The following is a 72,089-nucleotide window of genomic DNA, read 5'->3' on the forward strand; positions in this document are numbered from 1 at the left end:
ACTAAAAAACTCTTACATATCAAGTTAGCTGAACTGGATTAATATGAAAAGCCTACGATTAGTGGAACAGATAACTAAGTAAATGCAATAGAATTTTATGGTGACGAAATTGCAAGGAACAAAGTGTTGTTATTTGAGTTGAAAATTGTTAAAAATTAATCGAGAAAAATCCAGTGATCTTGCACAAGGGAAATGCGATGTGGCAATGGTAGAGAGAAAGTATCATTAAAAGAAGCGATGGACATGAATAGTTTAGAAGCACTTTACACTGTCACAAAGAAAGTTCAATTTCAAGGTGAAAAGTTTTGGGCTTATCGGTATAAAAGTCGTCAATGAATTTTTGGTATTTTTCTCTCTTTTTTCTGTGTTTGTTTATAAATTTTAACTAAACAGAGATGAATAAAGTAGAGAAAAAGAATTATTATTATTTTTATTTTGGTATTTTGATATAGCTTAAAATAAGATAAATAAGGGATTAAATTGAACAGATTTTGTAGTTTATGAGTTAAAAAGTTTAGAGGAAAGTGCATGCCATTAGATGTCCAAACTCGAGAAAACAAAATTATGGTATACACTAGTGCATGTATTTTACTTAACTATTGGATGGTGCTTTTTGTTCTTTCCAAATGGTATCATTGCCTCCTTTTTGTCCTTTATTCTTTGGACACTGTACCCTTAACGCTTTATTAATAACTTTTTCTTACCTTTTTCTTGTGGCTTTCCCCTTTCACTTTATCAACAAACGACACGTTCGAACGAAAAGCGAGAAGAGAAGTAAAACGACAGGAAAATTAATTTGTAACACGCTGGATGTTTCATGATTGCAATTCATGTTTCTACCACCTTTCTTATATCTAATTATTTGGTTTGCTTAATTTCAAAGCTCTAGATCATTGGCTTAGGAACCTCTTTTAGCTTCTTTCCTTTTTTTCGCTTTTGATTATTGAATGTCTATTTCTTTTAGAGAGCGATTAATATTATGATTATTTTTTTATTAGAATAAGATAATTATAAAGGAGTATTTATTTGAAATTTTCTCAATTAATTGATGTAAAACGTACGCATGTCCTGTAAACGTAACTGTTTGAATTTGAGACTTTTAAGAATAACAATATTTTTTTATTATCACTAAAAATACTCAATGCGTTCTTATAACTATTTTTCTAAGCTATTTGAATTGCAACTTAATAAACAATAAAAACAAAAATATCACGCACTAAAATAATGTTTGTGATAAAATAGAAATGCATCTCAAATAACTCATTTTTTATTTAAATCATAGCATAGGCCGGATTCATTAAGTGGAGGCAATAAAGTAGCTGATACTCTCGCTAAATACGCCTGGTCACTCAACAGCGGAGTATAAGAATTCTTCAGAACCCCAGAGATAGTTGCTGGCGGAATACAACAAGAGAAAGTGTGATAGCCTAGTGTCACGAACTTGGGCTTTTTCCCCACACTTTGGGTTATTTTGGCTATGTTGGGACACATTTGGTCTTGGAGGTTGATAGAATAGTGTAGATTATTCTATCAACACTCAAGACTTGTACATATGTAGAGTATTCTAGAAGCATTCTAGAGACTTCCATGTTAGGTAGGAAATTATAGAGAATTCTAGAGAATCTCTCCCTACCGTAGGATCAAGTCGATCTCTACCGTCTATTGAGGAGGTGGGATGCTATAAATAGATGTAGAATCCTCATTTGTAAATCATCCAAGAGTTGTAAGCTTTCAAGCATATCAACAAGCTTTCTTTCAAAGTTCTTTCCTTTCTTCTTTGTTTCCTTGCCAATCCTTTCCCACACTAGCACGAGTTTGAGCGAGGCTGACTTAGTTATCGCGAGGGGCGAAAAGGAGCTAAGGCCGCACGAGGCTTATTAAGAGATTAAGTCTGTGACAGTTGGTATCAGAGCCGGTTAAGGCATCAATATTGTGTACGTGTCTTGTAGGAATGGCCGAGAACTCGAACGAGTCGACTGTTGCTGAGGGACGTGGGAAAAAAGCTGTACCCACCAACCCCAAGAAGAACATCGAGAACCCAAATGAGTCGACTTTTACTGAGGAACGTGGGAGAGAAGCTGCACCCACCAACCAGAAGAAGAACAGAGACCAAAGTAAGGCCCGCGAGGGCGCTTCCTTATAACCGGTGGTGGCAGAGTTCGGTGAGAGGCTAGAGAGGGTCCAGCACGACTTCAAGACGTTGGAGGACCATGTCTTGGAGCAGGTTGACACGCTCAAGGGGAGTGCCGAAGAGACCAGGAACGAGGTGGAAGCTCGGTTCGTACGGCTAGAGGATATGATCCAAGCCTTACGTGAAAGCATTGAAGGGATGCGGGAAGACTTGACGCTTTGTAAGAGAGTTGCCGTTAGCGGGGGTGCTAACATCACTGTCTCCACCCCGAGGGTTGAGTGCCCCAATCCGCAAGGGTTCAACGGGACAAGGGACGCTAAGGAAGTCGAAAACTACCTATGGCGGGTGGAGCAATACTTCGAGGGAATCGACCTTAACGACGAGGCCGCCAAGGTAAAGACCGCTGCATTATATCTTTCAGATACTGCTATGTTATGGTGGCGTAGGAAACATACCGACATAGAGCGAGGGGCTTGTCGGTTAGATACATGGGATGAGTTCAAGAAAGAACTCAAGAAGTACTTCTATCCCGAGAATGTGGTCTACGAGGCACGCAAGAAATTGCGGGAGTTGAAGCAGCGGGGTATTATACGGGACTATGTAAAAGAATTCACAACCCTTATGCTTCAAATCCCCAATATGTCCGAAGACGATCTCTTGTTCTATTTCATTGACGGGCTACAAGGATGGGCAAAGCAAGAGATACATCGTCGGGACATTAGAATGGTTGATGAGGCCATTGCCATCGCCGAGTCACTCATCGACTTCCAACCCTACTCTCACACCAATGCGACGAAAAATAAGGATAAGTATCCAGCCAAATGTGGGGGAGAACGGCGGGAGAACAACCAAGGCAACCGAGATCGAGATCACCGAAGGCCACAAGCTAAAGAGGGAGATCGAGATCGAAGTCCGGGTCGAAGGGACTATGAAGAGAAGAAAAAGGCCTTCGTTCTTAAAGGATGATGCTTCTTGTGTAAAGGGCCGCATCCGATGAGTAATTATCCCAAACTTGGTTCATTGTCCGCCATCGTCGATCGTCAAGACAGAGAGTCTCAAGCTGAGATGGGGTCGCTCCAAGTTCTAAACGCCTTGAAGGCCAAGTCGTTGACACCAACACTGAGTAATGGGCTCATGTATGTGGAAGCAGTGATCAACGAGAAGATGACAAGAGCTATGGTGGACACGGGGGCTACCCACAATTTCGTGTCTATAGACGAAGCCAACCATTTGGGCCTAAAGTACACTGGGAGCACATGATGGCTCAAGACGGCAAATGCACAAGCGATACTACTCCATGGCGTGACACGAGGGGTCGAGCTACGCTTAGGCATTTGGAAGGGCCAAGTGAACTTTTCAGTCGTTCTCATTGATGACTTTAAGGTTATTTTGGGGTTGGACTTTCTCCGACAGGTAATCGCTATCCCTATGCATTCCTTTAGTTCAGTTTGTATCTTGGAGAAAGGGTCTCCATGCATGATCCCCACGGTCGAGGCACCGAAAGAGCAAGGTCGAGATGCTAAATAACTCTCGGCCATACAACTTGGTAGAGGCATCAAGAAAGGGGCCATGACTTATTTGGCCATGCTAAAAGAAGATGACGAGATCGAGAAAACGGATGACCTACCACCAATCATCCATGAAGTCTTAGAGGAGAACAAGGACGTGATGCCGCCTGAGTTACCAAATAAACTTCCACCAAGGCGTGAGGTGGATCACAAGATCGAGTTAGAACCCGGTGCCAAGCCGCCTGCCCTGGCACCATACCGAATGGCCCCACCCGAACTTGAGGAATTTCGAAGGCAACTCAAAGAGCTAATCGATACGGGAAAGATTCGACCTTCGAAGGCACCGTATGGCGTACCGGTACTCTTCCAGAAGAAGCACGATGGGTCGTTACGCATGTGTGTCGACTACCGGGCACTTAACAAGGTAACAATTAAGAACCGCTACCTGATTCCTTTGATTACCGATTTATTTGACAGACTTGGAGGAGCCAAGGTGTCACGAAGATGGACTTGCAAAAAGGCTACTACCAAGTTTGAATTGCAGAAAGCGACGAGCCAAAGACCGCATGCATCACCTGATACGGATCGTATGAGTGGTTGATCATGTCCTTTGGTCTAACCAATGCACCGACGATGTTTTACATGCTTATGAACAAGCTCTTCCAACTGTACTTGGACCAGTTCATGGTGGTGTACTTGGACGATATCGTGGTATATAGTAACTGCATGGAGAAGTATATAGACCACTTGAGGATTGTGTTCAAGATACTTCGAGAGAACGAGTTGTACGTCAAGAAGGAAAAGTGCACTTTTGCCACTGAGGAATTACACTTCCTTGGACATGTAATCGGTCACGGGAAGCTATTAATGGACGGGAACAAAATCAAGGCCATAACCGAGTGGGAGCCGCCGACCAAGGTGAGTGAGATGAGGTCCTTCCTTGGTCTAGTAAATTATTATCGTCGGTTTATACAGGGTTATTTGGTGTGAGCATCACCATTAAAAGACCTACTCAAAAAGGGGAAGGCATGGGAGTGGTCCGAATAATGTCAGAAGGCCTTTGAGGACCTGAAGGCAGCAGTTAGCCAATAACCTGTATTGGCCTTACCCAACTTTACCAGGCCGTTCGAGGTGCATACCGATGCATCTGACTTCGCTATCGGGGGTGTACTAATGCAAGAGGGACATCCGATAGTATTTGAGAGCCGCAAGCTGAACGACACCGAGAGACGGTACACGGTGCAAGAGAATGAGATGATGGCCATCATCCATTGCTTGCGGGTGTGGAGACATTACTTACTCGGCGCACACTTCACCATCAAGGCCGACAATGTGGCGACAAGTTATTTTCAAACTTAGAAGAAGCTGTCACCAAAACAAGCCAGGTGGCAGGACTTCCTAGCCGAGTTCGACTACACGTTGGAATACAAGCCGGGCAAAGCCAACGTTGTATCCGATGCCTTAAGTCAAAAGGCGAAGCTCTCCGCAATCTCTCTAGCTAAGGGAACCGTGTTGGGGCGCATCAAGGAGGGCCTTGAGCAGGATCCAATGACAAGAGAATTAGTAAAGCTGGCTAACGATGGCAAAACCCAACGGTTCTGGGTAGAGGAAGGTCTACTCTACACCAAGGGACGGCGAATCTATGTCCCAAAGTGGAACAACTTAAGGCGAGATTTTATCAAAGAGTGTCACGACACCAAGTAGGTTGGTCATCCGTGTCAAAAATGCACTGTGGCATTGCTAGAGACAACATACTTTTGGCCCCATATGAAGGATAGCGTGGAGCTTTACGTGAAGACTTGTCTTGTGTGCCAACAAGATAAAGTGGAGAACCGACAACCGATGGGATTACTAGAACCTTTACCAGTTCCCCAAAGACCTTAGGATTCGATCACCTTGGATTTCATTAGTGCAATACCCAAGTTCGAGGGATACGGTTCGATCATGGTCGTCGTGGACCGATTTTCCAAGTATGGGAATTTCATACCATGCCCCAAGGATTGCACTGCGGAGGAGGTCGCACGAGCGTTCTTTAAGAACGTCGTGAAGCATTGGGGCTTACCAAGGAGCATCATCAGTGATCGAGACCCTCGATTTACCGGACGCCTATGGACGAAATTATTCAAGCTCCTTGGCGAGTTAAATTTCTCCACAAGCTTTCACCCTCAAACTGATGGGCAGATCGAACGGGTGAACGCTTTGTTGGAGTGTTATTTGCGGTACTTTGTGAGTGTCAACCAGCGAGATTGGGCAAAGTTTCTAGACGTCGCCCAATTCTCTTATAACCTGCAGCAGAGTGAAGCCCAGGCCGAAGTCCGTTCGAGCTTGCGACCGGACAACAACCGCTTATACCGCACACATTGACAATACCACCTGACGAAGGCAAAAGTCCCGGAGCCACCAAGATGGCTAAGTCATGGGAGGAGAACGCCGACATCGCCCGCACATGTTTAGAGAAAGCGAGGAAGAATATGAAGAAGTGGGCGGACGAGAAGAGGCGACATCGAGAGTTCTCCGTTAGAGACTTAGTCCTTGTGAAGCTTTTGCCACAACAGTTCAAAGCTCTCCGAAGCGTTCACAAAGGACTAATATGGAGATATAAGGGACTGTTCCAGGTACTTGCCAAGGTGGGTAAAGTGTCTTATCGCTTAGACTTGCCAAGTACACTTAAGATTCATCCGGTCTTCCATGTAAGTATGCTCAAGCCATATCATGCCGACAAGGAAGACCCAAGCCGAGGGTATTCACATCGAGCACCTCCCGTAGTAACCAAGTCTTACGACAAAGAGGTTGAAACGGTGCTCACAAGCAGGATGGTCCGCAAGAGAGGAGTCTCACCGCATACCGAATATTTAATCAAGTGGAAAAAACTACCAGAGTCTGAGGCAACATGGGAACTAGCTGAAGACTTGTGGCAGTTCGAAGAACATCTCAAAGCGTACGAGGCGACGAGGACGACGTCAAAATAGGTGGGGGAGGATGTCACGAACTTGGGCTTTTTCCCCACACTTTGGGCTATTTTGGCTATGTTGGGCCACATTTGGTCTTGGAGGTTGATAGAATAGTGTAGATTATTCTAGAACACTCAAGACTTGTACATATGTAGAGTATTCTAGAAGTATTCTAGAGACTTCCATGATAGGTAGGAAATTATGGAGAATTCTAGAGAATTCTAGAGAATCTCTCCCTACCATAGGATCAAGTCGATCTCCACCGTCCATTGAGGAGGTGGGATGCTATAAATAGGTGTAGAATCCTCATTTGTAAATCATCCAAGAGTTGTAAGCTTTCAAGCATATCAACAAGCTTTCTTTCAAAGTTATTTCCTTTCTTCTTTGTTTCCTTGCCAATCCTTTCCCACACTAGCACGAGTTTGAGTAAGGCTGACTTAGCTATCGCGAGGGGCGAAAAGGAGCTAAGGTCGCACGCACTAAAATAATGTTTGTAATAAAATAGAAATGCATCTCAAATAACTTATTTTTCATTTAATAAACATATACATTTTCAACTTAATAAACAATAAAAACAAAAATCTTACGCACTAAAATAATGTTTGTAATAAAATAGAAATGCATCTCAAATAACTCATTTTTCATTTAAATCATAAAATAGGCCGAATTCATTAAGTGGAGGCAATAAAGTAGCTGATACTCTCGCTAAATACGCCTGGTCACTCAACAACGGAGTATAAGAATTCTTTAGAACCCCGGAGATAGTTGCTAACGGAATACAACAAGAGAAAGTGTGATAGCCTAGGCTAAACCCCTTCGTAACTCAAATTAGAACATATACGTTTTCAAAGTGTATGTATTATCAATAATTATTATTTTTAAAACATATATTACATTCTAATAATTCATATTATTAACAAATTCGTAAAATAGAGTATTTGGATGGTGCTTAACAACGTTCTTGGTAATGTCCACATTATTTAATCAGTGCATTATACACATTTGATAGCGGGGAGTCTTTTGTGGCCGCAAATATTGAAACATTGGAGCACGCATGTTGTCTGTGAAACCTTAATATAAACTTCAGATTATGGTAAAGTAGTTTATTTTAAACATAGCATACTTGCATTTAATACACATTCTTGCATTCTGAAATATTTATATAATCATGTGAATATTTAAAAGAAAAATATATATTATTAGCGATATACTTTTATCATATACGTATATTTATATTTGATATTTAAACTCAATAAATTGATGAGGTTTTGGCTTAATAGTAATAAGAAATCCTAAATATGTTAGTTATAATCACATCATGTGTGAGTTCGGGTACTAAAAAGATAAAGACAACTCTTCTAATCTAATTTACTCTATACATAAACGTCAATATTTGAACCTTTGATCTTACTTAAAGAATCTAGTGTCTCATCTCACTAGACCAAATGATTATTGATCATACATAATACATATTAATGAAACATAAAATTTAATGGATAAATTATTAAAATATTAATCGTAAAAAAATATATAAAACTCAAATTTATCTAATAATTTTCAAACAATGGCCAATGGAAGGATTTCACAAGAGACAAATGGATTCCATCGTCCAAGAATTATTTTAAAAAACTAGCATTATTTATTGTATCTTTTAAAACTTGCCTTTTCTCTGCCCCTATTGAATCAAATTCGGCTTTCTTAATCAAAGAAGTTAATACATACACCTAGTATAAATTGACACGACTATAGTTTTTTTTAAAGAATGGTAACTGGATTTTATTAATAAAATAATAAAAAAATCAGAATTATAATACACTTAAGTATAAAAAGAAAATTAGACAATAGTCACAAAAATCTTATAAAAAAATAAAATATTAAACTCAAACATACGAAAAAAATGAAACATTCTATTGAAAATGATCATCTACATCAAAAGAATCCAATAATATTTTTAAAAATTTATTATCTATGTCGAATGTGACATTTTACGAAGTGACAAAAGAGTGATAAGCAAACCCGTAACTCTGTCTCTAGGCTAAGAAGCATTAAAAAAATTGTATGAGTATGCTTTGCATTCCCTTGTGACTATTGTAGCATGGTTAAGTTAATGTAGCATATGGCTTCGGTGGTAGCTAGGCTAAGTCTTGGGTTGGTGCTTTTGCTTTAGTTGTAGTATGCAGTAGGGCAGTAGAAGAGGAATAAACGCTACATAATTTTAATTATATCAACAAATAATCTTTTATAAAAATGTGAAATAACTATACATGACTAACAACAAACCAATAAAAAATGAAACGTTGTAAGAGTCTTTGTGCAAACACCAAAATGACCGTAAATGTATGTGAAAAATGTATCAAGAGTCATGAGGATCATACTACAAGAATAGAGAAAACACGTGCTACAAAAGAAAAAAAAATATGTCACAAGGATAATAATTCTTATTTAAAATTGAAAATAGAACCTCAAGAAAAAAGAGAAAAATAAAGGGTATAATATGAAAAAAAAAAGATAACTAGTAATTATGGACTATCGATACTTGCTAATTAAACAAAAATTAAAGGAAAAGAAGAAAACAATATAAAAATATTGAAAAAATAGGTTAAAAAAAGAGATAAAGTAGTCTTAGGTGAATTCGGAAGTATATAAAGTGCTTTAAATTAACATCCTTAGACCTAACAACAACTTGCAGGATAACTTTCCATTTAATATTCCGTCAACGTACCACCTTCGTACAACCAAAGGATTCACCCAACATACCCACAAGAATATCTCTATTGGATTCTGATTGATCCTACTTAATTAATTATCCCAATCTGTATTTTCAATAATTTTAAAACCATTCAACTCGCATATATTATAGGAGAAAAAAATAAAGTGATAAGAGGAAGAAGGATCTGACAGGAATATCTAATTTTGATGAAAAGTGAAAAAAACAGTACTTGTGGGGTCTTGATTGGTTCTTCTTCTGCAAAGTTAATAAAATACATGCATTACAATCATGCTCTGGAGATATTGTTGTTTCTCAATCTAAAAAAGATTTTCATTCCTGTAAAGCTTAAATTATGCTCGTCTTGTACAGGATTGCACCACTCTGACGGGGAAATCATTCATTTGGCTTTAAAATATAAATCCATGCTCTCATTTAATTTTTTATTCACAAGCGATCCACTCCATCCTCAGGTAACACTGCGTATACTAATCTGTATAAATTTCGATAATAAACCAAGCATCGGAGGTTGGTTCCATTTGCTAGAAGTGACATCTCCACAAGAAAAGAAAAATTAAAGATACAAATATTAATAATAAAACTTTTTTTGTATAGAATAATCATAAGTAAACATCATCAAATAATAAAAAATTAACATAAAAAGAAAAAAAAAATTAAATTTCAACATCACCACGTATCCGCTTAAAATTCACTTGTCTCCGCCGCTAGTTACTAGTTTATGTTTGCTCGAGGGTAGCCTTCCATTTGGGAACTGTGTTTCTAATTGGAGAGATGGAAATGTCCAACGGATTCAACAAACAGAACATATTTCTCCAGTTGGGGAAATGAAAATGCCCAACGGATTCAATCAACATATGACTACAGAATTATCTCATCGTACCTTTGCGTATACAATATATAAAATCCAGTGAGAAAATTTGTAATTTACCCATATATGAATAATTAGAGCGGACTTTACGGTAGTACCCACTTTCTATATGGGTAATCGAGTATCTTTAATTTTTTTTCAATTTTATCTCTCATTTTTAAAATCTAATTCTTCAATTTATTAAATATTATTTAACTCTTAATCTTCTCTAATCTTAATCTAACAATAAAATAATATACGATTCTTTAAATTTTTTATTTATTGTTCACAAATGATACGATGAGCATGGAACATCTCCTTTCAGAAAATCATCAGTTGTGTACCTCAAAAGACGAAATAATCAAAAGTGGAACCCTCGTTATTTTAAAAAAATCTCCAAAAATATTTTTAGTCTCATTTCAATACATTTTGAGAAATGAAGACGACTTGAAACGAATGAAACAAAACAGGCTTTCGCTCATCTCCCTCATCTTCTAGACTTTGGTGTTTTATATTTGTTGATTGGACAAATGAGTTGCGACGAGTATAGGCGGCTCACCCCTATTATTTGGGCGGAAAAAAACAACGATAAAAGAACGACCGTTAATCATTGTTAATATTTCTTGTCTCCATGATGACATAATAGAGAAGTAAGTGAAGGTGGGGTGGTTCCATCCAAGTGGCCTCTTCAATTTCAGTTGAGATATTTTATAGTGATTCTGAGTTTTGGTGTCAAATGTAGAGATATGATGGCTACTCATAAACCGACAGGCTAGATGATTACGATCAGTGACGGTGAATTTAGTTATGGTATATTACGTGGGTCTGTAAGAAGTCTTATTGTGACTTCTCGAAGGATGTTAAACATTTAAAATTCTTCCATCAAAGACGATTTTTTCACGTCTTTCGGAGTCCTCGAAATTTCTTCTCTAAAGGTGCTCTTTCAAAAAAAAATTATTTCCTTGTAGCTTTGAGATATAGAACGGATGTAACGTACAAAGATACTTGGCAGAGGTACAACTCTCATAGCATTGTATAAACTATCACCAACCATACTCATCTAGATTATGTACCAACAAAGTCTTTATCTCTTTTTTCTTGTTGGTATTTCAGTTGAACACAATCAAATTACCTTTTCCAAATCTGTGTTTTTCCCCCAACTATAATCCACATATAGTAAAAAATTATTATATGTAAACATCTAAGGTGAAAAGCAGTGATTCTTATTTAAAATATAGAAATTACATTTCATCCTCCTATAAATTATTAATTTAATGTAGTTTTTCCAACATTTTCTTTTTATCTATAATATTTTATTTATTTTTCTCAACATCTAACTCATCATTTCTAGATTCATCCCTATATATAAAAGGTTATTGCTCTCTGTCACTAAATTGTATGCGTCACTGAATTCCGTGACTATCTACTGACAAATAATACATGTGCTTTATGCGGAATAGAATTCAAAGATTTGAGTCGAGTCTGACTCAAAACAAGTGTTGAATACACTACAACAAAAATTATTATTATTATTAAAATTAAATTTTCTTTTAAGATCTCTATCCTGACAAAGCTTAAAATTAATGGCCACTGCACTGCTGATGATGTATAGGGAAGCTTCATGCCTCCATCCTGTCTCTTGCAAAAATGCTGAAAATGGGTCCAGCAGATAGGGTCGATAAAGCCAAACTGCCACGTGGCCACCACCTTTACATCACAATAGGTGGGACGATTGATGGATCCAATCTGATGAGAAATTCCAGTTAACTTAGAAACTCAGTGGAGTAGTAACTATGTGTGTATATATTTCTTATAAGATGATCATAAGCCTCAAAATGCAAACTCAAATCCCTAACTTTTCCGAGATATGTCCATTTTCATATCCACTCAACTTGTTCAATTCCACTACTCTAGAAGGTTGCTGCTGTCACAACCAAACCCTGAAAACCACCACAATTCTTCAGACACTTACACCACTGCTGCTAACAACAGCGTCGATGGAAACATTGTTATCGTGGTTCTGTCGGTCCTCTTCTGTGCCTTTATCTGCTCACTTGGACTCAGTTCCATGATTAGGTGCGCGTTGAGGTGCTGGAGTTTACGTGCCTCGGAACCCGGAGGCAGTAATACCTCAGCTAGGTTAGCAAACAAAGGGGTCAAGCGAAAAGCATTGAAGACATTTCCGACCGTAAACTATTCGACCGAGTTGAAGCTGCCGGGGTTGGACTCCGAGTGTGTCATTTGTCTTTCGGATTTCACTCCTGGTGAGCGCTTGCGGCTTCTGCCCAAGTGCAACCATGGTTTCCATGTTCGATGCATCGATAAGTGGCTGAGCTCCCATTCATCTTGTCCTAAATGCAGGCAGTGCCTCATCGAGACATGCGAAAAGATTGTTGGGTGTAGCCAAGCAAGTGCGAGCTCGTCGGATCCAACTCCGCAGCGAGAAACTATTGTGACCATACAACCGTTAAATCGTCAAGGTTTCATACATAGCTATAGGTAAATTAGCTTAGTCTCTTTTTTTCCCCTTTTTCGGTGAATTGTATCATATGCGATCAAAATGTGATCAAATTTAAACATGGTATCAAAATTAGCTACTTTCCTCGTCAGATTTTGTTGTCATTTGTTGATGCATATTAAACAAAAAGCAAAAGAGCAAGGCAACTTAGGGTAAGAATATGGTTTAAAAATAGTAATAAAGCGACGCACTGAACAAACAAAAGACGAAGCAAATCAAAAGGTTGTGGTAGCTGACTGTGTGGAATCAGCTTTGTCAACTAAGTTCAAGAATCAGAACTAAATATTAACGGATAGAAATATTAGAATATTTTAAGAAAAAATATAAAGACTTATTATGTATATAAACTCAAAATTCAGTACGAATTAAGCGACTTTAGTAATTAAGGGATTATTTGTCAAGGTTCACGAACACAACTCAATGAGTAAAGAAAGGAGATAAGAGAGAATAGGCTATCTAAACCTTATTAATGAGAAAGATACTTCTGCTGTTACAACTAAGCTTACTTATAGCTTTATGAACACATATAACCAACTATAACATAAGCCTAACAACTTCATAAAAGAAACTCAACAACCTAATGCTAACTAACTCATAACCTAATAGAAACCTATTACATTCACCCATCTTCTGTATTTCCATCAACCTCAACATTCCCAATGCTTTCCTGACTTCTAAACAGCAGATTGATTGAATATCAACATTCCCTATGCTCTCCAACCTTCTAAATAACATATTAAGGATCAACATTCCCTATGCTCTCCAACCTTCTAAACAACTGAGTAACTAAGAGTCTTTGACGATGTTTTACAAACATAGGTGCTGAGAGTGGCTTTGTCAACACATCAACAACTTGTTCATAGGCTGGAACTTCATGCACCTGCAGTTTTCCAGCATCCACCATTTCACGAACAAAAAAATAAATCGAGCTCAACATGCTTGAATTTTAAATGAAGCACAGGATTAGCACAAACAGCTACAACACTCCTATTGTCACACCACAAGGTTGCTCGACCATGCACAGCAACATGCAGCTCCTTAAGCAAGGCCATAATCCACACCAAATCAGCAGCAGTAGAAGCAACGCTCCTATATTCAGCCTCAATAATAGAACGTGCAACGACTTGCTGCTTACGAGAGCTCCATGCAATAAGATTCCCTCCAAAATAGATACAAAACCCCGAAGTGGATCATTTATCATCAACATCAGAGGCCTACGTGGCATCAGCAAAACCAGTTAACGATAGTCTTGATGATGAAGTAAACCGTAACCCATAGTCAACAGAGCCTTGAAGATAACGCAAGATCCTCTTGACTGTCTGAAAGTGTATATCACATGGTGTCTGCATAAATTGACAGACCCTATTTACTGAGTAAGCAATATTAGGACGAGTTACTACCACATATTGAAGAGCACCCACTATACTGCGATACTCAGCACCATTTTTAATGAGCTCACCGCCATTTGCTGAAAGCCTGCTTGTAGAAACCATAGGAGTAGGGAGCTCTCTTGCATCACCGAAGCCATATCTCCCTAATAATTCACGAATGTATTTATTTTGGCTTAAGACTAATCCATCAGTATCATAGCACACTTCAATGCCTAAAAAAAATAAGGGAACCAAGATCTTTCAAGGAGAATTGTTTGTTCAAATCATTGATCACCCTTTTAACTTCATTTGCATTAATCCATGTTAAGATTATGTCATCAACATAAACTAGAATATACACTATGCTATCAGCAATCTTTCGAACAAACAATGACGAATCCGATCGTACCAAAACAAATCCCACCAAAATCAAATACATTCGAAGACTGTCAAACCAGACTCGAGGAGCTTGTTTCAGGCCATAGATAGCTTTATTAAGTTTGCACACCAACCCTTCATTTCCTTGTTCATACCCAGACGGCTGCTTCATGTAAACTTCTTCAGTCAGCACCCCATTCAGAAATGCATTGTTGATGTCAACTTAGCGAAGCTGCCATCATTGGATGAGGCAAGAGAGATAATTACATGAACAATGGTTGGCTTAACCACTGGACTAAACACTTCATGAAAATCAACTTTAGCATGCTGAAGGAACTCTTTGGCTACGAGACGAGCCTTGTAACGAGACACAGTCCCATCTGGTTTTCTTTTCACCTTGAAGATCCACTTGTAGTGAACTGCTTGTCGTCCCTTTGGAAGAGACATTCTTCATCAAAGCTTCATATTCTTCTTGCACAGCTTTAGCCTAGTGAGGACTATGCATGGCCTCCTTAATGGAATAGGGTTCCTTGTCTAGACAGGCAACCTGAAGTGCCTTCGGTTTTCAAATCCCATTTTTTCCTCTCGTAAGCATGGGATGAAAATTTTAAGGAGTAGGTTGAAGATCACCTAAAATAGGTATACTGTCCTCTGAAGCAGGTACTGGCCTTAAAACAGGCTCAACAACTGAGGGTACATGCTCATGTACATCAGATAAATGTTCCACATGTTCTGAATACAGAAGCTGTATGAAGGATTGTACTAGGTGGTTCCACATATTCTGGAATCACAGAAGGTGCAGGAGAACTAACATCATTACAAGGAACTACTTCTTCATTATTCGATGTAACAACTACTTCCTCACTATGGCTAACATCACGAGTAGAGCCATTAGCAATATGAGGAACAACAACTGGCATCACACCAGTGGTTACATCAAACTTACCTCAAGTACACAAGCAATCAACACACCTCGTTTTCTTATAAGGAAACTCCTCATCGTCAAAAACAACATGCCGAGAGAGAATGACCTTGCCTGAATCATCCAAGCACCTGTATCCTTTATAAGAGAAACTATAACAAAAAATACACATTTTTTAGAACGAACTTGCAGTTTATGCTGATTAAAGGTACGTAAACAATGAAAACAAGCACTGCCAAATACACAAATAAGAGAGTAATCTGGAGATTGTTTATAAAGAACTTCAAATGGAGATCGACCACTCAGAACACTCTTAGGAAGTCTGTTTATCAGATATATAGTTGACACAAAAGTATAGCTCTAGAACTTTAATGGCAACGAGGGTTGAGACAACATAGCAAGGCTCATTTCAACAACATGCCTATGCTTCCTCTCATCTTTACCATTCTGTTCAGAAGTGTCAGGGCAGGATATACGATGCAAAACCCTATTCGTTCTAAACCAAGACCTGAAAGCCTAATATCGACTAAAAACATCGATGAATGAAACATAGTAAGCAAGGCCATCTGAAGAAACAACTGGTGCATGTCCCCAAACATCATACATAATCAATTAAAAAGGCTCATTGTATTCAGTCAAAGACTTACAAAAAGACAATTTGTGTGCTTTTCATTGCATGCAAGCAGTACAAACATGAGTGAATTTAGATTTATTTGAAGGGATATTACAAGACTTCATAACAGAAAGAACCACATCCAAAGAAAGATGACCTAGCCTTATATGCCACAGTTTCAACGCATCCTGCAAACTAGAAACATTGTGGACTAGAAATCATGCCTCATGCTTGTCACAAGAATGCTGACCATCATATGGCAATAGCTGATATAGCCCTCGAAGAAGAAACGTCCTGGTCTGAGTATCCTTTACAAAATACTCAGAAGCATGAAACTCAAGAAAAATGTTATTATCGCGCGTGAACTGTGAGATAAATAATAGTTTCTTCTTAATATTAGGGACATGCACCATGTTTTGTAAAACTAAGGGTTTCTGACTCGTAGGTAAGAAACCTCAACCAATATGATCGATTTTGACCCCCTTACTGTTTCCCATGTGTAAGGTATTCACACAAGTATAAACAGTACCTGAGTCAAAGACTGATAGATCATTTGAGACATGATGCGTAGCACCTTTATCGGGATACCAAGTAGCTTCTGGAGGTATTGAGGAGCGAGTTAAACTAGGAGCAACAGAAGAGTTGAACATTGTAGGAGCCATGGAAATAAAAGGTGGTTGCCCATAAAGTACAGGAAATTGATAGTATCATGGGACATGAGGCATACTAGTCATTCCTGGTATACCAGGACCAGCCAAGTTAACACTGGTGAGTATGAATAAGGAACAAATGGATGAGGAATGAGCAAGAAAGGCTGAATCGTATGTGCGAACACTTACCCTCCAGATTGTTGTTTGATTGGATTTATTTGAGCAAACTGTTTCTGGACATCACCAGTTTGCTCCTCACCTCCAGTTACACCAGTAAAGTCACGATCAAAGCAGTGATAGTACTTTTGCACCACATGGCCAAACTTACAACACAACTGGCATTGAGGTCTGTTTGAACTCCGTCCTCGGACTCGACCACGATAACCACCACCTTACTGATCCCGATTTTGACCTGAACGCAGTTGTGATGCATTACTCTCTTTAGTATCCACTTCAACGTTATTTACCTCCTTAGGTAAACATGTCAAGTTAGCCGCAACCCCTTCATTCAATAACACTTTCTATCGAGCCTCACAATCCATTAACAAGTCAGTCAGAATTTCTAAAGATAGACTCTCACGAGACGCAATAGAAATGATCGACTCAAACTCCATCGAGAGACCAGCAAGAACAACACTTACATGTTCTTGCTCAGTAACAACACTACCATATGCATTAAGTAAATCACATATAGACTTAATCTTTGCAAGATACTCACTAATAGTCAACCTAGACTTTCTTTGAGTATTCAAACTATGCCTAAGGGCTGAGATCTTGGTAGTAGATCGAGCACTAAACAACCGAGAAACACCAGACCATATAGAGAAGGTTATTGTAAGGCCAATAAGATGAGGAAGAACTTCAGTCCCAATCGTGGTGAGCAACCAAGAGACTATCAATTTATCTTACTGCTTATGAATCAAGAAAGCTGGATTAACCTCAGTCTGACCAAACACACTTGCAACATACTCATCTGGTAAAACTGCATCACAGGAAAGAAAACTTGTTAATCCATAGCCATCGACTATCAACACAACTTGATGTTTCCAAAGAAGATAGCTGCTCTCGGTAAGCTTGACAGTATCATGCTGAGGAATATGTTAAATCCCATTAATCCCTAACAGAACTGTCATCGAGCTCACGGGAGAGGTATTCGATGAAACATTTTCAGAGCCGCGAATCGGATCTGCAGTTAGATCAACCATGACGAACAAGATGAAGCAAGAAACATTTTAACAGCGGAAGAAACAACCACCAGGATTGGCGAATGATACCATGTCAAGGTTCACAAACACAACTCAATGAGTAAAGAAATGAGATAAGAGAAAATAGGCTCTCTAAACCTTATTAATGAGAAAGATACTTCTGCTGTTACAACTAAGCTTACTTATAGCTTTATGAACATATATAACCAACTCTAACAGAAGTTTAACAGCTTCATAACAGAAGCTAAACAACCTAATGCTAACTAACTCATAACCTAATATAAACCTATTACATTATTATTATCCTTGAGGTCTCGAGTTCGAGCATTGCGTATATAGGGGTATGATTGTTCATTATTAAATAGTTGAGAGTCTTTGTACATATATTACCTTGTATTCACCCTAGATTTATTTTTAAAAAAACTCAAAATTCACAAGATAACACCTAATTTGTCTAATAATTAAACTTACAATGACCTAAAATGTTATAAGATCAAAAAGTTTGAAAACACATGATTATCCTTCTTTAGTTTGGTCCTTACTTAATTAAATATTTAATAAATTCTTATATTTTATAATTTAAATATTTATTTTTTCATGAACCAAAATACTATTAAACCAAAATTATATTAAATATACAAATTTTAACAGGGGCTGGGACCCTTTTGGGCCCTCAATAAGCTCCGCCCATAATTTTTGGCTATAAATAGATGGCTATAAATTTTTACATAAACAAAAATACTATTAGACTAAAATTATATTAAAGATACAAATTTTAACAGGGACCGATGCCCTTTTAAGGTCTCATTATGCTCCACCCATGATTTTTTGCTATAAATAGATGACTATAAATAAAAGGTATCCAAGTACTTTGTACATTTTCTAAAATTCAACCAGGTATTCCAATATTTTTCACTATTTTTATACTTAATATGACTCTCAAATTTAGAAAACAAACCTAATGTAATCCTTTAACAAATAATTTTCGTCGTTGATCGTTATGGTGTTGATGTGACACTTCACAATGTTGATGTGATATTTTATTGTGTTGACGTGATAGTCCACGATGACTGACGACGAGGCAGAATATGTATTAGATGGCCTAAATTGATTTTTCTTTTAACGAATTAGAGGGACAACTTGAATTTTTCAAAAGTTTATAGGCTTATTTAATTGTTTAGAAAAAATTATTTAAAATTTAAAATATACAAATATACAAAAAATACTAAAAATAAAAAAAATTAAATTATACATATATATATATATTAACTAGAGTGATTGAAAATGTTATTTTTAAATGATTCATTGAATTTAAAGGTGAATTCTAATGTAAGTTTTATTTTATTTAATAGTATAATTATATTGTTACATTCAATTTTAATGTGAGTTTTATTTTACTTTTATTTTGTAGAGAAAAATTTTCTATTCCTTAAATAAATAAGAAAAATAAATATTAGAGGTGATAAAAAAAACCTCAAACATGTGAAACTCATATATACCTTAACTTTATAATTTCATGATAATTTATACATAAATTTTAATTTTTAATTTTAATTTTTATAAGACTTTATAATATTCATTTGATTTAATTTTATTTAAAAAACTTAGAAATAAATAATGTCAGGTTTATTTAAAATAAAATTTGTATAGGGTAAACGAATTCAGTTTTATAAAAATAAAATTAGGTTAAATTTGAAGTACAAATAATAATATATATTTTTAATATTTTATTTTTTATTTTTTATATTTGTGATATTTAATTCTTTAAACATTTTTATATTATAAATTTAATTTTTTTTTGTTTTCCTAAATAAATTAAACGAGTCATTGAACTTAAAAAAAATTCAATTTGATCCCAAACTCAACAAAATAAAATTAATTTAGATCAGCTATCATGTTATCAACCATCGTGAACTGCCACGTCAGTACAGTAAACTATCACATCAGTACCGTAAAGTGTCATGTCAATACCATAACGATAAACGACGAAAATTATTGGTCAAATGATCATATTAAGTTTATTTTCTAAGTTTGATAGATCACATTAATTTTTTTTAAGTGCAAGACCTAAGGCACCTTTCTCCCTTAATAAAATGTATTTATAATACCCATTCGCTAGACTGATTTATCTACGCCATCTGGTATAAATACAAAAGGCCCGTGAGTGAGCAAAACTCAATTTGATTTAAAAAAGTGATTTTTTTATTTGAAGAAATTTCAAATTTAAATCGAGTTATAAAATACAAATAGAATAATTTAAATAGTAACTTGAATAACTCAAAATTTTTAATAATTAGTGGATTAATTTTTAAATTTGAGTCAAATCCCTCGATTATATATATATATCACATATGAAAAAAAATTAAAGAAATAAAGAAATAATTATTATATAATTATAAAAATCATTAAAAATTAAAATTAAATAATATTATAATATTATAAATATTTATAATTAAATTAAAATTAAAATATATGTGCCTTCTTTTCTTCTACTTAGCTAGTCAGCCCACAATTGATTAACCATGAACCGTATTTAAAAGTGTGCATGGGCAGGTCCATTATGAATTGGGGGTAATAAACATAATAGCATCATCTTTCTATACTATTATTAAAATAATGACCAAGTTGATATTATTGATCAATCATAAATTATTCAGTTTATAAATTATTATTATTTTATTAAATTATATAATAATTAATATCATTATAATTACATTTTTCTTTTCCGTGTACCTGCAATGTTTCCCTGGACTACGAGCAGGAAGTGCCGAAGTGGAGACTAGAGAATATCAAGAGCAGCTCCTGTTGAGAATAACTATGAGTTGTCTGACGGACAAGTCATTACTATTCGAGCCAAGCGATTCTGTTGTCCTGAAGTCCTCTTCTCATCGGGGGGAAGTTCTACACGCTTTAATGTAAGGTTAAAATAATGTAATATCAATTTTGTTATTATTTAAATAATAAAATTGATAAAAATTTACCGGTAATATTATTATTTTTACTTAAAATATTATTTTTTAATATTTTAGGTTTTTTTTAGCACCTAATAATATTTCTGGTTATTTTTTTCGAAAATCTGATTAAAACGTCCAATAATAATAAAATCGGTCATTTTTTAGCGCCTAATAATATTTTCGGTCATTTTTTTTACCGATTTTGCTATTTAAACAATAACAAAATTAGTAACACATTTTTTTAGTCGTATATTAAGGCTGCTGCATATGAGCATTCACCTCTTATCGGGATGGAAGCTGTTGGCATCCATGAAACTACCCACAATTCTATAATCAAGTATTTTTAAAAAATAAAACCTATAAATTTTGGATTAATCGAAATGTATTATGTTTTTTAATTATATTTTAATATAAAATTTATATATCTCGATTAATCCTGTAAAAATATTGCGTATAAGTAATTTTTTTATATAACCACCGACTTCTGATTTATTATTCAACTAATCATGATCAAGTATTGCAGAAGCAAGAACAATCCTCCCAACCCAATTTGCTCCATTCGCAAACGCTAATATTTATTATTTTTGGTAAGACATTTCACAACTAATATTATTCTTATTAAAACTTGTCCCAACGTTTCTTTTCTTTTAAAATTCCTTCTCGCAAATCTTTATCAATACTTTTATTATTTTCTAATTTTATTTTTGTTTCGTTCCATGTATTCATATTAGTCATATAATCGATATTATTCTCATGTTGTTTGAGTCTCTCACTCAATTGCTTCCTATCATTCATTTCATCGTTTGTTAAAAGACTTTTGTTATTTTGAGAAGTGAACAATTTACAACAAGAACGAATATACTTTATTCGCATGTCTAGAGTAAACCAACCATTTTATATCAAGATTTTCTCCCTTACTCAACTTTCTAGAAAAATAGAAACATGAAGATGTGTAGAAAAATTATCCTAAGCAAATATGAGATTCAATTCATTAATGGAACCTTTTTCAATCAAAATATCTTTGGGTTTAACATTAATAACACCCCAATTTATATGATCATATATATCAAAAGAAGGGATTATGTGCTCGTCAATGCTAACATGAATATTTTACCAATCAAGTACATTATTCGAATTAGTACCATCGTCATGGAGGGAATCATCATCATTCAAATTTTCATTAAAATGTTTAAAATTATCTCCATCTACATCCGACCTATCATCATTTAAAGACTCTTCTACTCGTTTGAGGGAAAAATCATCTAAAGCTCTCTTTTGCATGGTTTTCAGAACCGGACCGGTTAGCGAACCGGTCATGCTACCGGTTCACTGGTTCAACCGGTCGAACCGGTCCGACCGGTCGAAAGAACCGGACGACGTCATAATTATTTAAAAAATTAAATAAAAATACCAAAAATATTTAATAAAAAATATTTTTTTATATCACAAGTCATATTCAAAGCAAGTCATAACATATATAAGTTAAAAACCATAAAATCAAGTGAAACAAAATGATTCAAATTAACTACAACATAATATTTAAGATAAAACATATTAAATAATAAATATAATTATATAACTATAATTAAAAAATAAATTTGGGGCTAAAAAAATCATAACAAAATGATATTGTTTGGTTTAATTTTTTTTTAAAACAATCTCACATGGCTAAGAAACATAGAAGAGCATCCCAAAAGTCTAAAGAGTAAAAAGATGAGAACAAAACAATCTCACATGGCTAAGAAATATAGAAGAGCATCCCAACTAACTTCTATAAATAATATAGCTAATCTGGCATTCAAAATCATGAAGCCTTTTGGTGAGCATTGAGTGAACTATTCTTTCACTTCAATCAAGCTCGAATTTTAGGCTTCAATCAAACTTCTAATTTTTTTTTGAGTTTAAGCCTTTTCGAGTTCAAGTTTCAATATTATATTTCGAGTTCGAGTTGAACTTGATAATTTTTAGCTCGTGAGTTTGAGTTCAGTTGAGCTTACTTTTAAAGTTTTCAAGTTCGAGTCGAGCTCAGCAATACTCGAGTTCGACTTGGCTCGTTTAACAAACGACGTTGTTTGATTTAATTTTAAAAAAAACAAAATTGGCGGTTTTTCCGGTTTTCAGCCGGTCTGGTTTGAACGGTCCAGCGGTTCCGGCCGGTTCATTAGTAGCGGTTCAACCGATGTAGATTGAATCGGACTAGACAGCGGTTTCCGGTTGAACCGGCCAGTCCGGTCCGATTTTCAAAATACTGCTCTTTTGTGGTTCTACTAATTCTTGTGTTCGTTTTTTTTCTACTGTCGAAAACATGTTTTCACGACAACATTATACTATGAAAATATGAAGAAAAAAAATATAGAATGATAGCACCTAGTCTTCGTCGTTTAAATTTTACTACAGTTTTAAACAAATTAATCAACGGTGTAATACACCCTTACCTACATTATCATAATTAACAAAAAAAAAATACAATTGACAATCACAAAGTATAAACATAACAAAAGATTCAAAATATAAATAAATCAAATCAAATCACAATCATAATCATAATCATAAATTAATAAAATATATTTACCTTAGTTTGGGTGACCTTCAACTTTTGCATCTTAATTGATAACCTCATTCAAATCCTAATGTAAGAAGATATCAAAAGAGAAATGCCACCTTAAAAAAAAATAAACAAAATAATAGTTTTTTTAAAACATTCTGGTCATTATATAAACAACGTGGACACAAACGCCAAAAGAAAAAATAACCGTTGAACATAATTATGATCTATTAGTTACATCAAAAGGAGCATAAGAGAAGTAAGAGAATAATTACTAATAACGGCTCTCTTAAAAAATTGAATTAATATTCACTTTTAGAAATTTTACTTTTGGGTTTCGTATATAGTTGTAATTCTTGTTCTCTATTATCCTAAGTTGATTGATTAAATTAAATGCGCTTTAAAAAATTATAATAACATCAAAATGTTATTTCATAAAATTTTGTACTTAAACAGTTAAAATTATTATTATTTTTAAAAAAATTTAATAGATTAAAAATATTATTTTATAGCCACTCTAAATTATTTAAAAAAAATCATTTATTTACGTTAAGGAGAGAACATGAGTTCCCAGGTTAATGTAAATAATGAAAACTAAATCTGGAAAGCAAATTGTCTATATTTAGAGAATGGTTTGATTAGATAATTATCATTTGACAATTTTACTTATAATGTTAAATAATTTTGTTCTTTCATTCTTGAAAAATTTTGTTGTCGAAGAGATCAACACAAATGAGTTTCAATTTCTCACTTTGAATGTACGATATTTGAAGATTTATGCTAACCTTAAGGGGAACTATCATTACAATAGTTACTATGTTTTAGAAAAAAAATACATCTAAGATATTAATTTCTAACATGATACAACAAATCATTATAATTCTATTATTTATTTTATTATTACTGAAAGAATGTAATTCCGTGTCTTTTTCATTACCACAGGAGTTCAATATATACACAGTCATTAGTAGATACAATCCTAATCATTAGGCTATAATTTAGGAATTAGGCTATAACTTAGGCAACTAAATATACAATAGTAAATACAAAATATTTGGAGAATATTTTGTAATTAGGAATTAGGCTATAACTTAGGCAACTAAATATACAATAGTAAATACAAAATATTTGGAGAATATTTTGTAATCTATCACTCTCCCGCAGTCGAAACGGGAGGATCTCGAACGTTAAGACTGGTCCGGAAATCGTCAAACAATATAAGGGGCAACCCCTTAGTGAAAATATCCGCAATCTGGTACCTAGACGGCACATGACGAACAAGAACCTCACCCCGTGCAACTTTTTCTCGAACAAAATGAATATCCATTTCAATGTGCTTCGTACGCTGGTGTTGAATGGGATTACCAGAAAGATAGATAGCACTCACATTGTCGCAGTAAACCATTGTTGCTTTACGGATGGGACAGTTGAGTTCGAGAAGAAGATTACAAAGCCAACAAGACTCCGAGACAACGTTGGCAACTCCCCTGTATTCTGCCTCGGCACTTGATCGGGAAAGCGTAGGTTGTCGTTTGGACGACCATGAGATCAAATTGTCACCCAAAAAAACACAATACCCGGAGGTGGATCGTCGAGTATCGGGACAGCCTCCCCAATCCGCATCCGTATAAGAGACAAGATCGGTAATGGAGGAAGGAGAAATATGTAAACCAAGATGAAGAGTACCTTGGATATACCGGATGATACGCTTGAGAGCGTTCATATGTTCATCCCGAGGGTCATGCATATGGAGACAAATCTGCTGAACTGCATAGGAAATATCCGGCCGCGTAAAAGTGAGATATTGAAGGGCACCCGCAAGGCTGCGGTACTGAGTTGGATCAGCATATCGTGCACCGCTGTTGGCACTCACCTTCGGCTTGGTATCAACTGGAGTCTGATTGGGCTTACAAGAATACATGCCTGCTCGATCAATGATGTCCTCAGCGTATTTTTGTTGTGATAAAAACAACCCACCCTTGTGTCGAGTCACACTGATACCGAGAAAATAGTTCAAGAAACCCAAATCCTTCATAGCAAACTCAGAGTTGAGACGAGCCATTATAGACTTGCGAAGATGCTCAAAAGACGCCGTCAGAATAATTTCATCAACGTAAAGCAGTAGGTATGCCATATCCGACCCGTGTTTGTAAATAAATAAGGAAGTATCTGATTTACTGTTAGAGAAACCAATGGAAGAAACAAAATTAGCAAACCTCTTGTACCACGCCCGAGGGGCTTGTTTGAGCCCATAGAGAGATTTACGCAGTAAACAGACATAATCAGGATGCACTTGATCTCGAAATCCCATAGGCTGGTGCATATAAACCGTTTCCTTGAGGCCACCATGCAAAAAAGCATTGCTTACATCTAACTGATGAATCAACCATTGTTTCGACAGGGCAAGACTAAGCACAGTACGAATTGTTGCTGGCTTCACTACCAGACTGAAAGTCTCTCCACAATCAATACCAACACGCTGAGTTTTACCATCACCTACAAGACGGGCCTTATGCCTCTCAAACGAACCATCAAACTTTATTTTATGAGTAAAAATCCACATAGAACGAATGACATTAACTCCAGGAGGACGGGGTACCAAATCCCACGTCTTATTTTTAATAAGAGCATCATATTCGTCAGTCATAGCCAACTTCCAATTCGGGTCACGAAGTGCAACCACAGGGTTACGTGGGAGAGGAGATCTCGTAACCGTGATAGTATGGGCCTCGGATGGGTCAAATATAGTTTTTGGCTTAAAGATACCATGCTGGCTGCGGGTGACAGGGCGTTCGAATGGAACAGGGGGCGGTCTGGGCCGAATTGGTGAAGGGTTTGGAGGAGACATGACTGGTTGGGTCGTAGGAGAAGAAAGTGGAGTCTGTTGTGGTTGGTTTTGATGAAGAAGATACGGCGACACGCCATCATTCAAAAAATCATAATCACTTGTACTAGGTTGATGGACTTTGGTAAAAGGGAAGATAATTTCATCAAATTGTACATGCCGGCAGATTATGATTTTATTGTTGGATAAATCAAAACATTTATACCCTCGATGATTATCGGGATAACCCAAGAAAACACAGGGAGTGGATCGAGCTTGTAATTTGTGAATAGTCGTTGATGGAATAAGAGGATAACACAAGCACCCAAAAACCCGAATGTGAGAATAAGAGGGAACCCGGTGGTATAAAATTTGTAGAGGAGACGCATCGGCTAGTAGTGTACTGGGAAGAATATTCAAAAGATGGGTTGTCATATGAAGCGCATGATGCCAAAAAGAGTGTGGCAAAGAGGCATGAATAAGTAGTGTGCGCATGATATTATTAATGGATCTTATTTTTCGTTCGGCCTTCCCGTTTTGTGAGGAGGTATAAGGGCAGGAGAAACGAAAAGAAATGCCATGGGACTCACAGAATTGCCGAAAAGAGGCATTATCAAACTCTCCCCTATTATCACATTGTATGGTTTTGATATCTCGTTCAAACTGGGTACGAATATGAGCTTGGAATTTAGTAAAAATGGAGAATACTTGTGATTTATTAGCGATGGGAAAAGTCCACAAGAATTTCGAATAATCATCCAAAAAAAGCACATAATAACGATATCCCGAAGAACTCAAAATCGGAGAAGTCCAAATATCACTATGAATAATATCAAAAGGCATGAAAGTTTGAGAAGATGAAAGAACAAAAGGCAACCGAATATGTTTTCCCAGTACACAAGATTGACAAGTAGTAGACTTAGATGGACTATTACAAGCAATCAGTTTATTTTGCTGAAGAATGGATAAAATGGAGTCGCCCGGGTGACCTAAACGGTCATGCCAAAGCGTTGAAGCAAGCAAAACAGTAGGAGAGGAGGCTGGATGCGGTCTGGTGGGAGTGATTGGGTAGAGAGAGCTGGTACTATCACATCTCATTAGACGTCTCCCCGTCTGTAAATCATGCACGGAAAACCCACAAGGATCAAACACCACTGACACATTATTATCAGTTGTAAATTTCCGAACAGACACTAAATTTTTAATAAGATTCGGAGTATGCAGGACATGTTTGAGAGACAAAGGTGGGTTCGGGGAAGGTAATACGGTATGACCGTAACCAAGAATTGGAATTAACTGACCACTACCAACAGTAACACCATTATCTTTGCTCATATTAACATAAGACGAGAGATTACCTTTTGTTGATGTCATATGAGACGTCGCCCCAGTATCCATATACCAGTTTGGATCCGATTGAGAGAGAGACATGGTGTGCATGACGGACTCAATATCCGTAGGAGCCCACTCGGACGTTGTAGTATAGGCTTGCTGCTGCTGAGGTCGTGCTCCTAGAATACCAGGTTGTCGTGGTCCAACTTGCCTACCCCAAGGTTGAGTCGGATATGGACAAGGAGGCATGACCCAAGGTGGTTGCATCCATGTCCACCAAGGAGGCATAGCCCATGTTGGTTGCATCGGACCCTGCTGACCACCGCCCAAGTTCGGACCACCTCCACGGTTGCCACCACGTCCAACACCCGGCGTCTGAACTCCACTACTAGTAGGTTTGCGGTTTTTGTTGTTGTTGCGGTGCTTGTTCTGTTTCCCACGTGCACGACCTGGAGGAGGATGATTAGAAATCTCATCAGTGTCATGATTAGTCACCATCATCGCATCATCAGTCGTCGCCTCCTTCATGCTGGTTTCTTCTAAGGCCAACATCGATCGAACTTCATAAAAAGGTGGTAGTACCTTTTTGTGGCGAATAACCGAAGCAACTCCCTTGTAAGCCGGTGTAAGACCACCCACCATGCGAAGAACAAGACGATTGTTCGAAACCGGAGCACCCACATTCTTGAGTTGGTCGGAAAGTGTTTTGAGGTGCTGGCAATATGCAGAAATCGAGGAGAAATCCTTCAAGTAGGTGTTGTTGAACTCGTGTTCCAAGGAAACAGCACGAGAGTTCTCATTATCCTGAAACAAATCGCGAAGACGATTCCATAGAGTCATGGCAGAAACATCGGCTTCAATAACGGTATTCAAAAGATCTGTCGAAATTGTGGAATAAATCCACTGAACCACAGCAGCATCCAACGTATCCCACAACTCTTGTTCTTCCTGACTAAAGATGGCCGGCTCTGTGGCCTCCCCGTCCTTAGATTTCGGTGGGATAATATGATGAAGAACCTTGTGAGATCGACAATGGACCTTGAATAACTCTGCCCAATTTGTATATTGGACGTTCTCCATCTCAAGAGTGATGGGAACATGTGTCTTGATGTTAGAAACAGCAAGAGCAGGGTGAAAGGATGAGGAAGATGATGTGGGAGCCATATCAGACGGAAGGACAAAAGACAGAGAAAAAGAGGAAGAGAAAAAAATAGGGTTGCAGAAGCTATGATAGATCAACCGTAGCTGATACCATGAAAGAATGTAATTCCGTGTCTTTTTCATTACCACAGGGGTTCAATATATACACAGTCATTAGTAGATACAATCCTAATCATTAGGCTATAATTTAGGAATTAGGCTATAACTTAGGCAACTAAATATACAATAGTAAATACAAAATATTTGGAGAATATTTTGTAATTAGGAATTAGGCTATAACTTAGGCAACTAAATATACAATAGTAAATACAAAATATTTGGAGAATATTTTGTAATCTATCAATTACTTACTAGTCGATACTAATATTATTATTTTGCAACAATATCTTTTAACATAATATGACATATTAAAAGCATCATCAAGCCTTGGAAGACTTTGTTTTCTGGTGCTGGATACATATTTTTCCGATTTGGGATAGTGAATTATAAGATGAACCACTTTCTGCAATGCTTTTGCTGCACTATTTTTCAGCTCCTTAGTCTCTGTTCGTATATTTTTTTCCTTCATGACCCACTAATATTTTCCTAACCATTGATCTTATTTCTTCTCTCTCCACCATTCCATCTGATCCCATCGTCGTTACTCGAATGCTTGCTCCTATATCTTCCGTCAATAAATTAGCATTCATATTTCAAATTAAATAATTTAAATTAAATTAAATTATAATTTATACTATTAATAATTTAACTTTGACCATGATTATTTTAAATATTTTAAAAAATTAAATTTTATAAACTATAAATTTTAAAAACTACACTCTCCATGGATGAATTCCACCCACAATGTTTTTAAAAACCTTAAATCAAGTAGTTTTTAAAATTTATAGTTTATAAAATTTAATTTTTTAAAATATTTAAAACAATCATGGTCAAAGTTAAATTATTAATAGTATAAATTATAATTTAATTTAATTTAAATTATTTAATTTGAAATATGACAATGTATTATATTTTTTTTATTAATTTCATATATTTTATTTATGAAAATAATATAAATAAAATATTACAAAAATAATAATAAAAAGAAGTGCATTAGTCATGTTAAAAACTAAGCATAAATAGAAATTTTCATCAATTGAGCTTATTGGACCAGCATTGAGCCCAACCCTCGTTGGACAACCGATTGACATCATATTTTTTGTGAACACTGGCTTGTTTTGTTTTTCTTGAAAAAGCTTAAACCCTCGTCTAAACCCACTAACCCACCCGGCGCCATCTTCCTTACCACATTTGTTCTAATCCAAGCACCAAAATTTATCTTTTAAACACATTTCCCGATTTTCAATTCCAGTGCTGCGGCCGAAATCTTCACCTTCTGGCATACCCGCTTCTCTTTGTTGTTTTTGGACAATATTTCTCCATTATAATTGCTGTTTGTTTGGTTAGATGTTGGGGCAATCCTTGGGGAAGACTCGACCTGCACTTTGGAACTTTTCTTCTATTGCTAGAAAGAAGGTACTTCCGTCTTTTTCTTTCTTCCTCTATTTTTTTTTTGTTTCTAATTAAATTTTCTTCATGTTATGAACTAAGTTACATTGAAAATATTTAGGCATGTCTTGGTGTTTTGTTTAAGGAATTAAACACTACTTGCTTGAATTAAGATTCCAGCATTCTCCACTGGATTGTTGATTTTGATACTCACATTTTGCTACGATGTACAAGTTAAACAGTAAAACACCCAAATCATGGTTGATTAACAATGGCTATATAATATGTGATCAGCTCTAACAAAATTGTTCTATTTTAAAAGTAATATCATGCCCTTTTCCTGTAAAAACTTAAAAAGGTTGCATTTCTAATTTCAGTTTTTATACGAGAAGCAAAAAGTACGAAATAAGATTTTGTGCTGTTACCTTAAAAAAAGGGAAACTGAGTGTTTTTTATTATTTTTGTTTCACAGCAGATGCACCATGCTCTTGCTCAATTAACATCTGGTTCATCTGATGAGCAAGAAATGATTGGTACCCCAAATATGAATCATAACAATAACCAGTTCTCTGAATTAAATAGAGTTGAGGTTGTTCAAGCATTGAACACTTTGAGAAAACAACCTGATAAGGCTTTGTTATTTTTTAACCGATTGAAAGAAGATGGGTTTTCTCATGATGTTTATACATATGCATCTATTGTAAGAATATTGGATAAGAACGGTTGGGAAAGGAAATTGGATTCGGTGTTGTTGGAAATCATTAGGAAAGAGGAGTGTTTAGATTTTAAAGTCATGGATTTGTTTGAAACTCTTGGTGAGGGGCTCGAGGGAGAAGACTCAAACTTTTTGGTTCGATTGTCCAATGCACTGGTGAAGGCATATGTCAGTGTTGAAATGTTTGATGAAGTTATTGATATCTTGTTTCAAACTAGAAGGCGGGGATTTGTTCCAGATATACTCCCATGTAATTTTCTCATGAATCGTTTGATTCATTGTGGGAAAGTTGGCATGGCTATAGCTTTTTATAAACAGTTGAAGAGACTTGGATTGAAGCCAAATAATCATACTTATGGCATTGTAATTAAGGCGCTTTGCAGAAAGGGTAGGTTTGAGGAAGCTATTGACATTTTTCAAGAGATGGATGAAGCAAAAGTTACCCCGACTACTTTTGCTTACACAACCTATATCGAAGGGCTTTGTATGCATAGAAGAACAGATTTGGGCTATAAGGTGCTTCAATCGTGGAGAGACGCAAAGATTCCTCTTGATGCCTTTGCTTATTTAATTGTGATTAAGGGCTTCTGCGATGAGATGAAAATGGAAGAAGCTGAAGGTGTTTTATTTGAGGCAGAAAAGCATGGCATTGTTCTTGATGTGCTTCATTATGGTGCCTTGATAAAAGGGTACTGCAAATGTAGGAATATAGTAAAAGCTTTGGATGTTCACCATGAAATGGAGTCAAAGGGTATTAAGACAAACTGTGTGATTGTGACCTCCGTTCTTCAATGCTTGTGTCAGATGGGCCTGGATTTTGAGGCTGTAAATCAATTTAAGAAGTTTAGAGACATTGGGATGTTTCTTGATGAGGTGTGTTATAATGTTGTGGCTGATGCTCTCTGCAAGATGGGTAAAGTAGAAGAAGCTGTAGAATTGATCGCTGAGATGAATAGTAAACAGATTTCCCCTGATATTATTAACTATACCACTTTAATCAATGGATACTGTCTTCAAGGTAAAATTGAGGATGCATTGAATTTGTTCAATGAGATGAAGGACAATGGTCTCAAGCTTGATGTAATTTCTTACAGTGTCCTTGCTGGGGGATTAGCTAGAAACGGTCTTACACAAGAGGCCCTTGATCTTTTGAATGATGTAGAGAAACAAGGTTTGGAGCCTAAGACTGTCATGTACAACACAATCATTAAAGGTTTATGTATAAGTGGAAAGGTGAAGGAAGCTGAAGCTTTCTTTGGTTGTTTACCAGAGAATTTTGAAAATTGTGCTGCCTTGGTTGATGGTTATATTGAAGCAAGACTCACAAAAAGTGCATTTGATTTATTTCTTATGCTGTCTCAGCAGGGATTTCTAATTAGTAAGGCTTCTTGCTCAAAACTGCTTTGTTGTCTTTGCATGGATGGTAAGAATAACAAAGCTCTTATGCTACTGAAGGTCATGTTTGCTTTCAATGTTGAGCCTACCAAATTAATGTACAGTAAACTCATCGGTGCATTTTGTCAGGCAAGAAATTTGAGAAAGGCCCAGTGGTTGTTTGATAAAATGATTGATAGAGGGCTAACCCCTGATCTAGTTATCTACACAATAATGATAAGCGGCTACTGCAAAATGAATCTTTTGCAGGAAGCCGAGAATCTTTTCAATAATATGAAGGAGAGAGGAATTGAGCCTGATGTTATCACTTATACGGTCTTGCTTAACAGCCATAAAAGAATAAATTTGAGATCTCTTTCCAGTCCTGATGCAACACTAAATAAAGACAAGACAGTAATGGATGCTTCAACTTTGTGGAGTGAAATGAAATGCAAGGGAGTAGAACCTGATGTTGTTTGCTACACAGTTTTGATTGATCAGTACTGTAGGACAAACAATCTTCAGGATGCAATTATGATCTTTGATGAAATGATTGATGCTGGATTAGAACCTGATAACTTGACATATACTGCTCTTGTATCTGGCTATTGTAAAAGAGGTTACATAGAGAAGGCCGTAAACCTTGTTAATGGAATGTTAAATAGGGGCATACAGCCAGATAATTGTACCATGTCAGCTTTGCACCAAGGTATCTTGAAAGCAAAGAGAGTTGTGAGAAGTAAGGACCTCTGAGATTGAAGTGGTTGATTTATATGCGCTCTGAAATGTTTGGAGGTGCATTAAATTGTACAATGGTACTAAACTCATTTCAATGTTATTTTTCCTTGCAGGGTAGCAATACTCCAAACAAGACGGTTTATCTTATCTATACCTTGAAGTATCCAATTAATATGTATCAGGCTGAGGAAAGCTCTCTCTCCAAGCATGCAGAAGCTTTTTGCTTTTCCAGGACTTGAGAATTGAAAAAATGCAAGTGATATTAGAACTCTTGGTATGAGTTTATCATGTTCTTCTTTGAATGGTGTTTGTATATCTGATCTTCACTTTGGTTTCGTCGTTTATCTGTTGGAATTATATGAAGTGAAAAGTAAAAGTTTGATGTTGGTTCAGTTTCAAAATTATCTTGTTGAATTTCAGTGTGAACAATTTGATTGTTCAAAATGTACACTTACGATGGGTTATTTATTCTCTTGCACATGGGATGATTGAATTCACTGAATTCTGTTGCAATTACCATGTAGGTGAAGGACGCAAAACTGACTGACTTACCTTATCCTGAGCTTTTGTATTCAAGAGCACACTGATAGTTGAGGAAGAGAGATGTCTTCCTTACAACTTGTGGTAATTTTTACTTGAATTCTGGTTTTGGCAATTTCTTTAAAGGCACCGAGTTCCTTTATGCTTTAATCATTATGTGGTGTTTTGCATTTTAATATTAACTTGATTTTCCAGGTTAGAGAAATCAATTTTCTTGATTATTATTAACATAGTTTGATCAGGGATCAGAAAAAGGGGCAAAGAGTAAGATGGAATACAGTTTGTCCCTCAAAACCAGAAGGAGGACTAGGGTTGAAAGACATGGCCTTATGGATCAAAGACTGCCTCACAAGACTCCTAGTAACAAGAGTTACAGCTGGGCTTGAACATGTATACTTAAGCTGAGAACTAGTCACTCAGATCATGCAGAGATACAACATAAATTGGAGAAGTGGTTGAAAAGAAGCAGAGGTTGGCCACAAGTGGAGCAAACCTTGTGAAAGCATACACTGTAGATTTGGGGGCTGCAAGTTCACTGAGAACTTTACCTGATGCGAGGATCTTGCAAAACAGAAGGTTCCAACTCTCATTATCTTGTTTTTGCAAGTTTGGGTTGGTCATGGTGATGGGATTATATTTGGTTGAGAATTTATTTGCTGGTTTTGTTGATGCAGAAAATACATTTCATCTCTGATGAGTTGGCCTTGGACTGTGAAGGAAAGGACAAATACAAGTGCAAGTCCAATGTTTTCTGGAAATGGTAAAGGGTTTCCAGTGTCATTTTCACTCAAAACCATCCACTATTCCTCAACTATGCATCTATTTTTCTCATTTTCTCTGTAATTTTCTGTTGTTATTTCGTAAAACACCCCCAAAATGTTCAAGATATATGTTTTTAAACGGAAGAATGCTGCTTCATGAACTAGTAATAACAGCTTCCAAATGGATCTTGCTTAACTTTGCTGTATTGATGCAGGATGATGCTTATTTTCACATTATAGATTTAGTATGTGTGTGCGCACGGCTTGGAGAACTCACCTCAAACTTGATTCTATGAGCAACGTGTTGAGGAACTATTGTTCTGCAAGTGAGAACATGGCAATGGAAGCACAGCATTTGTGCAAACTGAAACAAACTCACAGTTCCATGCTGTAGTTGGGCAAGTCCAAGTAAGGTAACATTCTTAAAGCATATCAATTCAAATGTTGCACACTGAATACCTGCCAGTACTGGAACCTTTATTGAATTCAAACTAACCGTGCTACTAAGGAAAATCCCCTTTATTTTAGGAATGGCTTTAGGATCCTATCTATCATCAGGGTGATTGTTGGAGCCTCTACTGAACCTAATAGGACTTTTGACTTGTTCCATCATTATATGGTTTATGGTTATATTTGCAATGTATCCCCCTCTGCTCGCCAGTTCCTACACAAAGTTTGATGAGGATTAAGGTACACAATGAGACTGACATAATGAGCTTTAGGTTGCTATATAGATTAGAAGTAATACGAATTGATGTTCTTAGTAAATATTCCAGGAAGTATCTTCCAGAACATTTTCCAATGTAGCTATGACATTAACAACTGCTGAATTTATATTTGAAGCTATCAGATTATGATTGATTAACAGCTGCCAAATTTTCTTACTGCAGATATTCATGATGATAAGTAGTTCTTAATAGATCACCCTGGTGCAGTCCCAATTACAACAACCATGATACTCATCACAGCTGTTTTTCATAGTTATTTCTTCTGCTGAGTTATTTGCATCATCACATCATGACATCATTTTAGTTGAAAGCATGAGATCTTAATTTCGATTCTGTTTTCCTTTTCGTACCGAAAGGGTGAGGAATTCAGAAAAGATAATTGGAACACCTTTTTATGTTGACTGTAGTTCAAAGAAAGAAAAAAAAAAACAGCAGGTACAGTATTATGGTAACTTATCTTCAACCTTATCTTTACGAGTCCTGGAAAAGATTCATGATAATTACTTTGCAAAATATAGAATGTGAAACCCGTCTTTGATGCGACCATCAAAGTGGTTCTCCATCCTCCAAAAGAAGTCAAAAAAGAAGGGAAAGGCACAAAAAGCTTGCTCGATATTGTGATCATGCAAAGAATAGATACGTGCAAGATACCATGAATAATTAGCCACTTAATCTGTTAGTCTCTCGCCATGTCTATTATCTCTTTAAACCTATCGGCTTCTTTGCTTTCACAGGCTCTCAGCCATAGAAGTAAGTTAAGCTGAGGAATATTTTTACAGTGTAGACTTGGGTGGGCAATTTGGAAGCAGGTTTTATTGTGGACTTCTAACATTGAGAGTACAAATGTGTCTGGACATATTCCATCCTGAGATTTGGGCGTATTTGTGTCATTAACGGGTGCAATTATTGTCATGCTCTTAATAATAAATCGAGGATTCTATTTACACTCATCCTCTTAGGAAAATAACATATCTTGATATCAATAAAAAATATTTGAAAGTTAATTTTATATAAAATTTTAAAAAATAATTTATTTTCAATGATATTTATTAGTTTTAAAAATAAATTATTATTATTATTATTATTATTATTATTATATTTTTATTATAATCTCATAGATTTATATTTTTATTTTTGTGTACTCTCTTAAACGAATAATTCATCGAGTTAAAGGATGCTAAATTCAATGGGATTCTTTCTCTGTATATAAAAATGTGATTTTATTAAAATAGTATTTTAATTGATTTTTTTGTGATTCAATATTTTAATTTTAATCATAATTTTTAAAATTTACTCGATTGACAGTTTGTAAAATTATATATTTTTCAAAGCTTTCATCAATTATATATTTTAAATAAAAATTGAGATTTTTGACTACTAATTCAATTATATATTTTAAAAATATAACTTAAAATTAGTTATAAGTGGAGTGTTAAAAGCTTTGTAATTGTATCTATTGATTAGATCTGACAAAATTAATTTTTAATTTGGTTATCCCGATCGATTCACGTTGACTTGAGATCTAATATATATTTGAACATCATGGTCAAAATTCGAATTGAAATTCTAAAAAAGTTGAATTGAATCAAAGTCAATTTTTTTTAGTTGGATCGATATGGACATATATCCAATTGACTTAAATAGAAAGTTTTTTGAATCAAATTAACTTCAATTAAAAGTAACTCGAATAAAAGATAACCTAAATTGAAAATAATTCTGATAAAAATAATTTGAATTTGATTTATCCAAATCTGATCCGAATTGAACTGACTTAATTTTAGTTAGATAATTGAGTCAAAGATAATATATAATATATTATTATTGTTATTGTCTATTTTATAGTAATGTAATAAATAGTGAAATGATGCAAGTCTTATTCTTTTTTTATCATTTTTTCTTATTTAATAATGTGATAAATAGTTTATCTTTATAATATATAAATATTTATTTTTATCTATAATTTAAGTTTAAAATATTATTGAAATACAATATCATTTATAAAATTATTTAAACTAATATTCATTTAAATATTATTATTGTATTATTTTTAAAAAAAATTAATAAAAATATTATATTTATACCAAATGTTAAATATCTAGTTAAAATTTTTAATCTAGAATAAAATTTATAATTGGCAATTTTATTTTCTTACCAAATATGCCACATTATAGTTTTTTGGGTCCAATTAATACGAAATTCATGTTACAAACTCTAACAAGTCCTATAAGATCAAGTTCAAGTCAAATTGTCATTTTTAAATGATGGTTGAATTCAAAAGAATGAATGATTGAGAGTTGAAATTAAACCTAAATGATAAAATTAACAAACATAAAGATACATTTTTTTACATGAATTGACATGAAGAGTCAAAAGTTGTCCCAAACTGAAAATTGATCGACCCAATATTGACCTAACTCGAAAGTCGATCGATTCGATATTGACTTGATCTAAAAATTGACCATCTCAATATTGATCCGACCCAATACTCGACCCTACCTGACTTATCGCACATTTGAACTAAATTCTATGTGTTAATAATAATTTCATCCTGATATTTGGATCATAAGGATAAATTCCTAGTGGCATATATTTATAATAATTTTGTAAAGTCTTCGCATAATTTTTTTTACATTTATAAACATTTATTCAAATTTGAGTAACACGATCGAAGTTGGGAAACATCTCAAATCATCTCTCACATCTTATAAACATTTATTCAACACATGCACACATATATAGGCAATAAAATATGATCTACTTCTTCATCATCATCATCCTTTTACATTTATACAACATCTTTAATCAACATCATTATTTTATATTCATACCAAGTTTTATTAGTAGTAGTAGTAATATAACGAAATTGACTGTCGTTAATTCTTATTTAGAACCCTAATTATCCGCCAATGAGACTCCATGCGGTGGGAGGGACCATCTTGCGCATAAACCCCAAATTTGAAGTAATGATAGCTTCCTCCGGCACCGGACCCTTGGTATCTTAGAACACCATCGATGTAAACCTTGACGTTGGAAGCACCCACGTACGTCATGGATTACGTTCACTTTAAACCATCCATTATACATGTTTGAGAGCAACCTCGCGGACCTACCGTAAACCGAGAGTTCGTCGTCGTAGACTAGGAGCATTATGGTCGTAGCACGAGAAGAAGCGCCAAATATTTGCATCACCGCTGCTCCGGTTGTTCCGCGTGGGATATATGCCTCTCCCTCGAATTGCCAAACCCCAGACGAATAATCATGGCCCTACAATGAAGAACAAGAAAATATATTTTGAGCATTCATGAGTTTGAAAGATTTCTTAAAATCGTATACTTAACATAATATCATGTGTCTATCTCTATCTATATATTAACTAGAATATTAATTAGGTAGATTTGTAAGTTAATCCACTTTCTAATTTAGTAAATGGACTTAAAGATTTTTTTTATAAAATTATGCTAATAATTATACAAATTTGAGGTTGTTTTTTGAATTTTTATACTGAAAACTATTCACTAATCATATTTTGTTTTGAAATATACTTATCAGACTAAGTAATTGATGATAACAACTACAACTATACAATAGAACTATTTTTTTTATAATTCCTATGATATGATTGAAGGTTATAGAAAGAAAAGAATCTAATCGGATAGTCTATTGTGACGACTATACCTATGCATTATTACTCCTCTTCCATCGAACTTCACTATGAATCTCTGTGTATCTATCATGATATTCATATACTTTATTTAACATCAAGAAGTTTAATAAAAATAAGATTATTTGTATGTACATTACCATTGTTGCAGGTATAGAGTCAGAATTGAATCATGAGGGGATAAATTGTTTAACTTTAAAATAAAATAGGGTCTTAAAAATAATTAAATCATAAAAATTAAGAGATGAAAAGATTTAGTTTCACTAAATTTAAAATTCAAATGTCTTAAAAAGTAATTAAACCATACAAATTTGAGGTAAAGGCTTAATTCCATTAATTTTAAAACTGACAATGTCCTAAAATAACAATTATTGCATTACTGGTAAATATGAAAATAGTATGCGTTTAACCATACTGTAGACACCCGTTTTTGTCCGGGTCTACAAACATATTTTATTATATTATATTTATTTATTTATTATTATTATTATTTATTTATTTTTTTATTTTTGTAGACCCCACACTCAACAACCCTAATTTAGTAAGATTCAGAAAATAAATCAATGTATTTGAGTCCTATTGAAACACTAAAACCAACGCATTTGAGTCCTATTGAAACACTAAAACTGAAGCATTTGAGTCCAAGTAAGACTCTAAATCTGAGCTAAAAATAGGTTTCTTTAGACTATAAATAGACTCAAGCATCAAGAGGAAAAGATACAGAAAAAAAGGTGGGACCACATTCCAGAGTCTGAAACACAAAGCACCCAGTGTGTTGCTGCTTCACACGATCCCAAGACATTTAAATCCAAGTCCGGTGTTACACCAGTGGTGCAAAAGCAAGCAAGAAGAAGCGCTAAGGATTTGTAGCTGAGTTGAATACATGGACTTTAATTTCCATTTGCAGTTCGAAAGGTTTTTTTTAATTGCTTTTGTTGTTTTGGAACATGTTTGTTTGCAGAATTTTATAACTAGATGGATATTAAATGCCTTTGAACAATGAGTTGGATAACCCCATGATATGCAATGGACGAATTGTTGTTGTTTTTTTTTTCTGTTTTATAAAATACCAACGCTGACTGTTTTGAAATGGATGAGTTCTATATTTGTTGTGTTTATTTCACATGTTGATGTTTATCATGTTCATTTGTCATAATAAATAAGAATTAGGAAATGATAATACATTATTTATTATTATTTATTTATTTATTTATTTTATTATTATTATTTATTATTTATTTTTTTTCTTTTTGTTTAGCATTCAATATTTTATTTTGTCATCTACCATTTTGTTTATTTTTTCTTCGGTAGTAATTTCAACCGAAGGTAAATAATTTGAATCGGGTTTTTAAATTTCAATTTCAATTTTCGCAATTAAAGACAACCGATAAATTAATTGGTACCGAAAGGGCGATTCAAGGGTGCTAATCATTCCTTGACTGTAATCGACTCCCGAACCCGACACGTTTTTGGTACAACGCAGATCATGTAAGATGGTGTCCGACCCATCTAAATTCATTTTAAAATGATCGGTGGCGACTCTAACCTAATCAATTCACGTCGAAGTCCAATTCCGGGCCCAACCGAAAGACGGTTCCGACAGCTTGGCGACTCTGCTGGGGACAGGTAAGTGAGTCAAGCCGAAATTAATTTTCGGTTATCTTTTTATGCGAAAATGGTAAATTTAAATTTATTTATTTGATTCCAATTATTTACCTTTGATTATTTTTTTCAAATAAATAGTTGTATTGACATTTTTTTTCAATGATTTCAGATTTTTGAAAAGTTTCTATCTCTTGCTCTATACCCGAGCTTCGAACCCTTTTTAAGTGGGGGTGAAAGCGACGCCTTCATGTGAATTTATTCACCGTGCGGGCCTAGCAACTAGCCTTCAGGATTCATATACCTTATGTCTTCGTGTGAATTTATTCACCGTTCGGGCATAAGGGAATGTTTCCTCTCGAGTTTAACTTAGTCCACACAAGCTTGTAATGGGCTTAGGACTAAGGGTCTAGCAAGCCCAAGGGGGCACCAGCAAGGAGAGTTCAAGTACCTTCTGTAGAACCTAAACCGGGAGAATACAGAGAATTAGAGCCCACCCCAAAACCTCATTTCAAACCCTAGAATGCCTGAATTATTTATTGCTTTACTTTCTGTTCAAAGCATGCGAACTAGACAAATATGCGATTAGGATTTGTTTGAAATTAGCATGCGGGATATAGATCATGTTCGGGTAGGAATAATGAGCATGTTGGGTAGGATTTTTTTTTATTTTGATTTACCTCACTAACTCCTTTTGTTCTCTTTTATTTCGTTTTCATCATTTGCATCATTTAAAATAAGTGTTGATCTAAAAAAAAAAACGTGTTCGTTAACCATAAATAATTTGCATTAATGGACAAAAGGGTTGTAATACAAGAGATGAAGAACGCAGAGGTTCGACTATGGTCAGAAAAGACTCAGAAAGAAAAGGAGGACAATCTGCAAGGCAATTATGTGTCACACTCGATCAAGAAGACGTGGTGCCCACAATCAAGTACATCAAAAGTTAACTTTTCAAAAATGGGTTTACAAAGGTGGTAGGTCACTGTCGACAAATTCAAGAAACAAGCAAATGAACTTCGGATAATCCCTTTGATGGAGGATTTCAATGGAGTTTCCGATTCAACAAAGGAAGAAAGTCAGAGATGCAGTCATTCGATACTTTTGGGAACCAGTACAAAAAATAACTCAATATTTTCACGGTTCATCCAATGAGGCCGGAGCGGTTCGACAGGTTATTCAACCGGTGAAAGACGAAGGCAAATGACTAGTCAACCTGTTCCGGGTCTAGAGGATTTAGTCCGGATGTCCCTTTAAATATGTTTATTGTCTCTTAAAAGATAAAACACTTTTGTCCCAATAAAGATTATTTATAATAACAAACATGTTTTTGGATCAATGCCTCGAACATTTCATGTATTTTTGCATTTTGCATATTCATTTCATTTTTAAGCATTTTCATAAACATAAATTTTCTTCATGGAAGATTCGATGAAGTGGTTTTAACCACATGACACCACATGGAAGCAAGATTATAACATCAAAAGAAAAAAACTGAAATCACAACGAATGAGCCCGATCAGCTGGTTGTACGACTAAGCCTGTCAGGATGATCTGAGAAAAGAGTCCACATATCCTAAGGGCTACGATGTTGAAGCTGTTTGCAGTTACCACATAGGATGCTCCAAACATTCCTCTGAGAACTATAAGGCGCTGAAGCGCGAGATCCAAAATCTGATGGATTCAGGGGCATGGACAGCCGAAAAAGGGGGCATTGCATATATCATTTGCACTTAGAGGATTGTTTTGTTTGAACACGTCTTTGATCTTTCATGTTTGCTTAATCTTTTAAACGATTGAATTTATGCTACTTTCTAAGGTGGAGCAATTGAACAAATTTTAATCTTTAGTTCTTCGAATATTAAATGAATTCATGATTCTTTTAATTCTTCAAGAATTATAGATTTTTGACATATGGCAAGATTATACCTTTCTTATCCTATCTCAAACCCCAAAATAAAATACCTTGATTCTTTACCCAAAATAACTCATGGTCATTACCAAAAAGACAAAATTTTGACATTACCTCCCTTTGAAATTTTTTAACAATGTCTTTATCTTTTTGATACACCCATACCTTTCTTTGAGTCAATAAAGTCACACCATTTTCTTTTTAGACTCAAAATTGACATTTTTATATCATTAAAACCCAAGGCATTGAGTTGTTCATTTGAACATGAGCATTCTTCTAAGACACAACTTGGGGCATCTCGCAGGGAGCCTGAACATTGAGACATATTGGGGGAAAGAAGCAGAAAGAAGAATTCACTCGAAATAATTCTATCATGCATCAATTACAATGTTTTCATGTGAATAAAATTAATCCTGAAAATCTATCCCCCTGGGGATACCTCTTCTGTGAAAGCTTCTATGTATGAAATGATGAACGACTTTATTTCTTTACCCTTTCACAACAGGAGAAAATATATATCCCTTGTGTCCCCTTTTGAGCCTATAGTATTTTTCTTCTGATTCAACCTTAACCAATGATCACCCTCCACACTGGGGGGAAAGGTGGAGAAAATCTTCTTATATGAGTGAAGACATTGATTCAGATGAGATACTGAAAGGTGAACCAAATGCCAAGTACGAAGATTCAATCAAGAACAAAAAGAGAAAAACACAGAGAAAATAAAAAGAGAAAAAACAAAGGAAAATTGAAGAAAAAAAGAAGTCAATATGCATATGCAAAGATTCTCTCGATTCAAGCGACGCATCGAGATTCAAACTATGAGATTGATCAAGCACAATCATTTCCGAATCACTGAACCACTTCACTCGAAGATCATAGAGCATCAAATGAGACTGATCAAGCACAATCATTTTTGAATCACTGAATCACTCCACTCGAAGATCGTAGAGCATCAAGAGAGAGACGCATACGAGCATATTCAAATTGAGCAAGATATGATTAAAGACATCATAATGAATTGATCCTTGGTTCAATCACCCTTAAACACTTGTTTGGGCATTTTATCCCTTTCTTTCATAACCATGAACCATGACCTACGTTACGTGCCTTAAAAGTCCCTTCTAATCATACATGGATTTCTAAACAGAAGAGGCTATCTTCAGATTTCATCCCGCCCATCAGGATTAATCTTTATTTGCAAAAAGCAGTGTAATTAATGTATGATAGAGAAAAATAGCAAATGGGAGTTCAAGACGTAAATTATGAATGACGTCTTGAAACCAAAGGAGGATTCGAGTTGAAAACCTGAAAAGGAGGCTCGAATACAAAAATTGGGCAGTTGAGGCGATCACACAAATTTCTTGATAAGGCATCGCACAATCCGAGCGGGATCATGAAAGATGGTAATCGGAGAACACATCCAATACAGGAGCAAGCAAGCTACCCTATCAAACCTTTGAGCATCAAGTAAACAAAAATGTCAAACCTTTGACCAAACACAATAACCTGAGACTTTTTTTTCCTTTCCTTACTTAACCATTTCCCAAAAATAGATTTGATCTTGGCACGTCTCAAATAGCTATAATTTATTGAAGGATTAACAATGTAATTAATTCTTTGATATCCAATGAACTCTAGTTTTATGATTTGTCTCAATTGTAAAACCGTGAAAGGGACAACATTTTCAAAACTTTTGATTAAACATTTTTCGAAACTCACTTTTGATGTTTTCCTTTAAAAGAGAAAGAAAAACATTTTTTTCAAAACAAGACAATCTCTCTAGAGTGGATCTTGGTAAATGACATGTGGCTCTCAAATACCAAGCTTATGCTTAGAAACAATGCTGAAGCAAGAAATGAGGAACAATGAGGGCATCTTTGAAGATTCAACATCAAATCCTGGGGCATTTTTTGAGATTTAACATCAAATGTTAGGGCATTTTTTTAGATTCAACATCGAATATTGGGGCATCTTTGGGAATTCAATATCCTGATGTGAATTATCAGATCTTCCGAATGTCTTTCCTCCACGTGCAGGAACCAGCAGACAAAAAAATGAGATTATGTCTGATGAATAAAATAAGAACTAATTCATTATGCATGCATTTTAAAGCATCATTTTTTTCACATACATAATTTTTGAAGCTTTAGAGTCAAGATTCAACTTCAAGACGAAATATACTCGATTCAAAGCACATTCAGAAATTGATGGTGGTTGCTCAACTTCACAGCGAAAAGGCAACTGTCTGTCGACAAATAACTTTCCAATTTCATTTAGAGTCAATTTCAACTTCACAGCGAAGGATATTGGACTCAAAGACACTTAATTTGCTCGAGAGTAGATTTCAACTTCATAACGAAGGATATCTAGCTCGAAGTCAAACTTCACAATAAAGGGGTCATCCACGGTTTTAACTTCACGGTGAAGGGAATCGTATCCACCTGCAACATACAATAATTGGATTTCAACTTCACGATGAAGGATATTCAAGTCAAGGCTCAACTCCACGACGAAGGGGCCATCCACGATTTCAACTCCACGACGGAGGATATCGTACCCACACATCCACGATTTCAACTCCACGACGGAGGATATCATGCCATTTTGAGGCTTAACTTCACGACGAAGGGGCTTCCCAGTTTCAAAGCCAATTTCAACTTCACAGCGAAGGATATTGGACTCGAGACAACACAAGTTCAACTTCACAGCGAAGGGACGGCTAGTTGTCAACAAACAATTTCCCAGTTCCAGAGCCAATTTCAACTTCACGGAGGAGGATATTGGACTCGGAATAATACAACTTACTTGGATTTCAACTTCACAATGAAGGATATCCAATTCCTAGCTCAACTTCATGGCGAATGGGCCACCCACGGTTTCAACTTCACGACGAAGGAAATTGTACACTCAAGCAGCATCCATCTCCAGATTGGATTTCAACTTCACAGCGGAGGATATCCAACTTAGAGAAGGAGTGTATGTCAACAAACTTTCAAGTTTCGAAGTCAATTTTAACTTCACAGCAAATGATATTGGCCTCGAAACAACATACTAGATTTCAACTTCACGACGAAGGATATCCAATTCCAAGACTCAACTTCACAACGAAGGGGCCATCCACGTTTCAACTTCACGACGAAGGGAATCATGCTCACCATTGTCTCTCTTGAGACAGTTTCCAAGTTTTGTCTCTCTTGAGACAATTTCCCTTGAAACAAAATCTTGTCTCTCTTGAGACAGTTTCCCTTGAAACAAATTTTGTCTCTCTTGAGACAGTTTCACTTGAAACAAAATCTTTGAATATCTTTTCCTTGAAACAAATTTCGTCTCCCTTGAGACAGTTTCTTTTAGAACGAAGTTTTTCTTGACACAGTTTCTTTTGAAACAAATTTTGTCCCTATTGTGACAGTTTCTCTTGAAACACAAAAAAACCCTCGAAATTGTTTCTCTTGAAAAAAAAAACCTTTGAAAATGTTTCTCTTGAAACATCAAACCTTCGAGTTGGACTACGCTCAGCTTCAAGACACATAATTTACAACATAACTCAATGCTAGAAGGGTTATCTGCCAATAAAGACCTTCGAGTTCGACTACGCTCAGCTCCAAGGCACATCATTTACAGCATAACTCAAGGCTATAAGGGTTATCTGTCAATAAAGACCTCCGAGTTCGACTCCACTCAGCTCAAAGGCACTATCATTTGTAGCATAGCTCAAGGCAAGAAGGGCTATCTGCCAAAGACCTTCGAGTTTGATTCCATTCAACTCAAGGGTGTATCAATCGCGTTGCATTAGCAAGGAACTAATTTCTGGTCAATTTTTACACCCAGGTCTTTAAATCGAGAAGAAGACCAAGGTCGACCAAGATTGGCAACAAATAGTCACTTTTTGATTTACCCACGATTTCAACTTCAAGAAGAAGGATATCGTGCCCAATGGATCGACTTAGTGTCACAACAAACACTATCAAGTCCAAATCAAAGAGAACCGGATAAAAACTGGTTGTCTTTTTCAGATTTGCCCTATTCTTGTTAACACAAAAATGTGCAAAGAGGGGCAGTTGTAGACACCCGTTTTTGTCCGGGTTTACACAAATATTTTATTATATTATATTTATTTATTATTATTATTATTAATATTTTTTTATTTTTTTATTTTTATAGGCCCCACACTCAACAACTCTGATTTAGTAAGATTCAAAAAATAAATTAATGTATTTGAGTCCTATTGAAACACTAAAACTGAAGAGTCCAAGTAGGACTCTAAATCTGAGCTAAAAATAGGTTTTTTTAGACTATAAATAGACTCAAGCATTAAGAGGAAAAGACACAGAAAAAAGGTGGGACCACATTCCAGAGTCTGAAACACAAAACACCCAGTGTGTTGCTGCTTCACACGATCCCAAGACATTTAAATCCAAGTCCGGTGTTACACCACTGGTGCAAAAGCAAGCAAGAAGAAGCGCTAAGGATTTGTAGCTGAGCTGAATACACGGACTTTAATTTCCATTTGCAGTTCGAAAGGTTTTTTTTAATTGCTTTTGTTGTTTTGGAACATGTTTGTTTGCGGAATTTTATAACTAGATGGATATTAAATGACTTTGAACAATGAGTTGGATAACCCCATGATATGCGATGGACGAATTGTTGTTGTTTTTTTTTTCTGTTTTATAAAATACCAACGCTGACTGTTTTGAAATGGATGAGTTCTATATTTGTTGTGTTTATTTCACATGTTGGTGTTTCTCATGTTCATTTTTCATAATAAATAGGAATTAGGAAATGATAATACATTATTTATTATTATTATTGATTATTTATTTATTTTATTATTATTATTATTTATTATTCATTTTTTTTCTTTTTGTTTAGCATTCAATATTTTATTTTGTCATCTACCATTTTGTTTATTTTTTCTTCGGTAGTAATTTCAACCGAAGGTAAATAATTTGAATCGGGTTTTTAAATTTCAATTTCAATTTTCGCAATTAAAGACAACCGATAAATTAATTGGTACTGAAAGGACAGTTCAAGGGTGCTAATCCTTCCTTGACTGTAACCGACTCCCGAACCCGACACGTTTTTGGTACAATGCATATCAGGTAAGATGGTGTCCAACCCACCTAAATTCATTTTAAAATGGTCGATGGCGACTCTAACCCAATCAATTCACGTCAAAGCCCAATTTCGAGCACAACCGAAAGATGGTTCTGACACAAACAAATAATTATTAGCATATGAACTAAAAAGTAAAAATAAATGTAGCATATAAACTTTACAATTTTTTAAGGTAGAAATTATTTTTAAATCCATAAATAATACTTTCAAAGGGAAATGATATATAATAAATAAAATAAATAATTTTTAATTTAAATTGTACATAAAACTCGTTCTCTTGATTGTAATTTTTTAAAATAATTTTTCTACTCTATTTATTTATTCTTATACATATTTTAAAAAAATTATAGATGAAATGGAACTATTGTTTAACTTTCTAGAAAATGATTATTTTAATTTAAGGTTATGTTGAAGATGTTAAAAAGATATAATCAATAAGCTGCTAATATAATATTTATTTAATAAGATATTTGTTCATTATAAGTTGAGTAATTCATCAAAATAGTTATGCATCGTTAATCAAGCTTTTTCATCTTATTAAGATTAAATTAAGCATGCAAATATGTTCACATATTTTTTTTAAAATAATTTGGGGTGTTTACAAGATGTATTTGTTTAGAATATTTCTTAAACGTACGTACACCCTAAAGAAGAAAGAGGTTTAATTTTGTAACTTACTCGAATTGAAATTTCAGCGCGTGGATTAGTATTGCTAGTTGGTGTATGGGGTTTGTCTGTAGAGTTCACCCACAATCTGTGGACGCCATTGTTGAAACTGTATCGTTGGCATGGAGATTTATCTTGAGGTCTTTGCAGCTCGAAATTTGATTGAGATAGAGACACTTCCCTAAACCCACTGGTAGGCAGGGCATTGGCCTGTAACCAAATCAGCAGACTAAAACACAGGCAAATAAGCACAAAAAGAAGTGGAAACTTAGCCATCTAATCTCTTAAAAGAGCTGAAAGGGAAGATGGGCATGAGAATGAATTATTCTTTTGTTTATAAATAAGAAAAGAGTTTTTGTATTTTTCGACGAAATTCAAAGAAAGCATCAATTTCAACAGAAAATACAAATGGGGTGCCACTAAACGATAGTTGATCCCTTGCAGCATAAAACGACTGTAAGAGCAAAGAGATGCAGGGGACCAACACATGTCACAAGCCATCCAAGTTTTTCCTGTTTTAATCTCTACATGAACAATCGGATTATACTAGATCATAATAACTTATTATATAACATATCGAACTGGTTTATTTGCAATGAACCCTATTGCGACAAGGAATTTGCGATATCGATCACGAAATGGTATCTGACATCGGATTTAGCTAGCCTTTCCATGGCGGTGTTGATTTCATCTATCCGAATTAGCTCGATATCTGCATCTATATTGTTCCTGGCACAAAAGTCCAGCATCTCCTGAGTTTCTTTCATACCTCCAAAATCACTTCCTCCGACAAGCTTCCGTCCTGTGACCCAAAAATACGCATGTAAGGTTCTACTGTGGAAATATTATATGTGTATGTATGTGTTTTCAGTTAAACTAAGACCAATACATTTGAGCCTGCAATTTAGACCCGTCGTATGGAACACAATTCATAAGGCCAACAAAGACAGAAACATACCGGAAACTAAAGGAAAAACAGGCAATTCCAGTGGCTTATTAGGCAATCCCACAGTGACCAATTTTCCATTCACCTTCAGCAGAGTAAGCAATGGAAGTAGAGGATGAGCTGCATACACTGTGTCAATGATATAGTCCATGCTTCCAATAGCCGACTACAAAGTTCAAAGAGTAAGCATAAACTTAATTAAAATATTATAATTTGTAACCATCAAAGTGCTTTGCTATTGAACTCATTGCTCATTTTTGTAGAGTAATGAGATGCTGAATCAGAACAACAAAGAAAAACATCAAGCACTAGTAAGCTGAAGCCTAATCATGACTCATCCAATACTATGAAACACAACAAAACTTTTAGCCAAATATGTCAGCCAACAGCTGAACGAATTCAATAAGCAGTTGCTTCAGTAGTGGTTTATGATTAAATTGTTCAAACTGAGACATCAAGATCACCTTAGTTCATCTAATTTGTAAAGTCTATTAATCACGTACCTTCATTTTCGCAGGATCACTGGAAACAAGGAATGAGTCAGCCCCAAGCCTATTGATTGCTTCAGACTCCTTCTGAGCGGAGCTACTAATTACAGTAACTTTCAATCCAAAGGCCTTAGCAATCTTGACAGCAACATGGCCAAGTCCTCCTAGCCCGGTAATACCGAGACGCTTTCCTGCCTCAGTCATTCCATAATATTTCATAGGGCTGTACACTGTGATCCCTGCACATAACAATGGTCACCCGAATCCAGTGGCAAGTTATCAGGAAACCATAGCACATAGCGCTGGTCGACCACGATCATATCCGAATAACCACCATAATTTTTTGTCCCATCTGGATTGTGAGAGTTATAGGTAAATATTAACTGAGGGAAATAGTTCTCCAGGTCCTGCTGGCAGCATTCACATGTCTTGCAGGAGCCAACCAAAGCCCCAACCCGATCGCCAACTTTGAATTTTGTCACATTCTTCCCTACTTTTGTAGCAACGCCAACAATTTCATGCCTGCAGGACAACACCGTATGCAATATATATGCACATTCCAGTAAATGGATTAGAAAGATAATAATGTCCATCCGACTACATCTACATACTCGATAAACCATTTAATTAGAAACTCAGCTGAAAAGTTCCTAATGAGCAACTACTCAGAGCCTTGCTTCATCAGCTGACTTTATATATATATATATATATATATATTTCATAACCATTTTGTTTTCTTCCTTCATTTGTCACCTGCCTTTTAGCAGCCTGGTATATTTTGTAGCAGGACTCCCACTTTCTTTTGATGAAATTATAGCATACATCCGTAAAAATGTTATTCTTCAACCATATGAAGAACAATTTAAATATGATATTACAGAGAATAGGCAATGCGTAGGCATACAATTAAGGTTAAAAAAGGAATAGCTGTGCACAATCTACATATATACTTGAAGTAGCTTGCTTTTATATGAAAATATCCACTCATTTATGGACTGCAGTTGACCATCATTAAAGAGAAAATAATTTTCAAATACAAGTTTGAAACTAGAGAAGAAAACTTGATATATACCATGAAAATAGAACTGATATGTACCAGAAAAAACACTTTTTGCAAAAAGTAGCCTCTTAGTTGATGGATTAGAAACTAAACTATTAATAGTCTTAAAGAAAATATAATCTCAACAGATAAAGTAACCATCATCTAAATGGAATTGTAAGTATCATTTAGTATAATGCTTTAGCGGATTAACTGCAAAGAGAAGACACTACTTAAATATGCACCTGGAGAGAAAAGGCTAAGGGTAGCATAAACTTAAAGGATAATTATAAACCTTTTATTCTATGACATTTCTATTCTGTAATACCCTTTACTGGGTATGATAGCAAAATCAAACATCATTCATTTGTTAGTTGCCAGTCAAGAGCTACCTTAAGCACCTCTACGTAATACAAATATTACCTATGGCTGGCGGTGTAGTATCAGAAATAACACAAATACAAAACCGAAATAAGCATCACACATTAAAACACATCATATATAATTCTTTGATCACTACAGATTAGCATCATAATTTACAATACATGTAAGTTTAAGTATCATACCCAGGAACAACAGGATAAGAGGTGAAAACCCAGTCATTTTTGAGAATATGCAGGTCTGAATGGCACACTCCACAATAAAGAATCTTTAAAGTGACATCATCATCACCATTTTCCCTGCAAAAGAAAATTGAATGAATTCGTAACCATCATCACTCGAATTATGCATAATGTAAAGACTGAATTGTTAATATCATAATCCTAATGTTAGATAGCAGTGAGGTGAATGAAAAATCTCTCCTAATCAATATAGCTTAAATTAGAGGTTGGGTTACTTATCCCAAATATTTCACACACCTCCTCTCCTGCAAGACTATTTGAGTTTAATACCAGTACTTGCAAATTATACTGCAACTTTATGCTTCGACTTCTCTTTGTACCCAAAAAAGAAGCAAATTTCCTTTTTTTAACCATAGAATTATATTCTTACTAATGTAAACCACTAATAAAGGGTTTATGTATTAAAAAAATCCAAAAGTTTCATATTTTGCTATTACTAATCATGAGTTAAGTTTAAATTTTCATTGAAGACCAGCCAGAAGAACACGTTGAGTAAAAGGCTAAAAAAATAGCAGAAAAGAGAAAGGAAAGTTGTTATTTTGGAGAAAGAAGTGTACTTTCTGGAGAAATTGAAAGGGTGGAGGGTTCCAGATTGATCTGTAGCAGCCCAACCAAAAGCTTTTTGTTGCTTCCCTTCCTCTACTGTTTTTGACATTGCCTGTCCCTTCTTTCTGCTGTGTGTTTTGGTTGATGGGTGCAAAACCACCAGGTGAAACTTTTTAGTATAAACTACCTTATTAATCACTTTTTTCTTACTGTACACTTTTGTTTATCAAATTACAAACGTTACGTTAATCAACTATATTATCAATTTATTAAACTTTAATCATTTATGTTATTAATTATTACATTTTATTTATAGAACTGTTAATTTCTGTTAATATAATGATGTGGTACGTTAATTAAAAAAAGTTATACAATTTAATGTATAAAATTATCATGAAATTATGTAATTAAAAAATAATTACACAATTAAGAATGATATTTTTATGAATATAACATGATAAAAGGAAATAAATTTCATAAGAACTTGATCTGAAAAATATTAATAGGAAAACTGACCGATTCCTCTAATTTCTATTGGAGAAAATAACTTCAATGACCGAAAATGCCTTATAATATACGATTTTAACCAACTTTTTTTGGATTTGTGAAAATGACCAACAAATTCGCAACGCGATCTCGAATTCGCAACGTGAACTCCAATTTCGTAACTCAGTTTCCAAATTCGCAACGATTTTCAAAATTCGCAACACAGAATTTCAAATTCGCAACTCGATTTCTGAATTCGCAACGCGAATTTTATTTTCGCAACTCAATTTTCGAATTCGCAACACGAATTTTAATTTCGCAACAGGTTTTAGTTTCGCAACACAAATGTTTTGGGTATATAACTACGCAGCAGCAGCAACTCATAACCTAAATCCCTAAATCGCAACTCATTCCATCTCCATCTATTACTCTTTCCAGCGACATTCGTTCCTATATCTAATGACATCCTTCCCCGTCTCTATTTTTTTTTACATAATTTTATTTCTATATAATTTTTCAATGATTTCTCTCCCAAATTATCAACTATCAACTTAATAAAGGTATGTTTTTCTCTAAGTTAGTGATTATATGTAGTTTATAGCTCGTTTGTTTAGTAAATTAATTTACAATTTGTAGAATGAAATCATCTAATGTTGATCATGTTTGGATAGATTTGTGTTTTGGAGGGTCATGGGAGAATGTTCATGGTGTTTTACAATATATGCCTTTACCCATGAATCTTCAACTAAAACTGTCATTAAAAAAGTTAACTTATAAAATTCTAATGTTACTTGTTGCAAAGAAATTGAATTTAGAGCCTCTAAGTGGATTTAGGCTATCTTATCAGAGAAAAGGTAAAGTTTATTTGTTAACCGACAATGAAGATGTTGAACGATTCATTGCTTACATTAGTGTTTCGCAAGAAGATGATGTTACATTGTATGTTGTTGAACCTAGAAGTAGTGAAGTTGGGTCAGTAGTGGGTAGTAATCAACAAAGTTCTTCAACCCCAATTTATGGTGCTCACAATGTACAACGTTGTTATCAACCTCAAAATTTAATGGTTCCACCACAATTTCATCACCAAGAAAATTTTGTTTAACCACATTTCCAATACCAAACACAATATCAAACACAATCTCAAAACCTGCAACCTTTTCCTAATCCAAATCCCAATCAACTTTCAGTACCAAATTTCGGTTTTCGTATTGACCAGTTAGACGATTATGAGCCAACAGAAAAAATTGAGAGTACTAGTCAGTATTCGAAATTTGATCTTGGTCAATACTCGGACTTTGATCTTGGTCAATACTCGGATTTTGATGATGTTTCAGAAGAAGAAACAGACTCTGCGTGTAATGATTTTGATATTGGTCAATACCCAAATTTTGATGATGAAACAGCCGCTGCCGAGGAAGATATTATTGATAATAATGATGAGGAAGTTACGACTGTGAATGAACATGTTGAACACCCATTTTGTAATTCATATAACCCTAAGAAGAAGAAGAAGTCCCAAAAAAAAATGCCACGGGAGTATAACTGGAATATGCCAGAATTACTTCAGATACCAGAATAAGAGTTGGTAAAGATAGCAGTTGATTGTTACAAAAAAGTTATTCGTATCAAGAAAGATGATTGTTTTGATACAAAGGAAGACTTGAAGATAACTTTGTATGCGAAATGTGTGGAAGATGGCTATCAACTAAAAGTTAACAAATCAAGCAAAGATCGTTTCGAAACAAAGTGTATGATTGACCAAAAATGTACGTGGCGTATGATTGCAAAGAGGATAAAAGATTGTGAAATGTTTCAAGTTAGGACTTTTATTGATAAACATACATGTTCAAGAACCCAAGTTTTTCCTCACCATAGACATGCAAACAAAAAGGTGTTCAATGGTTTTCTGGTTGAGTTAATGTTTTTGAATGGCAGGGTATATCGGGGACATGAAATTATGACTGACATGAATGCTCGGTTCAAGATTAGTATCTCATATTCTCAAGCTTGGAGAGCCAAATGTTATGCCTTGGAATTGTTGAGGGGGTCTCCAGAAGCATCGTTTGCCCAACTGCCGGCTTATTGTCACAATTTAAAGCTGAAAAATCATGGTTCGGTAACTCATATCAAAACAGATAGAGATGGACGCTTTGAGTTATTGTTTATCGCCATTGGTGTTGCGGTTAGTAAATCAATATAATTTTGTTGACTCATTTTTGTTAGTTACATGCATTTCACATTTAAATGATTATGTCTTGTGTATATTATTTTGTAGATTCGTTCATTTATTACTTGCATGTGCCCAGTTATTATAGTTGACGGAGCACATTTGAAAGGTTGATACCTTGGAGTAAACTTATTAGCAGTAGCCATGGATGCTAACAATGGGATACTGCCAATAGCTTACGGTGTTGGTAAATCTGAAACCTCTGATTCATAGACATGGTTCATGAGACATCTTAGGGATTGCATATGTCCTATTAGCAATCTAACAATCATATCCGATAGGGCAAACTCGATTGACAACACTGTTAGAAGGTGTTTCCCAGATGCTTTTCATGGACTTTGTGGTGTTCATTTGTACATAAATCTAAAATCAAGGTCTGCTGGTATAAAAAATCACAAATGGACATACTGGAAGGCTGTAAAAGCTTATCGGGAAGTGAATTTTAATAAGCATATAAATTGTTTAAGACGTGTTTTGCCTCAATGTGCTCAAACACTATAAGATGTCGGGTTTGAAAGATGGTAAAGAGTACATCAACTTGGAGCAAGATATGGTTTTATGACGTCTAATAGTGAAGAATCAATCAACGCTCTAAGTCGTCATTCCCGAAAATTACCCATTACTATGTTAATGGAGTTTTTTCGAGCCTCTATTCAACAGTGGTACTACAAGAAAAGAAACCATGCAGGTATTATTTCTTTAAATTCGTAACTTATCATATATTTTACTAAGTATTATTTATTTAAATTTACAAGAATATTGGAACGTCGTTTTATACCATGGACAGAAAAAAAGAAAGCGAAACGTGTTGTGAAGTCAACGTCATGGAGAGTTGAACCATGTTAAAACACTTTGTTTGAAGTATTGGATAATAACTTAAATGGGCTTATCGATCTAAATGCAAAGACGTGTAGTTGTATGAAATGGAAAACATCTGGTTATCTGTGTGGCCATGTTATAAAAGTTTCTCTTCATCTAAACCAAGATGATTCAAGCGCATACGTTATGGATTGCTACACTACAGAAGTATATCGACAGACTTATGCCGAGATTGTCTACCCTATTCCACATCCTTCTTAGTGGGACATACCAGATGACTTACAAACAGTTTTGCCACCAGTCATGGATAACAGGCTACCTAGCCTACCAAAAAATCATGATCGTATACCGTCTAAGGGTGAAGAGAAAAGGATATCGACATGTAGTCGGTGCAAGGAAAGTGGTTATACAAGGTTGACCTGTGGATCACCAGTGCCATCACAATCATCTTTTTCTCTAACAAAATATGGATCCTCATCAAAATCCAAAGCTCATATGGTGTCAAGCAAAAGGAAATCAAAATCGCAATCAAAATCAAAATCCCAATCACAACTGGCTTCACCTTTTGGGACTTATTAACTTAGGTGATTTTTAAATGCAAACATTGTATTATGTGTATTTTATGTGTGAATGCATACATTTCAGTTAGACATTCATTAGTAACTTGAGTTTGAACATTGCTATGATCTGTTCAGTTGTTATCACTTATCAGATTTTTTGTTGCGATTGTTGCAAAAGTCAAATTCGAAACACGAAATTGTAACGCGAAAATCGCAATGCGAATTTGACTTTCGCGTTGCGAATTTGACTTTCACGTTGCAAATTTGAGTTTCGCAATGCGAAAATTGCATTGCGAAAGTGTACCTTCAATAGGTCTTTTTTGCCTTCAACATAATGCAGATTGAAATTTAAAACAACAAATCAACTTTTACAAATCAATTAAACAAGCAAAAAATAATTCTTATTTCCTCATCAATTAAACAAATCAACTTTTACAAATACATTAATTTCACACAAACAATTGTTTATGCATAATTACATCAATTTCACGTAGCTCACTTCAGGATTAACCTGCAGAAACCAAACATTTGCTCAAACAACACTTTCTACACATCTAAAACCAACAAACAACAAATTATTGAATTATAGGTACTTAACCAAACATTTTCAAACCAATAAAGAGTATATATGTTAACAACACTTGCTCAAACTTACCAATTGTTTATGCACACTTTCAGCACGCAGATTCAGGTAGGCAGCGTCTCGCATATATCGTTCTAGCCATAAAATGCCGAAACCACAAGCCTACTGCACCTCTATCTCTATCTGTGGGAGGTAGAAACTATTTACTTCCTGTCGTCAAACATTCCAAGCACATGCATACGAGAGGACCACAATCCCCTCTGGCTCCCTGCGTTTGTTGTGGTGCGGTCTCGTCTCTGATCATTGTAACTTTGAACTTCTTTGGTTTCTTGTTTCCAGAATTAGTCCAATAATCAATCACATCCAAGTATTTAGCCAAATGAGCACTCCATCCCTTACAAATAATATCTCTCAAATCAGACAATGGTATGTAATTCAACATGCTGTCATATACCATTATCTTCAGGGATGGGGGCTGAAGCTCGACGAGAAGCCAATGACGACGTTCCAAAATAAGGATAAACACCTGCAATCATAAATAATAATTCAATTGTGCACATCAAATTTTTATTTATGGACACCTTTAAAATATTCAAAAATAAATACTAACCTTATCGACCTCTCACCACGCAGAATAAAGTTTAGGTTTTCCATTACCAATACATATGAAATGTCTCTCTGATCCTTCAAGTGAGCTACGTGAAAAGACGTTAGCATAATAGTCCATCGTGTATTTTTTATTTTCTTCAATTTCTTTATTATCAGAAGACGTGACACCCATGCATCAATATGTTGTTTTATAAAAAAAAATACATATATTAGTGAATTTCATAAATTTAAAAAAAATTAATCAAAATGAAATATAAGAAGAATATAAGACTTACCCCCGTCGAAATAGCCATTGTCTTCAACCCCTAATAACACACCCCACCAAGACCGATCAAGAAACAAATGCATATCATCGTCGAGTTTGCATATGTCAGCGTAACACCCCTGGCTCCGCTCATGTAGATAAAAATCAACTGTGGTCATAACCCAAAGGGTATTATCCAGAATTGTGTTCGGTACTGTTCTCCTCTCCACTTCAGACACCGGAATGGTACTGACCGATAACTCATACGTAAACCAACTCTCATCCATCATGTCGGGCACATGAGGGGTTTTACCAATATGTCGACATATTATGCCATATGAATCGGGCTCTTGAACGGTGGAAGGAACCTCTTGAACGATGATAGGGGCCTCTTGAACGGTGGGAGGGGCCTCTTGAATGATTGGAGAGGCCTCTTGAACGATGACAGGTGAATCGGGATTCTTCTTACGGAGTCTTGGCACCATTGGGGTGAACGGAGACGTAATGGCACGTGCACGACGTCTGATGCGTAAACCCCGTCATGCAAGAAAAACCCGACGTAAAGTATCTACCTTATTGAGCCGCTAAAAATAAATTAATACATAAATCAGTAAATAAATAAATAAATAATGCCAAAAAAGGTTATTTGCATTTTTAGGATAGTATTAAACAAACTTACCTCATTGCGTAGAGTATGAATCTCATTTTACAATGATGCAACAATCTCTCGTAGAACGGCTACCTCATCACGTAAAGTAGATACCTCACCATGTAAAGCAACATTGTCATCACGTAAAACCTCCACCTCACCACGTAAGGACCGTACCTCATCACGCCATGCACCATTGTCTTCACGTAAAGTACCGACCTCCTCACGCAAAGCATTGACCTCATCACGTAACTCCCCTAACTCATCCCGTGGAGGTGGAGAACAGAGAGATAAATGTCGTGGCATCTTTATCGGTCGCCTATCATGAGGTGATAGTGGAGAAGAGGCTCGATGATGTGATTGAATAGGTGATGGCTCTCGTTGTGGAGGTGTATAATCGGCTCGATCAGGTGATGGCTCTGGGTGAGGTGATGGCTCTCGAAGTAGGGGCTTCTCATCATCCGTGCCATCAAAAAAACGCTTATTAGCTTGCCATCAATCAGTGGCAAGCTCAGCCTCTGTGGGTGTTAGCCTCTGTAATGGGTAGTTGGCCTCATAACAATATAAAAGCTCAAACAAAGTTAAACGTCTACTAGTAATAACTTGTTTATATATGGTAGTATTTGTGTTAACTTACATCATTCATCGTCGTATATGGTAGTAACTCTTCCTAATCCAACAAGCGGATCCTCCTCCAAGAAATAGCTCTAGGAATATCATTTGAATTTTTGATTGCATATGTCCACATGCTGGGAAAAGCCTCAAATATCCAAATCTACAAACAATATAATACAGAAACATTAGTAATTGTTAAATAATTAATTATAATTTTGGAAACATTATATAGAAATTCTTACCTTAAAGGCCCAAATAAAGCCTGCCAAAGTGTATTTGGAACCATGGCCACGTAAACTTTTTCGGTTCTCAAAGGCAGACGACAACTTTTTCCAGGTAGCTTTCCATAAATATAAACCCCACGGAAACATGTTCCATGCATTTAGGTCATCTACCAATAATATTAGGTCCTCAGAAATAGGTTGTCTGGCCTCTTTGCCTAAAAAGTTGGCATGCAAAAGTAATAAATGGCATACTCGGACAACATCGAGGTCATCCATCCGAGTAAAACCATCTTTAACAAATAATCTTTTGAAGTCATCGACTTGTAAACTCGGCTTTGCCTTTGCCATCTCAGAAAAAACCCGAGATAACCATGATGGGAGGGCGATATGACTAGTGTACCGACCTACATCATCATTTCCTAAGCGTAGACCAGTGATTAAGCAAAACTCCTCCCGCCCAAAACAAGTATATTCCGGAGGAAAATAAAACCATATCTCTTCATCACCACGTTGTATCCTCTCGGTTAGATCGTTAGTCATGGCCTGAAGAAACAAATGGGTCAACATAGCATCTCCACCCGGATGTTGTACTTTCAGCCATGGCCCGAAGCAAGTATCCTCAAACAATTTTCTTTTTACAGGTGTAAGCGTCGATGCAATTGTAATGGCTAGGCTTAATTTATTCCTTAAGGTCAATGAAGCTGAAAAATATTTCTACAAAAACAATAAACATATCAAGTTAGATATACCAAAAACTACAAATTATACACTATAAACAGACATAATATTAAACAGTGAAAACAAAGCCAAATATGTTTCAAACTTGCACGGTATTCACTCAAGTCATTATTCTATCATAGTTCACAAAATGCATCAGATAACATTCCAGAAGTAAGCACTTATATAAATATTTAAAAGGACAACATATAAGTTTAGTGCAGGTTCAAGGACAACATAAAGAGTAGTAGTTTATTCTTGAAGCTTAAATTCGCAACACTGTGAAGTTAGTATTTGTCTTTGTTTTTTGGTTGAAGTAATGCAATTCATTCAAGTTTCAATTTGCAGAAGAAGAATAGTTTCTGAAACTTAAAATCGCAACGTGAAAATGAAAATCGCAACGCGAAATGAAAATCGCAACGAAAAACTAAAATCGCGTTGCGATTTTCATTTTCGTGTTACGAGTTTCGCGTTGCAATTTTCATTTTCGTGTTGCGAATTTAAGTTTCAAATAGTCTTCTGCAAATTGAAACTTGAATGAATTATATTACTTCAACCAAAAGACAAAACAAAGACAAATACTAACTTCACATGGTTAAAGACTAAATAGTTTAATAGTATTGGCAACAACTGAATGAATTTACTAAGCAATCTAAGTGAAATGGTTAATCTATTATTGAAATTACCAGTAAATTTACCATCAATTTAAATATGAAAAATCTAATAATAATACAAAATTTTCAAAATAAAAAAATAAAAAAAACTAACCATTGGTGGTTGATTTTCCATTTATGACCGTGAATGATTGTGAGGGTGGCTTTGAGAGATGGATATAGACGGATTTCGTCGGAGATGGGGACAGATTTCGTCGGAGATGGGGACGGATGTCGTCGTAGAGAGTGAGAGATGGAGATGAGACTGAGTTGTGATTTAGGATTTTAGGTTATTATTTGCGAGTATTTTGTTTACATTTGTGTTGCGAAATAAATATTGTGTTTCGAATTCGAAAATAAAATTCATGTTGCGAAAATAAACGCGCTTTGCGAATTTGACTTCTGTGTTGCGAATTACAAATTCGCGCTACGATTTATATATTCACGTTGCGAATTTGGAAACCGAGTTGCGAAATTAGAGTTCGCGTTACGAATTCGAGATCGCGTTGCGAATTTGTTGGTCATTTTCGCAAATCCAGAAAAAGTTTGTTAAAATCGTATATTATAAGGCATTTTCGGTCACTGAATTTATTTTCTCTTTCTATTGAGATGTAACTTTATAAAGTAAAGGTAGATGTAAATTCTTTCAATTTTTTTATTCACCCTTATTTTTTAAAGGAATAACAAATATGTCTTTGAAAAATAAAAATAAAATAAAACTTACATTAAAGTTGACATGTATGAACCTAACAATATAATTATATACTAAATAAAATAAAACAAAATTCACATTAGAACTCACCTCTAAATTTAATGAATCAATTAACAATAACGTTTTTAATCACTTTGGTTAATATATATTTTAAAAAAAATTAGTAGTTTTATATTTATTTTCTATTTTTTTATATTTTTAAAAAAATTAAATAAGCCCCTGAACATTTTTTAAAAAACTAATTTTACCCATAAACTCAATCAAAAAAATCAATTTAAGCCATCAACCACGTCACCCGCTATCGCGAATAGCCATGTCAACACAATAAACCATCATGTCAACGCATTATGGTCAATGTCACACCCCAAATTTTAATTTAAAATATACTTAATTTATTTAGTTTAATTAAGGGACCAAAATGAACATTTTTAAAAAAATTCTAGGTTAATCTCATATGTTTAGGAAGTTCATGGACTTAGGCCTGAATTTTCCCTTTTTGGGTCGGTAGAGAAAATTAAAAAAATGGAATATGTGTGGTTGAGGGGTTTTGATGTTGATCATGCCCATACCAATCGAACTAGGCTATTTTTTATTGAAAATAATAAAAGTTTATTTATATTTAATAAATTGGGTGTTAACCCATTTTTTAAACCCCTTGGTGCTCGTGCAATCCCAAACTACGAACCTATTTTCCCAAAAAATAACCCATTGTACTTTCCATCTCTGATCCAGCCACCTCCGATCAGTAGTGGAGTACAGTGTCATCGCCATCGGACTCGGCAGCAACCGAAAACATCAACTCGATCCACAGATCACCTGAACCGGCCACCGTCATGCCTTAATAGAAAGTGACCTTTCAACCGCCTCAATATCGATCTCCGCTACCGCTCTTTGGTGTGAGTAATCGCCACTCTCATCCAGTACGTCTAGTCGTTACGATCGTAACCTAGCTGGCCACTCCTCATGTTTCTCAGTCGTCCGTCGTGGTGGATCGATCGTGGGTTCACCGAAACCCAAATCATCGTCGCTCTTATCTTCCTCAATTTCGATTGAACCCGACGTCAGTTTGCCTCACCCTCACCAGCATTGTGTTCCCCACCCATCTTTGACCAAAACCCAACTAGGGTGGTCGTCCGATGATGCTCCTCCGTTCGTCTACCGTTGGGTAAATCCCGATATTATTTTTCTTGGTTATTGGTTGTGGTTTTTGACTAGTTTAGGTCTGAGATATGTTGGAAATAATGTTTTAGTGATCTCAGAGTGTTTCACCCCCGACCCTGTTACCCCCATCACGTATCATTGCGTGCGCGTGGGGCTCCTCCTAGATCTTGGAACCTCCTAAAATTGGTTTGAGTCAACTCAAACCGGATTGAGTTAACTCAGACTGAACTGAGTCAACTTGAACCGGCCTGAATTAACCTAAACTGGTCCAACCCGTTGACTTTGTCCTGGTCGTTGGCATGTCTGTTAACAGTTGACCAGACCAGTTGACTTTGACTTTTGACTAGTTTGATTGTTGACTTTGACTAAAAAGTCATATTTTATTTTTTTGGACATTCTGAGTCCGAATCTGAAGTCTTTTTTTTTATTACAAATTCGAACCCGAAAGCCTCCAAATTAACTCGTTAAACACGAATATACTTATGTAATTTAAGTATTTAATTAAGTGAATTTAACTTAATCTAGGGGTCAATGACTAATTTGTGTTATCGTATATTTAAGGTACTCGCGATTCTCCTGATCGTTCGTCTGCTCGACCCGGTTCCTCCCGATCTGCTCGACCGCAAGAGGTCGTGATTACTCGTATAAGTTCTATAACCCTATTAAATATTTAGTGTAGTGTACTACTCCGATAATAATTTTGTTCTGAAATGATATAGGTTCTCGTACAGTCGAAGAGCGTAGTGAAGCTGGTGCTCGATAGATCAACCAGACTGATTCTTTTTGTGAGGTGTGTTCCTTATGTGCTATATATATGTGCACATGACTAATTTACCCGAATTGCAATATGTCTAGCTGATCTGATTTAACTTCACATGATTTATCTGTTTCAAGCATGATTCCTGATTTTTTGAAGTATTAAACATGTTTGTCTGATTTATATTCTCTGTTTACTGTTTTTACTAAATTGATATTTGTTTGAACTCTGATTTCCTTACTACTGTTAGTTATTGTTTGAAAACTAATCTCTTCGAGGTACTATGGGATCTAGTCTGAATTCTCTTCATGTTTAGCTTCGATCAAACTAGTAATTCCTTATATAGGTTCAGCATCGATCAGGCTGGTAATTCCTTATGGACCTAAGACGCCCTTTAGGTGGGCTCTTGCGCCCAATGGGTCTAGTGGTAAGACCTTATGAACCCTAAGGTACTCCCTTAGGGTGGTACCTCTGCTTTGTGCATTGAGTAAGTCCTTATAGGCATTAGTCCACTTCTCTCGGGTGGCACCTACGCTTCGGCTAGGGTAAGACCTTATGGACCCAAAATGCTCCCTTAGGTTGGCTCATACGCCTTTTGGGCCTAGGGTAAGTATTTATAGATGCAATTAATGGGGACTACATATGGTATACGGTTGGAGTGTGATTATGTATTTTCAAACTAAAAACTCTACCGACGTTTCATGACTTTAATAATGAACTGATTTTTGGAAACTTAATTTTATGTTTTATTTCTACATTATTGAAACACATTGAGCTCCCTAGCTCACTCCCCCAAACTCTTCCCTTTCAAATACTTTTTAGATAGACGACCCAGACCTGACACTTAGAGGATCAACACATTCGTATAATATTTTTATCTTCTGAGTTACATTTATTTTGAGTGACATGTGTCTATATTTTGAAAATACTTGTTTTACGACGTATGTTACTTTTGTTACTGATGTTAGATTTGTTTCGATACTGATTATGGAATATTTTATTTTACTCAATCCTTACGACTTTAATTTACTGGAATTGAACTTTAATGTTATCAACTATATTTTAAATATATTTATTCATAATATAGTTTTAAATTATTAAAAATTATTTTGTAAAATTTTATCATAATCTACTAGATCTAGTCATAATGAATAGGCCGGGTCTAGGGGCTACATTTAATTGGTATTAGATCTTTTGGTTTTTAAACCTCGAACTGGTTATGGGTCATAAATAAAAGTATGGATTTAAAATGTTTTACAAAATAAGTCACGAATACCATGTCAACAAGTTTTTACGAGTTTAGTTGTGTACGGGACTCCAAGTGCCAATCTAATCCTAGGTTTTATCCTTATGTAGTGAACTCAAGGTTTTCCAATATGAGTGCTAGGCGTGGTCATTGACTTGGCCGTGGGTGAGGTAAAGCGACTAGATTTACGGACCCTATTGAGACACGTGTAGATCCCCCACTTTTAGTAGATAATTCTTCCCCTGCGACCATGATGGATCTGCCATCTTCCCCTGGTATAGGTTTGACCATCCTAGTTAGAGGAGCGACCATTTTTTATATTGAGCCTGTTATAGTAGTATTAGATGAGAATCTCGGTAGATAGTTTCTCCAGTTGATTTAGGGAGCAGTCAAAATCGCTGGCGTTACACCCGAAGTTCCTATTTCTCATATTCTAATTGTTAATGGAGTTAGGACTTTTAGAGGCCCTACAGGTGGAGCTCCGACTGAGGCTGAGGATTGACTTTGTGATATTGAGCGACGCATTGACCAATTAGGTTTATATCCACAGCGGTGTTATTTGGGAGACATCTCTATGTTGGACGTGAATGCTCACACCTGGTGGAATTTTTTGGTGAGTAGTGTTTCAGCCGATCACTTGACTTGATATTTTTTTAAATAACGTTTTAGGAGTCATTTTCTAGGAGAGCGTTATCTTGCGTAGAGGCGACGACAGTTTCAAGACCTGGTTCAATGAGATATGACATTTTCTGAGTATGAGATAAAATTTATGAAGTTGCTGAAGTATAGTTCCAATTTGGTACCTATCGAGATGGATGTGTGTCAAATGTTTGTCCAGGGACTCAGATACGAGTTACATCGACAAGTAGTTACTCACCAGGATTAATTGTTCAATGTTGTAGTAGGGAGACAAAAAAACTCTGAAGAAGTCAAGACTTCTGTGCTGATAGAGATGGGATAGATCGAGAGCGATCTAGAAGACCTTTTGGTTAGTCTGAGCCTTCTGCACGCCTTGATAAGTGAACTCGTACTGCTTTCCATCAGAAGAGTCATACTGGTTTGAGGCTTGCATCACCTCTATCTACATCTGTTAGTCGAGGTGATTCTTCAGGTTTCTCTCCAATACTGAGTTATGAGTACTATAGGAATCGACACGGGGAGAGTGTCGTAAAAAAGATGGGTACCTTCTACCGTTGTGGATCTAGCGAGCACTTTCTGAGGAATTGTCTGCATCTAGCCTCTGTCGATCGGACCCCGCTTAGACTCCTATACGTTCTCAGGCTTTTGTTAAGACTCCAGCTATAAGTCACAGCCAGGGTAAGACTTCTGGATATGTTTATAGGATCGACAATAGAGGTCGATCATAGAGTACATGACCATCTTTTCTGAGACTAAATAGACTGCCATTGTCTACGCAACCCAACGTTTTGGTGATCGAGTTGAGCCAATGACTTCTGTAGATATATTTATTGTTATTTATCTTTCTTGACATACATGTCTTATAACGCTCTTTCTATATTCGAGGTTCGTATCTTAAGACCCTCAGATTTTTCATTTAAGGCATTGAGATCACTGTTTTCGTTCCGAGTCTAGAAAGATTTTCTGTTATTGTCAATAGAGTAATTAGCCTTTGTCCTCTAAAGGAACCACTAGAAATCTAGGTTCTGTTTTCTGTTCGACTCGGATGAATTTCGAGGATGAATTTTTTTAAAAGGGATGAGAGTTGTCACACCCCAAATTTTAATTTAAAATATATTTATTTTATTTAATTTAATAAAGGGGCCAAAATGGACAATTTTGAAAAAAAATTTGGGTTAATCTCGTATGTTTGGGAAGTTTAAGGACTTAGCCCTGAATTTTTCCTTTTTGGGTTGGTAGAGAAAATTAAAAAAATTGAATATGTGTGGCTAAGGAGTTTTGAGCCCCTGACCTATCGCATGACCGACCATGCCCCTACCAATCGGACTAGGCTACTATTTTTTATTGGAAATAATAAAATTTTATTTTATATTTAATAATCTGGGTGTTAACCTATTTTTTAAACCCCCTAGTGCTCGTGAAATCCCTAACTCTGAACCCATTTTTCCCCAAAAAAATAAATTCCATCGTATTTTCCATCTCCAATCCAACCACCTTTGGTCGGCGGTGGAGTATAATGTCATCGCCATTAGAGTCGATAACAATCGTCGACCTCAACCTAACCCTCAGATCGCCTGAACCAACCAACGTCGCGTCTTAATAGCAAAGGACCTTTCGACCACCTCAATGTTGATCTTCACCACCGCTAATTGGTGTGAGTCACCGCCGCTCCGATCTGATATATTTGGTCGTTGCGATTGTAACCCAGATGGCCACTCATCGTGTTTCTCAACCATTCGTTGTGGAGGATCGATTGTGGATTCATCAAAATCCAAAACATCTCTGCTCTTATCTTTCTAAATTCGGGTCGAGCCCAACTTCAGTTTGCCTCACTACCCCAGCACTATTTTTCTCGACCATCTCTGACCAAAACACAACTAGGTGGTCGTTCAATGATGCTCCTCCATTCGTCTGCCATTGGGTAAGTCCCGATATTATTTTTCTCAATTGTTGGTTTTGATTTTTGATTAATTTGGGTCTGATATATGTTGGAAATGATGTTTTGGTGATCTCAGAGTGCTCGGCTGCCGCCCCTGACCCCGTCGTCACCTTTAAGCACCGTCACATGCTACCGTGTGCGCGTGGGGCTTTTCCCCGATCTTGGAATCTCCTAGAATCAATTCGAGTCAACTCGAACTGATTTGAGTTAACTCGGACCGAACTGAGTCAATGTGAACCAACTTGAGTCAACCCGAATTGGTTTGACCAGTCAAACTATTCTGACCCATTGACAGTTGACCAGACTCTTTGACTTTGACATTGACTTTTGACCAATTTGACCGTTAACTTTGACGGAAAAGTCAAAAAATTGAAAAGTAATATTTTATATTTTTCGATGTTATGAGTTCAAATTTGAAGTCCATTTTGCCAAATTCGAAGTCCATTTTGCAAAATTCAAACCTGAAAGCCTCCACACTCAAATATGCGTATGTAATTTAAGTATTTATTTAAGTGTATTTAATTTAAAGGGTCAATGACTAATTTGTGTTATCGTATATTTAAGGTACCCATGATTCCCTGATCGCTTGTCTGCTCGACTTAATTCCTCCCGATCCGCTCGACCGTGAGAGCCCATAATTAATCGTATAAGTTCTACAACCCTATTAAATACTCAGTGTAGTGTACTACTCTGATAATAATTTTTTTCCTGAAATGACTTAGGTCCTCATACAGTCGAAGAACGTAGTGAAACTAGTGCTCGATAGATCTACAAGGATGATTCTTTTTCCTAGGTGTGTTCCTTCTGTTATATATATATATATTTTAAATACTTGTTTAAAAAATCATGTGCACATGATTGCTTTACCTTAATTGCAATATGGCTAGCTGATATGATTTAATTTCACATGATTTATTTGTTTCAAGCATGATTTCTGATTTATTGAAGTATTAAGTATGCTTGTCTGATTCATGTTCCCTAGTTACTATTTTTGCTGAATTGATATATGTTTTAACTCTGATTTCATTGCTACTGTTAGTTACTATTTGAAAACTAATCTCTTCAGGGTACTTTGAGATCTAGTATGAAGTCTATACAAGTTCAACTTCGATGAAACTGTAATTCCTTATAAGGTTCAGCACCAATCAAGCTGGTAATTCCTTAAAAACATAAGACAAACCTTGGGTGGGCTCCTGGGCCCAATGGACCTAGTGGTAATACCTTATGAACCCTAATGTACTCCTTTAGTATGGTTCATCTGCTTTATGCATTGGGTAAGTCCTTATGGTCCTGAGTGCACTACCCTCATGTGGGCACCTACGCTTAGGCTAGGGTAAGACCTTATAAACCCAATGTGCTCCCTTAGGTTGGCTCCTACGCCCTTTGGGCCTAAGGTAAGTCCTTATGGATATAGTTCTGGAGAACTGCATATGGAGTATGGTTGGAGGGTGATTTTGTATTTTTAAACTAAAAACTATCGACGTTTCATGACTTTAATAATGAACTGATTTTTGGAAACTTAACTATATGTTTTATTTCTGTACTGTTGGAAAACACTGAGCTCCCTAGCTCACTCCCCCAAACTCTTCCCTTTCAGATACTTTTTGGATAGGCGACCTAGACCTGACACTTAGAGGATTGACACATTCGTACAATATCATTTTGTTGTAATATTTTTATCTTTCAAGTTGCATTTATTTTGGGTGACATGTGCCGATATTTTGAAAATACTTGTTTTACGACGTATATTGCTTTTGTTATTGATGTTAGATTTGCTTCGATAATGATTATGGAATATTTTATTTTACTCGGTCCTTACGAATTTATATTACTGGAATTGAACTTTAATGTTATCAAGTATATTTTAAAGATGTTTATTCATAATATGGTTTTAAATTATTGAAAAATGTTTTGGAAAATTCTATCGTAATCTGCTAGATTTGGTCGTAATGCATAGGTCGGGTCTATGGGGTTACAATCAACGTTGGAAAGATTCGGGTCAAAGGGCTATATTGGGTTTACTTCTAACTTTGAGGGTGACATTGAGTGCAAAAATAATTCGAGTGTCACATTAGTTTTTTGAGAAAAATACAAGGGCCTTGGATACTTTTTTTCCATATTAATTTGACTTTTGAATTCAACCAAAGTCTTTCATCCTCGGTCACCACTCACTACCGTAGTTACATATCATCGTCGATCGTCATCGACCTTCGACGCCGTCGATTGTTAGACCTCAAAATTTCTAATTCACACCTTTTAAAAATTATCTATTTTATAACATTAGTTATAATTTAAAATAATAGAATAAATTCTTAATATTTTAAAATTATATTAATTGAGTGTTGTCATACAAACAGGTTATTGGTGTTCCTTTCATACGTTTGAGCTTTTTATTAGCATTACTAGTGAAGTTTTGAATATTTTATCATTCAAGTGTTGTTTTATCGTATTATACGTCAAATTATTCATGTCATATGTAATCTTTGAATAGTTTGTCACGTGGGTTACACGTGTTAATATTTTTTATTAACGAATCTCACCACTAAAACTAGGAATTATTGAATAAAACTAACCTTACTTTTCATATTAAATACAACAAAAAAATAAGATGCGGTAGTTAATGAATTGAAATAAACAATTTAAATAATGTTACAAAAATAAAGAAAAATTAAAAAAATTTGTTACATATATTAAACTTTAGTTTAGCGTATATTGCTCTGATCTTTTATCCTAAAAATTTAAGGGATTCTGTCTCATTAAAATTAAGACAATCCAAGTAAATGGTTTCAAGGGATTCTGTTTTTACATATTGTCTTTAAAATTTTAAATATATATTTTTTTAATCAAAATGTAACGAGACTACGCGTTGTTGATAAACTCAATATATTTTTATGAAAGATCACAGTTGTTAAATAGACGCAGAATGAGACATAAATAAATACGGGATAAACCGATGGTCCTGTCAGTAAATTTTGGTTTGTAATAGTTCATTATCATATAATTACCTAAAAAGCAGGAAATTATGTAAGAGATGTTATCACTACGATGGGTTCCACATATGGTAATTATGAAAAGTAATATATTCCTATTATGAAGGCAAAAATCAAAATCTTTGATTTATACCCTTAATTGATCATTATAATCATATTTAATGAATCAAGATTATTCAACCCCTAACTATTTTCCCCTCTATAAAACCCAAAATCAAGGGCATTATGTTTCTTTCTAAACAGATATAGACCAAAGAAAACCATCCCAGTTTTGAGGTAAATTTCTTAAACACTGGTGAAATTTTCTATTTATTATTCTGTATATTACGTTGTGTTTTGAATGTTATTTTCTGTCACGTATGTGATCTCTTTGTTGTTCTAAACCTTTTTTTTTTCTTTTTGGATTTAAAGATATTCGAAAATGGGTCGTGGAAAATTGAATATGAAATTCATTATGAAAGAAAAAGTTCGAATCTCGACGTATGAAAAGCGTAAAAAGGGTTTGCTGAAAAAAGCCGAAGAATTCTCAATTCTGTGTGGCGTTGAGACGTGTGTGATTATTTATGGTCCCAAATCGAATGAAAGTGCCACAAAGCTCGAGATATGGCCGCCGGTTCATGCTGAAGTGATGAACGTCATCAACAAATACAAAGCGAAGCCCTTGCACGTACGCGAAAGAAAATGCTTTAACGTGCTTGATTTCTTTGCGATACACCAGAAGAAGCTCAACGATGAGATTTGCAAATTGCGGAAAGCTAATAGAGAAGCCAAGTTTACTACTTGGGATGATCGTATCAACACCTTCTCGGTCAATCAACTTTCGGAACTTCTGGTGAGATTAGAATCGAACCTGGAAACTGCAAAGAATAGGATCAAGATGATAAAGGGAAATCAACAATCTTTCATTGAAGATTCAAAACCTTTTATTTTGGGTGGTCCTGAAACCCAGGTAATCCAACCGACGCTCAACTTATATAATCAAGCCCGATCCTCGTTGTTCCAGAAGAATTTGGACATGGAAATAATAAAGCAGCAACAACAACGACAACAACCCATGTTTACCGTGCCTTCATATCACCCTTTTAGCTCCAGTACAGAGGCTCTTCAATGGCAGCCTTTCAATCTAAACACTATTGAGAATCCGATGACAATGTTGCCCCCCAATGGTACTTTTGATTTCACTCAAATAGGTGGAGAATGTAGCAGCAATATAACTCAAAGGTCACTATCACCACCACAGGCTTTTAATTATGATCCGGCAGCAGTTCAAATGGTCGACGTTTTGAGTAACCCTTGGCCAGGAGTCCCGATTTGCTTTTACGGTCAAATTATGCCGCAAATGACACCGTTTGTGCAGCCTTCCATGTCCAGCTTTCCTGCTCAGTTCGACGAGACGTATCGTAATGCCGGTGATCGGAGCAGATCATTGAATAAGAAGCAAAAGTTTTAGCAATGTTTGGACTTTGATTTGATTACCATTCGAAACTCAATTAGTTTGGTTAGGGTTAGGGTTTAGGGTTAAGCTTTGTTTTATCTTCTTCTCGTTCCTGTTTAGTACCCACGTTTAAACTTCAATTTTATTTAGATATATTTTAAAATCTTATATTTGCATTTATTGATATATGAACCATATATTTATTGATTATATTCCATATACTATTACTATAAAAAAATATGCACATAAAGTCATCTCCTAATAAAGTTATTTGCATTTAATTTTGATGGAAAAGAGATTTTATTTTTTTCATAAAGATTTTCTAGCCTAAAAATATATTTAGTATAATTTTCAAAAAATAATCATATTTAATATGAATAATGACAAAATAAAAGATTTTTAAATTTCTTGCATAGTTGAAATTATTTACTCAAATTTTATTTAAAGATGTGATTTCAAATAAAAGATTAAAAAAAATCTTATTAACAGTTTCTAATCATATTAGAGAAAAGTAGAACCTAAATACTTTTAAGTCGCTTTGAAGAATGATCAAGAGATTAACCATAAGAAAGAACAAAAAATATGTGAAGAGGTGGATTCCACGACTATAGTTAGTGTGATCGATTAAAAAAATAACTTATAGTATTGAGGGATTGCATGGTGGATTGGTGCAAGTGTTACGCTTCGGAAGATAGGGACATTAATTCTACGTTGGAAAGAAAATAGAAGATTTAAAACTGAAAACGGTAGTATTGCACATCCTATTAGACATGTCTTTTTGGAAAAGAGTGATGAACTCGTGACAAATGATATTAAAGCGATCTTTTGATTGTTTGATTTTATGTCGAGCGCCTCGGTTGGTGGGATAAAGCAAAGTTTCGCTGGAACTTGGTGAAATGATTATGTGGTGGATAGCAGCCGAACATGGATTGTTTGTCGGGGGATTCCAATCCATGCAAGAAAATCTTAATCAGTCACCGTTAATACAAAGATTCTATTCTCTTCTATAAAAACAAGACAGAATCCAACAGCTAGATCCTTCCCAACTACCAATGTTTGAATCTCCTTTTGAAATAATTGCATATAATTTCTTTTTTTCAAATGACCAGAAAAAGAAGGGGCCAAGATAAAATCCTACAAGATATGACTGCCCGCATGCTCTTACCATCCAATATTACAGACTTGTGGAAGACAAATCAGCAACTCTAAAAACATGGTTCAATCTTTGTGCGTATATTCAATCTA

General features: G+C 35.4%; 4 protein-coding genes, 1 long non-coding RNA gene and 2 pseudogenes across 6 annotated transcripts; 5 read left to right on the forward strand and 2 right to left on the reverse strand.

Annotated features, from left to right (window-relative positions):
• Positions 1–4,272: 4,272 nt before the first annotated feature.
• On the forward strand, positions 4,273–5,343 carry LOC120184581 (uncharacterized protein K02A2.6-like). Its single transcript, XM_039189006.1, has 3 exons — positions 4,273–4,571; positions 4,761–4,920; positions 5,032–5,343. Exons 1-3 carry the CDS (start codon positions 4,273–4,275, stop codon positions 5,341–5,343), a joined length of 771 nt encoding a protein of 256 aa, XP_039044937.1.
• A 6,689-nt stretch (positions 5,344–12,032) lies between these two features.
• Positions 12,033–12,681, forward strand: LOC120184621 (RING-H2 finger protein ATL78-like). The gene has a single exon (XM_039189035.1). It carries the CDS (start codon positions 12,033–12,035, stop codon positions 12,666–12,668), a length of 636 nt encoding a protein of 211 aa, XP_039044966.1. The 3' UTR covers positions 12,669–12,681.
• Positions 12,682–29,918: 17,237 nt separating this feature from the next.
• LOC120184653 (pentatricopeptide repeat-containing protein At2g26790, mitochondrial) lies at positions 29,919–33,301 on the forward strand. Of its 2 annotated transcripts, XM_039189069.1 has the most exons (4): positions 29,919–30,015; positions 30,084–30,152; positions 30,601–32,953; positions 33,066–33,301. In XM_039189069.1, exons 2-4 carry the CDS (start codon positions 30,084–30,086, stop codon positions 33,068–33,070), a joined length of 2,427 nt encoding a protein of 808 aa, XP_039045000.1. In that variant the 5' UTR covers positions 29,919–30,015; the 3' UTR covers positions 33,071–33,301. The 2 variants fall into 2 exon arrangements, with proteins under 2 accessions (XP_039045000.1, XP_039044998.1); XM_039189067.1 differs by lacking the exon at positions 33,066–33,301 and having other exon boundaries at positions 30,601–33,058.
• Positions 33,302–33,361: 60 nt separating this feature from the next.
• On the forward strand, positions 33,362–35,137 carry LOC120184654. Its single transcript, XR_005522049.1, has 4 exons — positions 33,362–33,576; positions 33,726–34,068; positions 34,167–34,661; positions 34,845–35,137. It is a non-coding gene; the product is annotated as an uncharacterized LOC120184654 (long non-coding RNA).
• A 2,717-nt stretch (positions 35,138–37,854) lies between these two features.
• LOC120184583 lies at positions 37,855–48,213 on the reverse strand (annotated as a pseudogene).
• Positions 48,214–48,332: 119 nt separating this feature from the next.
• On the reverse strand, positions 48,333–51,698 carry LOC120184573 (annotated as a pseudogene).
• An 18,132-nt stretch (positions 51,699–69,830) lies between these two features.
• Positions 69,831–70,859, forward strand: LOC120184584 (agamous-like MADS-box protein MADS1). Its single transcript, XM_039189007.1, has one exon. The coding sequence runs from the start codon at positions 69,831–69,833 to the stop codon at positions 70,857–70,859; it is 1,029 nt and encodes a 342-aa protein (XP_039044938.1).
• Positions 70,860–72,089: the final 1,230 nt, after the last annotated feature.

This window comes from Hibiscus syriacus, unplaced genomic scaffold (genome assembly GCF_006381635.1).
Source record: "Hibiscus syriacus cultivar Baekdansim isolate YM2019G1 unplaced genomic scaffold, ASM638163v2 tig00112925_pilon, whole genome shotgun sequence".
NCBI lineage: Eukaryota > Viridiplantae > Streptophyta > Magnoliopsida > Malvales > Malvaceae > Hibiscus > Hibiscus syriacus.

What these genes read in the sequence shown, in the direction of transcription:
- LOC120184581 (XM_039189006.1), top strand. Translation starts at nt 4,273, where the DNA reads ATGTTTTACATGCTTATGAACAAGCTCTTCCAACTGTACTTGGACCAG. An exon ending in ACCAAGGTGAGTGAGATGAG is followed by an intron (nt 4,572 to 4,760) that starts GTCCTTCCTTGG and finishes CAACTTTACCAG; the next exon opens with GCCGTTCGAGGTGCATACCG. An exon ending in CCATCATCCATTGCTTGCGG is followed by an intron (nt 4,921 to 5,031) that starts GTGTGGAGACAT and finishes GCCAGGTGGCAG; the next exon opens with GACTTCCTAGCCGAGTTCGA.
- LOC120184621 (XM_039189035.1), top strand. Translation starts at nt 12,033, where the DNA reads ATGTCCATTTTCATATCCACTCAACTTGTTCAATTCCACTACTCTAGA.
- LOC120184653 (XM_039189067.1), top strand. Translation starts at nt 30,084, where the DNA reads ATGTTGGGGCAATCCTTGGGGAAGACTCGACCTGCACTTTGGAACTTT. An exon ending in CTTCTATTGCTAGAAAGAAG is followed by an intron (nt 30,153 to 30,600) that starts GTACTTCCGTCT and finishes GTTTCACAGCAG; the next exon opens with ATGCACCATGCTCTTGCTCA.
- LOC120184584 (XM_039189007.1), top strand. Translation starts at nt 69,831, where the DNA reads ATGGGTCGTGGAAAATTGAATATGAAATTCATTATGAAAGAAAAAGTT.